Here is a 72089-nt window from a genome sequence, read left to right on the forward strand (position 1 = left end):
TGCGGGCAGAGGCAGCGCAGCGAGGACGGCCTAGCAATCCAAGAGGATCGGAGCTCGGTGAGCCCAAGGACAAATGCGAAGAGGAAGGTAAATCGGCCCATGAAGGGGGTCACGACGGGAGCAAAGCAGCGTCTTTTTTATTTTTATATTTTTCAAAAACATTTTTTTACAGAAATATATTTTTAATTTCACAATTTACAGTTTTATACCCCTACCGCCCGGCAGGGGGCGGCAGGAACTTATATGTAAATTTATAAAAAATTATTTGCGTGGAGGCCCTTGGCGGGAGCCAGCCGCCCCCCTGCCGGGCGGCAGGCCCCCTGCCGCCACTCCACTGGGCGGCAGGGGGCCTGCCGCCCGGCAGGGGGGCGGCAGGCTCCCCCATACTGTATAAAAGGCTTCTCTCCCCCCTCCCCCCTCATTTGCTTCCCACGACATCTAGAGAGCGGGAGGGAGAGAGGAGGGGTGAGGGAGGGAGTTGTAACGGCGAAGCCCTGCCGGATTTTGGATCCTAACCGCAGGTAATAAATATTTCTCAATTTTTTCGATCTAAATTTTTTGTATGTTTAATTCTATAATTAGTGTATGCAGCAGTAATGATATTTTAGCGATTTATATAATGTTTTTAATATAATTTAGGTAGAATTAAGATTAGTTTTTAGAAAAACCAATTAGGTTTACCAACAAATTTTGTGGTATTGATTAGTTGTTTAATACGAGAAAAAATTTCGAGAAATAGTCAGAAATTGTAGAAAATGTTAGAAAAGTATATGAAACATTCAGATAAATTGTAGAAAATGCAGAAAAATTTAGAAATTGTTAGAAAAATATATTGTAAAAATTGTAGGAAATGCACGAAAATGTTATAAAAGTTTATGAAAATTTAAGATAAATTGTAGAAAATGCAGAAAAATTGTAGAAAATGCAGAAAACTTATATTTTTTTGTTAGGTATGGCCGAAGATACGCCAGCTCTACTTGACGGAGTCATAGACTCGTCGCACCGGTCCTTCCTTACAGTGGTTCAGCGCGTGAAACTTAACGTGCTGCGTCCACGTCCACCAGCAGAGTTTATTCCTGTTGACCCACGATGGGTGCCCAGGTGATATGTCGTCGGATTATGTTTCTAAGAATACGTTTGTTTCGTATACGTTTCGTACATAATGTACTTACCTTTTATCGTTCTATTTTTCAGGTTGAGTGAGGCTGGTCTTCTTACTATAGGTCGTCTTGCTGAGAGTGGTTCAGTAAAGCTGGACATGTCCCTACTGACGGCTCTGGTTGATAGATGGAGGCCTGAGACAAACACCTTCCACCTCCCTTGTGGGGAGATGACACCGACCCTACAGGACGTTGCGATGCTGCTGGGTCTTCCTATCAGTGGGGATGCCGTAGGGCCTCGTGTCGTCCCGCCTACGTGGTTGGACGATCAAGAAGAGTGTTTTGCAAATATTGACATCGCGATTGATGTAGAAGAGCACCCAAAAGCAACAGGGCCTGCCAAGGCATGGATCCTGCAGTTCCAGGTACAAACCTTGTTTTGTTACGATTAATGTTAGAGTTATGCTTTTGACTAGTGCAGTTATGGTTTTATTTTATAATTGATCTCGTACTCATAAATGTTCATCTTTTCTATGCAGCCCGACAATTTGGCACATGATGCTGATGAGGATAGCGTCACTCGATCCCTTGAGGCATACCTGTTGTGGTTGTTTGGATACATAATGTTCAACAACTCACACGGAGCCTATGTGGATAGGGTGCTTGTGCCTTACGCACAGGAGATCGCAGAGGCAGCTGTGGAGGAAATGCCTCAATATAGTTGGGGTGCAGCGGTACTTGCAGCCACGTACCGTGGCCTCTGCAAGGCATCGGTGCAAAATAAGCACAATGCAATTCTTACAGGATGTCCGATTCTGCTACAGCTTTGGTCGTACGAGAGAATAGCAATTGGTCGCCCGCTTGTCGACCACTCACCGTATGAGCTGGATATGTACAGTGACACCGAGGACGATAGGCCCACCATGGGGACTCTCTGGTACGCTCGTCAGGTACGGAAATGACTGCTACTCGTACTATTCTGTTGGAAATTCTGTTGCTTTGTTTCACCCTCTTTGTATTTTTTATTTGTACATATTATTATTAATTTTGTGCAGAAGTGGTGGGCCCACGTACAGTCTCGTCGGGCCTATCCTGAATTTGTGGCTGAGTTTGATCGGTTGACACCTGAAGACATCGTGTGGGAGCCCTACTCCGAGATGGCTATAAACACTCATGCACCGATCGAGATATCTTCGGTTTGCTTTCAGGACCAGGCCTTTTGGATGACAACTACATCGTTGGTGTACGACGTTTACATTGAGGCTCACTACCCGGACAGAGTCAGGAGACAGTTCGGTCAAAGGCAATTGTATCCTGTGCCATCAGCATTGGATCGGGTCGAACGCCATGACCACAGGTAACAATTCATATACTATTTCAGTGACTATGCATTGTATAGTTAACTAATCATATTTGACTAAATTATTTTCAATATTTAGTTTATCGAGGACTGGGCAACCCTTCTCCAACATGTGGGTGACAAGGGTGCAGCCTTGGGTCGATGGCTGGGACCAGGCAGAGGAGAACGTGGCGCTTGCGACCCCTGCACACACGGAGGCTTCGTACAGGGCGTACCTAAGCTGGTACCAGCCTCAGACTCGTTGCCGCTTGATATATGCTGACATGCAACCACAGCCGCATGTTGCGACAGCACAGGATGGCTATGCACGATATAGGGATGAGGCATTAGCTGGGGCGGTGAGTCAAAGTTATCATCGCTTTTCAAATACTTTGGATTACAGTGTTAATGTCTTTCTTTTCTTACTTGCAGTTTGAAATGTGCAGGTTGATGGACGTAGATGCCAGGGCGAATTTGATGAGGATTCGAGCGGGATCTATGATGGATAGGAATGAGCAAGAGTCGGCCTGGACCCGAGTTTCACAAAGAGCCCATTCCATGCTTGAAGCCTTTGGTAGCCGGATATCGTACGATGACTCGTACGGTTCGTCTCAAGCCTCGACCTCGTTTCCTTGTGGTCCCACACAGCAGTAGTCTTCCCAAGCACCTTATTGGTCTCAGTAGCATTATCCAGGTACGTGAGGATACTTACTAACTTCCTACTTTGAAGCCAACAATTAATTCTCAGTCCATACAGGTGATGCACACCCACCTTATCAACCTCACGGAGGGACTCAGTTTAGTACCATGGCACCAGCTGCAGGGATGTCATTTCAACCAACATAGGCACCACCACGACCTTTCGGTAGACATATAGTCAATATCTTAATTTCAATTAATTGTGGTATGAAGTCTAATTCCTTTTGTATTTACATATAGGATCACAACAGTTATATGATGCTGGACCTTCTTCGTATTACCCTACGGCGACAGCAGAAGGAACGCAAGGTAAATACCTAATCTGTAGCCCGAATTTATCATGTGCTTCTTATTTCTATGAATATTTTAAATAATTTGAACGGTTTACAGGATCGCACCACCAGCTTCCTGATATGGGTCATTCTTCGTATCCACCACCACCAGGTACGTATGATGAATATGTACCCAAATATATGACTTATAAGACGATGATTAATATATCTTAATTGCTACTGTATAGGGCCCACACAGGATACCTTTGAGGCGAACTTCGAAGATTGGAGTCAGTTATTTTCTACACCTAACCAGCAGGCCGATCCTACCTTCCAGACACCTATGGCCACCGGACGTCCAGGTAGAGACGTAGGGCCTCCAGAGCGGCACACCTACTCTACAGACCATGTCCACGCTCAGCGTAAAAGAGGTCGATATGGCCGGGGTGGCCGGGGTGGTTAGGAGGTGCTTCTAGTTGTTTCCATATTTTTGTTATGGACATGTCGTCATGTTATACTTATTTCGTTCTCATGCATCACCTATTTCGTTCTCATTTGCGTATGTGTATGAATTGCTAACTTATACTTTTCATATTCATATACTTTACTAATGCTTTTTATTTGTATCCAAAATATCTAAAACCACATCTAATGGTCCATTGTGCGGGGAGGGGGAGCCTGCCGCCCCCCTGCCAGGCGGCAGGCCCCCTGCCGCCCAGTGGAGTGGCGGCAGGGGGCCTGCCGCCCGGTAGGGGGCGGCAGGCTCCCGCCAAGGGCCTCCGCGCAAATAAATTTTTTTATTTACATATAAGTCCCTGCCGCTCCCCTGCCGGGCGGTAGGGGTATAAAACTGTAAATTGTGAAATTAAAAATATATTTCTGTAAAAAATGTTTTTAAAAAATATAAAAATTAAAAAGACGCAGCAAAGCAGGCTGCACAACCTGGAAGCACAGATGGATTTCCTTTCCACTGAGCCAGGCTGAGAGGCACTTTTGCATAGCTAGAGCCTAGCTTCCATTTCCTTTCCACTGAGCCAGGCTGAGAGGCACTTTTGCATAGCTAGAGCCTAGCTTCGTGGGCTGTGCAGTCAGCCAAACAGTGCTAGGCTGCATTCCATAATGCTGGCAGCTAGGGTTATACACCCAACCAATCACTACCGTAGTGAATACCATAATATGCATATGGACCGCGTGCAATATTTGGTTGCTTTGATTTTCCTTCATTGCTTGACCCTCCTACTGTGGTAGCCAATCTCTCTCAATGGGTGGTCATTTAAAGTGTTCATATATATGAAATGAAAAGAATCCGAACCTAAAGAGAGGTGATCAATAAAACCGCTGGCGTGGACGATATATACACATAAGTTCCAACCTCTTTTTAAAAATAAAGTTTGTGCCTTTGCGGCTGCCTAGCTGGCATGCTAGTGGTGCACTTGGGTAGCGGGTTACTATAAGTTGAACAAGGACAGCTGATAAACATGACGGTACCGTGGCGTGCATGACAAGCACGTGGGTGGCATGGATGACGGGGACACAAGCTTACGGCATGTATAATGGTTCAGACGGTTTCTATTTATTTGACATATATAGACAACTAAATAGACAACTTTACAACAGTTTAGACAGCCGTTGTCTGTTTAGCTGTCTATGTGATATTTAATATATACTCTACTTGATGTTATTTTGCATGGGAGCATGAGTCAAAGCAGTAGACGAGATAGTAAACAATAACATACCCTTTCCTCATTTGATAATGACCACATCAGATTATTTTGCTTACATGGATTTATATAGACGATTGTTGTATAACTATTATACATGCCCTTACAAGCTGACAAGCACGTGGGTTGCGAGGGTGATGGATTGCGACCTCTTATGGTACCGTCATGCTTGTCATCTTGTTTCTTTAGTTTAATTTGTTGTAACCCGCTAACCACGTGCACCACTAGCGTGCAATCCAGACAGCCACAAAGGCATAAAATCCATTATAAAAATGGGTTGGAACTTATGTATATCATCCATGCTAGTGGTTTTATCCATCATGCCAAAGAAAGAGACGTTTGTCTTATACTAGTGCAATCAACTGTTTCATTGTTCGTATCACTACTAGAAAACACGCCAAAATTCCACCCCAAAAGTACTGGTATGAAGATGAACTAGTACATATGCTTCATACCAGTATTTTTGAGGTGGATGGAACCTATGGATAAGTCTTAGGTACCGGTTCATCCCAAAAAAGAAGCAGTACTCAAAACAACATAGCAACTTGGGTATCTATTGATGAGGACAGTAGGTAGTTGAGTATCTGTTGGTCCTTCGCAATACAGGAGTCGTAGTCAGGGTTGTCGACTTCCTCAGTTGTCGTGTCGGCCTTGGTGATGGTCGTCGGCGGTGGTTCCATCGTCGAGTTGAGGTAGTGCACCACTTGCGCACTGAATGGACCTGAGCCTTCCATAGAGGATGATTGTTTTGAAAAAGCTTCTCGGTGATTGAATAGCCTAGTGATAGAGCAGCAGCAGATGCGGAGGAATTGGAACTCGTCATGGATAAAGTTGAGCTATGATAACATGTGAATTTAGTGTAACAAGATACCTTCACAGGCTCTCAGCTCCATGTTAATATTGCTAGAAAAAACCCCAGGCGTGGCACGTACATCTTGCACAACAAGAAGATAAACTAGCATAACTTACTAGAAAAGATTAGAACAAACTGAATATAAACTATAACAGATGGAGCTAGCCAATCTTTACACAAGCATATCTTAACATCGATGGGTGCGATCCCTGCTCCAATCAGAATCTATTATGTTATTATTTGGCCAACAAACGGAGGCTCCACGTTCACTCTCAATGCCTAGAAATTCTCACGTTAATCGGAGAAAAATAAAAAAATAAAAATTACCCACTACTGCCATTATGATAAAAATTAGCCTAAAATATCCCTGTGCCTAATTAAAAATCACCCACCAATGTCATTATGAAAAATTAAATATATATACTATTAATAAAAACTAAAGCTAACAACAATCAGTCAAAATAAAATGAAAATAAGAATAATTATATGCATAATATTATTAAACCTCAACAAATCAAATTGTTATTATAGGTAGATAATATTTGAATTGTTTTAACCAACAATAATACATAATTTACGATAAAGGACAGGGTAATGTATAGTAAAAAAATAGTATAATTTTTAAGTAAGGATATAACGACATGCAAATTTTTGAATTTTCAATACTAGCCGTGCAAATGCGCGGACTATACACCTAGTTAGAATTCAATGTATACTAAAGGAAAAATGAGGGTAGTTGATGTGTGAGCCAATCAGAATTAGAATTCAATGCGATGTATACTAAAGGAAAAATGAGAGTAGTTGATGTGTGAGCCAATGGATGCAAAGAGTGCATCTCTACAGATAAAAGCTACGGCCAACTGTAGTAAAGTCATTACCCCACACTACTAAAGAACAAGTCTTTGATCCAGCACATTTGTCCCGATCGCCGTTTGAGTCCGGGACCAAAGGGGACTACTACAAAGATAGTTGCAAAAATATATCAAGTATCACTTTTTTAACTATATCCAGGTTATACTATAAAAGTATTTTCCGTAGCGATGGATGGATGGATGTTATCAATGCTTCGTTCACTACTACAAAAATAATTTGTAGGAACACCTCGATTTGTTTTCGAGGGCAGACTAAAATTGCACCTGTTACTACAAATAGAGTGGGGTTACTTTAGCATCCGACCCGCCTCTAGAAAAATATTTTTAGGGGTGGGTCATCCTCTCACCCGCTCCTCAAAATGAGCACCATTTTTAGGGGTGGTTCATGGCGTCACCCACCCCTAAAATTTTTAGGAGCGGGTGACGCCATGAACCGCCCCTGAAATGGTGGCATTTGTAGGGGACGGTAATGGCCTCACCCATTCCTACAAATCCATTTTTAGGGGCGGGTGATGGCATGGCCCACCCCTAGAAATGATTCCACACAAAAAAATTCATAACTTTCTCATATGATTTCGGATGAAGTCAAACTTTATACCAAAATTGTAGAGAATTACGAGATCTAAAACTTTGCAGTTGACAAAATTTTTATTTAAGGTCATCTAATGGTCCAAATAATTATTACAATTTCTCTAATGGCTATAACTATACAGTATCACATATAACTCAAGTCATACTTTGAAGTTTCCACAATCTTAACATTTATATACATTGAAATATACTTGGCATATTTTTTTATATTCTATAGTTCACGGTTACCATAGTGCCGAAGTTTCACATTTTTTAATTTGTTTTTGCTATATATAAACAATTAAAGAAATTTTCAGATAAAATAGAAAAATATTTTTAGGGGCGGGTAATGGCATCACCCGCCACTAGAAATGCATTTGTAGGGGCGGGTGATGGCGTCACCTGCCCCTACAAATATTTTACCAATTTATTCCAAAAAATCATCTAATGCAAAATAAATAGCAAATAATCTTAAAAAATTGTGAAATTTTTACAATCGAACTATTCTGACCTATAAAACTAGAAAAAATATGACAAATATATTTCATTGTATCTAATAATTAAATGTTTGAAAAACATAAATTTAGCCTTAATTTGTATGAGAAAAGTTAGTGTGGGAGCTATCATTGTGTTTTCCACATCTTGAACTAATATGGATACTCAAATTAGATTTTGGTATTTTTCCTAAATTATAAAGGTCACAATAATGTTCTGATAAAAAATTCACATTTTTTTAAAGTGTTTTTCTATTTTTAACGAACTAAACAATTTTTCAAATTAAATTGAAAAATTATTTATAGGGGCGGGTGAGGCCTCACCTGCTCCTACAAATCTATTTTTAAGGGCGGGTGGAGGCGTCACCAGCCCCTACTAATGCAGGTGAGACACGGTGGTGTGCGTTGGATGGGGATGATTCGTGTGCCTCCAAAATCTGCGACGCAATTGGCTGCATGAAGGATCATTGGGCCCACACCCCTGCTCCCAGTCTTTTTTTCCTTCTCCCCCATCTCACATCCTGCCTTATCTCTTCTACTTTTCCTCATCACTATCGCACTGCTGCCCATCCTAAAGACGCCGCCAGATCCAATCTCCAGCCCCGTCCCCGAGATCCAGCCCATCGACCGCCTGCTCCGCCTGACGGCGCGCACGGCCCGGTGGACAGCAACGCGAGGCATCAGAGCTCGCCGCGGTCTACCGGTGGTCGGCGGCGCGAAGCGGCGGTGCTCGGTGCAGGCTCCTTTTCGGACGACGGTGCGAGGCGACGGAGCTCCCCGGCGGACTTCCTGCGCAAGCGCTCCTACTCCTTCGGCTTCGAGCGCAACCTCGTTGTCATGGACACCGCGTCCACACGCCTCACCTGCTCCCCACCCTGGCACTTCCACGCGTCCGCTGCCGGCTGCTGGGGGACCTCCTGCCGCCGCAGCTTCTGGATGGGAGCTGCAAGATGCGGGCGGCTAGACGCGCAGCGGCCGGCGTGGCGCGACCTGCGGATGGTAGTTGATGCGCGGTGGCCATCGGCGGCGGGCGCGCGGCTTCCCCCGGGGGCCCTGTCGAGCGCGGCGGGCGGGCAGGAGTACCGGCCGCGGGTCTGATGTTTGCCGGCGGCGGCGGGCGGGCCGCGACACGCGCAGCGGGCACGACGGTGTGCGAGGCCTGCGGAGGGGCGTGAGCGGACGCAGCGGGCAGCCACACGCACGTGGCCGGCGTGGCGCGGCCCCGGCGGCGGCCCGTGGGCCGGATTTTTTTATTCTATTGGTAGGGGCGGGTGACCCCCTCACCCCTCCTACAAATCCATTTCTAGGTATGAGCAGAGGTGCCACCCGTCTCTGGAAATGGGTTTGTAGGGGCGGGTGAGGGGGTGACCCGCCCCTGTAAATGTATTTTTAGGTGCGGATAGCGTACCCGCCTTTGCAAACCATTACTTTTAGCTGCGAAAAGCTGGGGCGGGTGAGGCATCCGCCTCTAAAAATATCTTTTTATCCGCCTCTACAAATCATTTATGTAGTAGTATGTGCTTGTGCTTGCGGCAGTAGAAAAGATCAGGTTCCATTGGAGACCATGTATAATCTGATATAATTTTTAAGAATTTAAATTTAAATCCAATGCTATATAAGAGGTGATCAATAAAACGCGCGGATACATAAGTTCCAATACTTTTCCGAATGGGAGTTTGTGGCTGGCGCTAGTGGTGGTTAGCGAGTCACAAGAAACAGTAAAGGTTCTTCCTGTATTTTGTCTTTTATTGTGTTAGATGAAGGAGAAAAAATGGGAACTCAAGGATATCGAAGAGTAAAAAAAAGGATGGAATGAAAGGGTGATTGGTTGAAAAGAAAGAGAAATAGAATAATGAGAATCATATGGATTTACACAAACCTATAATGATTAGAAACTAAAAACGAGATCTCGAAGCAATTTGGACGATTTCGATTATCATTTATTTGTACTCATTAGTTACTTCTACCAATAGAGCTTAGAAGTTCGAAGTAATAATTTCTTGGTTGATTGTATCCTTAGGTCGCAATCCATCAGATAGCAACTGTTTTTTATTTTCTGCAGCTGCACATGTGCCACACGTGTTCAGTTGGAGCAGGCAACTTTCATGTGTCCTTTTTGAAGATAAATTAAATTAATTACAAAGAGAATATCTATACACACAGTGTTCAAAAGTCAGATTCGTAAATTTCCACTTGAAAGTAATATCACCGAGTACCCTAACGACGAGTCACAAGAAACGTATTGGGCGCAATCCATCAGATGGCAACTGTTTTTTATTTGCTGCAGCTGCACATGTGCAACACGTGTTCAGTTGGAGCAGGCAACTTTCATATGTGTCCTTTTTGAAGATAAATTAAATTAATTACAAAGAGAATATGTATGCACACAGTGTTCAAAAGTTAGATTGGTAAATTTCCACTTGAAAGTAATATCATCGAGTACCCTAGCGATGGCTTCAGTTTTACAATAGTAAAAAGTGTTTACAAGGGTTGGATAAAATAGTATTTTTAGGATAGATATACCAATAGTCCCTACCTCTCGCAGCTAAAAATAAAATATTTTTTGGGTGGAACGGCTTCTAAAAATTGATTTTAAAAATAAAAAAGAATAGAAATTTGCTATGACATTCTGGAAGACTTCTAATCATTGGTCCAGTCTGGGTTGATGAAGATACCTCGGCCAACATCTATATAAAGAGGCCCTACCTACAAATGGCAAACCACAATATACAAGAGACGGCAGCAGTTGCATAGAACCATGGAGCTAGCGGGCCAGGCCTTGCTTGACGCTCAGCTTGACCTCTGGCAAAACACATTCGCCTATGTCAAGTCCATGGCCCTCAAATCTGCCATAGACCTCCGCATCGCCGAGACCATCCAACACCATGGAGGCGGTGCCACCCTCTTCCAAATAGCCACCAGAGCTATGGTCCCTCCGGCCAAGATCCCCTGCTTGAGCCGCCTCATGCGCGTGCTCACGGCCACTGGTGTCTTCAACGCCCAAAAGACACGATCGGGCATTAGCAGCTGCGAGCAGCTCTTTTACTCGCTCACACCGATGTCCTGCCTCCTTGTTGGCTCACGAAACCAGGCCCCCATCACCACTATGTTACTCCAATCGACCCTCGTCTCCTCCTTGTTTGAGCTTGGTGGGTGGCTCCGGCGTGAGCTGCCCGAACCATGCATGTTCCATCTGAGGAACGATCACACACTTTGGGAGCTAGCCGACAGTGACCCAAAGTTCAACGCGCTCTTCAACAACGGGATGAACTCAGACACTGAATTCATCATGGACATTGTTGTCAACGAGTTCGGGGAGGTATTCCACGGGGTAGACTCATTGATCGACGTCGCTGGGGGACATGGCGCCGCGGCACATGCCATCATGAAGGCGTTCCCGCATCTGAAATGCAGTGTGCTAGACCTTGACCATGTTGTTGCAGATGCTCCCAACGACACCAACGTGCACTATATCGCTGGCAATATGTTTGAGACTGTGCCACCAGCGAGCATGATATTTCTCAAGGTATGTCGTCGTTTAGCATGTTATCTTCTTATTTATCTTGAATATGTATTAATCCATGCTCCATTATTAAGTACCAACTAATTAATATCCTGTTAGTGTATCGAGGATTAGTCGTTAAGCCACTGGTCTATCTCTCCTTTCCCTCTCGTCTCCATCCTTGGTGGTAATCATCACTACTAGGAAACACTCCAAAGGTCCACCCAAAATTAACAGTATGAAGAAGACCCAGTACCAATGCTAGCATATATAACAAATCTTCTTCATGCTGATACTTTTGGAGTGGATAGAACCCATGGATAAACCTTTGGTACCAAGAGTTGTTTACCACTCGGTACCTAAGGGTATCCATAGCCACCGGGTAGTGTTACCAGTTACCACTCGGTACTTCTATATTAGTACCGAGTGGTAACACCACCTGGTAGCTATTGATACCTTTTGGTACCGAGTGGTGTTACCACCCGGTACCAGAGGCTCATCTATAAGTTACTTCAAAAGAAAAATATATCTCTTCCCATCACAAGTAAAGTGTAGGTGAGATGGTAATGAAGGTACATGCGAGACAAGAGATCTTGAGTTCGAATTCTAGCAACTGCACGCGCGCATACTTCGTGTGAAAATTCATGTGTGTGGGCCTCTTCCTAGGTTTCATATATTTTTTGGCCAAAACTGCTCCGGTATCGTGGAATCTTCACCCAATACTGAAAAGAGCCTTAGGTGTTTTACCCGGTGATGAAGACCGATGCTTTTAGTCTCAGTTTCGTAGTACCAATTGGAAAATCGGTATCTAATGCTCTCTCTCCAACTAGTGCGAATGGTGTGTTTTCTAGTGGAGCAGGTGGGCGGAATCAAGGTGGAATCCATGGATGGATGGGAGGTTGATAGTAGACCCGTTGGTGAGGCGCGGATAGATGGCACGTGGAGGGAATCGATACAGGGATAGCTTCAGTGTTCAACTCCGGCAGCTAGCACGAAAATGGTGGCTCTGTGGCTGGTTGGCAAAAGCAGAATCTGACAAGATTTGGTTGGTGGCATGGGATTCGATTGTAAAGTTTTCGTTTTACAGTTTCACACAGGCCCCGTCACCAAACAAACGCGCTGGTACACTTGTGCCTGGGCAGGCCAAAAGCTGAGGTATCTTTCCCATCGGGAGTCCGAACCAAACCACCAGCAGCCTATATACAGTTAACAGTTTTCCTATCCTTTGCAAACATTAAGTTAGATGGCACCAGCAGCAAGTAAGGTAATCCTTACCAGATATCACCGGTTTCACATACAATAGTCGGCTGGTTCCGGGTCTATTTTCTCTTTTGATATGCTTCCAAATATTAATAAGACAAATATGTTTCTTTCCAATTTTTAGCTTATTTGTACTTAACTAAAAACATTTTTTTATAAGATAAATATATTTTTTTCTATTTTCTCGTAGTGGGTCTTGCATGACTGGGGCGACGAAGAATGTGTCAAGATATTGAAGAACTGCAAAGAAGCTATTCCTCCAAGAGACAAAGGTGGAAAGGTGGTAATCATAGATATTGTGATTGGCGCAGGACAGTCCGACAAGCAGCGGAAAGAGATGCAGGTCGTCTTTGATCTGTTCATCATGTTTATCAACGGCATTGAGAGAGATGAGAACCAGTGGAAGAAGATCTTCTTCGAAGCAGGATTCCGCGACTACAAGATAACACCAGTTCTGGGCGTTCGGTCAATCATCGAGGTCTACCCATGACGTCCATGCAATATATCAGCAATTCAGCATCTTTTCCAATAAGTTTGCATGTTGACAGACAGTGGAGTGTGTGTATGTGACGAGTTTTATCGATACTCGCGTGTAGTTACTCTCATTATCAGTATACCGCTGTGTGTATGTCCCCATACACATTTATCATTTTGAGTATGTTCATATAATAATTCTAAGGATATATATGAAAAATTCCAAAAGCATCCCTTTTTAAATATTATGATTATACCTTAGTATTAGTATCTAAAAATAAGTATGTCCACATACTTTATGCATGATCACATACCCAACATATATATCATAATAGATATTCTAGTATGAGCACATATTTTATTACATACTCTTCGTTGGATCAGATACGTCATACATCATGAGATACATATGTGAGAGTAACTACAAGCGAGTGTAGAAAAGTATGGGTGAAAAAAAAAAGCATCTTTCAGCTTCACAGAAAGACAAGTTCACAATTCTGGAAAGGCTCGATGGGTTTAAGAAAGTGGTTTCAGTAGGTAGAGTTATGAAGATCAAACAAGGAGCACAAACTAGTTTCAGGGAAGATGTGTGGTTGCTGACTCTGCTCTCAAGGTAGAATTTGCTCAGTAGTTTAAATACTGTAGTGAGCCTAACATTTCGGTGCAGGAAGTTTGTGCGGTGGGCAGTGTAACAATTAATTTTAAGAGGTCAATATTTTTTTTTTGCGAAAGATTTTAAGAGGTCAATAAACGAGATGGAGACTCTGGAGTGGCGCAGATTGGTGGAGATGGTGAGCCTGCCAGGTCACTTTTGTAGCGGGGAGCGAGAGATGTTGCGATCTTGAGAGAAATGGCAAATTCTCTACTAGATCCCTGTACATAGCCATGACCCATGACCTTTGGTGGTGTGAGGGACGAGATGATGATGCAGGTTTGTAAGTTCAAGATCCCTCTAAAAATTCAGATCTTTCTTTGTGTTGATACAAAATTTCGATAAACACACGAGAGCACTCAAGCGTGCGGGTCACAAACGAACCGAAGGGCAGCGAGGCCACGCAGCCTAGTTAGACCGGTTGAGCAAATCTGTCAGGCCGGTTTCATAGGGTTTTTTGACAGAATCGATCGTTTGATGGAAGACGGCATGGTCTACGAGCAAACTAGCAAAGGATAACTAACACACACTACTACAGATTGATATTCACCGCCGGTCCTAAACCCATTTTCACCGCCTGTTTAGGTGCCGATGGTGAAATATCGATGGTGAAAATAACTATTTTCACCACTGGTTTTTGAACCGGCGTTGAAAACAGACTATCGCCGCTAGCCCGTAATATGGGCCGGAGGTAAAAATGGGTTTATCACTGCCAGTTCCTCTATGGCTAGAGGAACAGCGGTGAAAATGGGTTTATCACCGTTGGTCCCATCTACAAGCCGTGATAACCTTTTTGCCGAGGTAATATTTTTTCCAGCTTAATTTTCACAATAAAACCATATTTCAATGATATTTATAATAATATGATTCACATGTACAAATAATGAATGCAAGTCAATCTCACATAGTAAAATGCATCAAATATAAAGTGTCACATGTCCATACATCGAATAGAAAATGCATACTCTGGTTTCTTCTTCACAGTTGACATTTGCAACAGAGCTATACCAAGTTTGTTGTTTCAGATTTAGAACTAAAAAGAGAACAGTTACTTGCAGTTGCCAGTCAGATCATCATGAAAGTTTGTACAGAATTTCCACCAGCATCTCAAAAAGGTTGCATGGTAAATAATCTAACACCTGGGCTACTCAGAAACTTATATGTTCAAGCTCAACCATCGACATACAGATATAACTAGTTAGAAATTTAGAATAACTCATGTTCTATTTTTAGAAAGTTTTTTGTAAGTAAAGTTTTCATATAATTATTTGTAAGACCGGCAAGCAAGATATATGTACTAAATGAAAGGATAACCAGGCAAGCTACAATTTCTCAACAAAGCTTGCAAGAGAAAACAATCATGAGATACAGAAGCACCGAAAGACATGTACAAATATAGTAATAAGTAATCTGCAGAAATAAGCAAGATGTATAACCAGGGCAGAGGAGCGATCCAATTTTCTGATCGGGTAAGGCCAGCAAAGAAGATCTAGCACAGGAAGGGAGGATGAAGCAAAAAGCGCAAGATAAGAGTAGACAGACTACTCATTGACAACCTTGTGATCTGTTCCTTGTACATGTAACTTTCCCTCGCTAACACAGTAAGGGAAATTTATATAAAATTTGTTACATACTGGAATTCATTTATGTGAATGATCCAAAACCTTGCTGACCTAATACCCTTTACAGGTGCGTAGCATGTATTTTTAATCACATCCTCACAACAACCTAGAGCACTAGTCATAAGCATCGAAGAATTACTAAAGATAAACAGGCTTCAGTGCCGCAATTACCTAGCTGACGCAATCTGTCGAGCACTTGGTGGGCGAGGTGGTGAAGCACTCCTGCACCAGGCTGCGTCGGGGTTTGCATCGAAGCCGACGTCGTGGTAGGGAGTGGTCGCTGGGCCGCGTCTGGGAAGGGTGGCGGCGGCGATGCAGAAGGGCCGGAGCTCTGGCGGCGGCGCGGCGGGCAACGGGCGCGGGCGTCGTCGGGAAGGCGTAGGGAGGCCACGCGGGGTGGTGGAGGTGGAGCAGAGTACATCGAGGGTAGGCAGCTGGATTGGGGATTGGGTGGATTTGAGGCGTGTCTCTGCCAGTGGGGCCAGGGATGCTGCGATACTCCTTTCATCACCCCAGCTGCATTTGCTGCATCTCTGCTAGCAATCTTTTTTTAGCGGACAATCCTGCAAGCAACTAGTACTGCTTTGCTGTTGCTCTTGCTCTAACCCAAATTGCCCATAAATTAGTAGAAAACAATTCGGATCAAGTGGGCACACCTCACCACAATTGAAATGAGTAAGAATTATTCAAATTAATGAGTACGAAGACTAATCGAGCAGATGTCCGGCAGCGGTAGGACTAATGAGGGCGCTAGGAAGCAGTAGCTCACTCCTCAATTCCTCAAATTCTTTCCCTTGCTTTGCAGAACCAATTTTTGCATCGCCATGACACAAGAAAAGATTGATTCAGTAGATCGGTGTTGCAATTGTGATACTATTTCTATAAACATGATCATAGCATGTTTCAGGGTCCAGCAATGTTTGAAAACTATATGAATCATACTCCTCAACAATATTTAAAAGCATTGTACTATTCCATTTTGTGAATATTTTGGACCAAAAGCTCAAGGACATGCATGAAGCAAAGTGAATGGAATCGGGTGCCGTAGCCTAAGAGGGGGAATGAGTGAATTAGGCGAACTAAAAACCTTAACATCAAGTTCCAACTAATTTGCACAAAACGTAAACTAGATCATGCTATCTAGATGTGCAACTACGATTCATCTAGTGTGAAAACCCTCATCCAAAAAAAGTTATACAACCTATAGCCAATCCTATCAAGAAACTACTCTAGAAAAGTAGAGGCAAAAAAGTTGCAATATAAAATGCGGAAACTTAAAGGAGAGATGAGAGGAAGCAAACTCTTTGACACGAGGATTTATGCCGTAGTTCGGTTAGCCACAAAGGCACACCTACATTCACATTGTTGAAGCACTCACAAAGAGTATTGCTTCCGGCAATCAAGTCTCTTCCATTAACACAATCACGGTCAACTTGATCCCGCTTTCCACTAAGGAGCTTCACCAAGAAGGGTGGGGGTCTCCACGTCCCCCGCACAAAGGTGTCGTCGCCGCTCCACACCAATCCGGAGGGTCGATGACGTTGCCGGCGAGCCACCAAGACTCCAAGGGACTGACACACCGGGTACAAGAGGTGGTCTTCTCCTAGAACCAAGGCACAAGGCATAAAATCTTGCTCACTCACTCACTCAAGAGCTAATCTAGCACTAAACCTAAGGATGTGAGCAATTTACTCTTTGAATGGCTTGGAGATGTTCTTCAATATGTCTAGGGTCTCTCTGAACTCCAGCAACTCCAAAATGGCCGGGGAGAGACGCTTATATAAGCCACCAACTCAGATTAGCCGATGAGTAGCTGTTATGCCTTTTTCTGCATAGGCGCCGGATAATCCGACGGCACTGTGAACACGGCGTCAGATCATCCGACCCCACTATGTTCAACACAATAGCCATTACACTTTGAAACCTTTGCTGATGTCATTTATCCGACATATTAGGCCTACGGCCTTCAAACCTTGCGTCGGATCATCCGGTGCTGAAAGTTAAATTTGAATTTCAAGACAACGTCTCTGATCATTGATCCGATGGTTAGTCCGACGGTCAGAATACCACGCGTCTGGTCATCCGGTCCTAAAGCAGATTTTCCAACTTGGGGTAGCAGACTTTCTGGATGTTGTTCCAACCCTTAGTTCGACGCCTCTTGAATCCATGCGTTAGGTCATCCGATTGCACTAGAGATTTGCAATAGTGTTCTGAGTCCTGTCAGTATTGATCCGATGTGATGCATCGTATAGTCCGACGGAGGGGTTGTTGGATAGTCCGACGCCACAATGGTTAATCCGATCCCTTCTGAGGTTTCTGCTTCATCCTTGCTTTTTGTCCAATTCATCGCAGCAGTAATTTGGACACCCCAAACATATTCTATCTCTATTTTTTCACTGCAACTTGAGTGTCTCTACTGTGGTTTGGACGTCTTGTCGGTGAATTGGACATCTCAATGATGAATTGGACGTCTCGGATATAGTTTGGACTCCATCCAAGGGACCTAAGAAATCCTACAACTATGATCTCGCAAACTCGTTAGTCCCATTGATTGCATTGTCACTCGATCACCAAAATCACTCAAAATGGCCTAAATGGGGCCATGTTCATTACACAAAGCAGACAAGTGAATTTATAAAAAGGAGAGCTGTTCCATTTTCACCGCCGGCCTATAACTAAAGCTGGCGGTACCCGTCGCTAGGGCCGGTGGTGATAACTGATTCCATTTTCACCGCCGGCTCTAGCCATGGGAACGATGGTGGTAAAAAATACTTTCTGTAGTAGTGGCACTTACGTGATAAAGAACAACAAGTTTACGAACAAACTAGCAAAGATCGTCGAAGCTCTCACCCGAGAGGAACCTCGTCAAGGCATGGACGTCGCCAATGTGCTCAAGGTCGAACAGCAAGCCTAGAACACTATCTATGGTCATGAAAATAAGTAGATGAGCAGCAAGGGGAAGTTGGAAGAGAAACTAGGGTTTAGGAGTAAAAAGGTAAATTCATATTGTTTTGTTGGATTAGGTGTATCTCAATTGGCCATAGCCCTTTATATTTATAAAATGGGGAGGTCTGTACCTATTAGGAGTCGAAACTCTTACATATCCGTACATATCCTATGTCAGAAGTACAACTCCTAACTCAAATTGGCATATTTAGACTGGTCTGACCGGTCCACAAACCGGTCTGACCGCCCCTGGACCGGTCTAACTGGTCAGACTCAGGTGCAAGTCTTCCTGGAGACATAATTTGCTCATCCGGACTCCAAATTGGATGTTCCATATATACATTTCAATTGTATAGACAAGTTGTACGTAATGGTGCAGTCCAATTGGCAATTTGAAAATTTTATCCAGGCCGATCTGATCGGTTTATAAAACAGGTTTGACCAGTTTGCCTAGACTTTCAAGTAAATCTGAACATGCCAATTTTGGGTGTCAACACTTCGGATGGCCTTCACTAATAGAATACAATCTGCTGTCCAACTGAAAAACAGAAGTGGTCAGGCACCGAAAAGTGGAGAGCTTTCTCGGATCATATCCTTTTTCAGTGCCCGGTGGCTGCTTTTGTGTGGGACTTCCTTAATGAAACTCTTGCCTTGTCTTTTTTTTTTTGTCACGCACCAAGATGCCAGCAAGGCTACAACATCAGAGGCAAGAAGCAAGGAGGGCACCACGACATCAGACGCCAAGAGAAAATAACCCGCGCCACGACGCTCGGGCCGAGAGCGCCGGCCCAACAGATTCTACCACGGCCTAGAATGGTCCGCTTCAGCTGCCGTCCGGATCGCTCCTTGTTGACTTTTGACAGTCCTTAAGTGCGAAATATGACCATAACTCTTTATATTTATAAAATGGGGAACCCAAACCACACGCATGGGTATCGACTTCGCTTTCGCCCACGCTACTATTCCCCTTCCTTCTCCAGTCCATGGATACGGGGTACGCTCCCCGACTACAGAGTCCGACCACTCTGCACCAGGTTCCCCGACAAAAATAAAACCTACTTCTACCAGCAGGGTTTACCAACGTTCCATGTGCTGGTACGATCAGATACTTAAGCTTACCGATTACCATATTTCTCGGTATGTGGCTAGTACTTTCAAACGCTTAACGAGATGAGCCATACACCACGACCTTAACCATTTTTTACTACACCAGCGGGGTATCACAACTACACAACCCCGCCCGTTGTCCTGATATTTCAGCAGAAATTTAGAGTCAGTCAAATCCTATATGCTTGCGAGAGGCAGGAAACCACTCGACTTCTACCGTACCTAGTTAGCGGGGCAACTAGTCGATAAAAAGATCCGGAGACCAAACATAGGTACCTAGGGATTATGCATCTAAGGTTTTCAATCAACTCCTAGAAACATAAATATAGAAATAAAATTATTACAACACATATGAATAGTTAGATGAATAATAACTCTGAAAATAATGGGATTATGCACCGGGGCTTGCCTTCTTGGGCACTGTCAGGTAGAGGAACCTCTGGGGCTTGGCCCAGGTCTTGAGCTAAGTTAGTGCAATTCAGATTAACCTCCGAAGTAACACAAGAGTCCGCGGGAACCAGCTCGTAATCTCCGTCAGCAAGATTAACCGCTTCTATATGCAATGCAATATTGTAAGTTACAACATGTTAAATATTTCCTTTCCTTCACGATAAAGTTGTAGTCCAACAAAATAACATAAAGATGATCTTTGTGAATTTCTTTACTGGGCAGTCATTTATGGAGTAGTATTTATCACTATGTTTCTTCATGAATGAGTGTGTGGGTTGGTTTCCATTTTCAACATTAAAACATAGCATGCTTTCACAATTTCATAACATAAAATCTATTCAAGAGCTAGTGATAAAAATTTAATGTAGAACAGTTCAGATATTCCAGCATCTACTGTGCAAATTTCAGCATCTAACTATAGAGCATTTAATCATATAAATTCATGCAAACAGATTACCCTAATTACTTCCCAATTTTTCACAGAAGGATTGTCAAGGGTTCTGGTGCTATAAAATTTACAGGAGTATCTAAACGTCGTCTACTCAGTACTGTAAAATTTGCAGATTCTATTTCCTTAAGCATCAGGGGTTATAAAATTAACAAAATCATCAAGCTATTGACTAGGATTAATTCCACAGAGAGTTATACTAGGGATATGGTTCTCAAAATATTACCAGAACCTAGATATGACCTAAACATGTCTGATTGCTTGGTGTTCCAATCTTCTTTATGTACATGCCTAAGTAGAATCAATATAGAACATTTAGGCAGTATAACATTCCCAAATATATTGAAGTTAGTTTAAGATAGGAGTGAGTTCACCTCTTTTTGGAGTATTTTTGCACGGTTGTGTGTAATTGATTTATCATAAACATGTTTATGTGTAACTTGAGTAGGCTCTGGGGGCATGCCCTCATCAACACATGGCAGACATCCTCTGGGAGGAAGTCAAGCATTAGAAGCAAAAAGGAACTTCCAAAACACCAGAAGCCATTAGAAACTCGGCTAAAAACTCCAAGTCCGATCAGGTCTCCTTGCCCAACTTGGTCATATATGCAACACCGGAAGGGCGGACAGTACGCCTGGAAGAGCAGGGGCTCAAAAATTGATCCGTTGAGACCTCTGGCCCTTAGATCGATGAGCTCCCATTCCAGGAAGGTGCCCCATTAGACCCGCCGGGAAGCAGAAAAGACAAAGAGGTCGAGGATCTCTGTCGCGAAATCCTCATGGTTCGCATCTCCGAGCTCCATGAATCAGATGATGATTCGATTGAGCGCCTCAACCTCGATGACTACAATTCTGATGACTACGACGAGTACCTCTCTGACAACATTGAAGCCACTCCCACGGCAATCACCGAAGTCAAGACTACTATCAAGCAAGACCCGCTCTTAGCTCCACCAGCCGTGACGGTCACCATCCAGCTGGAAGACAAGCCTGTGGCGGAGGATCTTTACGAGTGCTACCACGTGCGCAATCAAAAGAGGGCGTTTAGGTGCCAGCGTGACACCGATCGTCGACAAGAACAGCAGGGCGACAACTACGACTACTCCAACAGCGATCTCTGCAATGTGATCAACATTGGACGTGATGCACACAATGTGATCATCTCAAGGAAAAAGAAGCATGAGGAGATAGAGGCCTATAGCCCTTCTTCCAACTACTGCATCCCATCACATGTCTTAGGATCCTTCAAGAAGCGCAAGCATGTGAGTACTGATCCTCAGGGCAAGTCTCGTGGTCAGCACCGTGCAGATGCGCCTATTGGAGGGGACAAGATCAACAAGACGCTCCAACGCAAGTAATTCATGCACCCAAAAAGCTCTCACACGGTCTTCGAGTGCAACTCACTCCACAAAGTTCTCGGAGCACCTCTGCTGAGCGAAACCTTGCAAAAAATCTAGTCGACTACCTTGTTGATTAGAATTACCTCTAAATATTTCATATTATTTAGTCATGTAAACCATTGCTCAAGTATTTATTACTATGGGCAAGGGGTAGGTCTTAAGAGTCAGAGTTTGTCATTTTACAATCCCTGTAATCGCGACAGTTATAAATAAAGTTGATTTCCATCTAAATCGACTACTTGGCTCTCCCTCTCAAGCACGACCTACTCCCTCCTCTGGAACTATTTCAAGTCTCTTGTCATCCCTTAAGACATGGGACAACTATCGAGTAGTTCTTAGGCTACGCCCTAGCTTAGGAGTGCCTCCAAAGTTAGTCCCACTTGGGTAACCTAACGGGGTTAATCCTAATCGGTCAGCTTTTGAGGTTACTCCAGTCCTCAAGTAGGACACCGTACTCGATGGATCGAGTATGTTTTGGATATCTCCAAAGTTAGTCCCACTTGGGTCAACTTTGGAAATTACCCCAGTCCTTGAATAGGACGCTCTACTCGACCCTCGAGTAGATTTCAAGTCATAGAACTTACCAAGATCTCTTATAGTTTTTCCCACTTGGCTAACCTTACGAGGTGTAAACCCAACTGGGCAGCTATACAATATATTTCCTTAAAAGGAAATCCCCTTCAGGCTATGGCCAGACTATTCTTCTAGTGCTTTTCACACTTGGTTAATCTCACGAAATTCAATCCTAACCGGTCAGCACTATGAAGCTTTTCCAGTTCTCATGAAGAAAAATCCACTCAATGGACTTTCGAGTAAAGCTAAAAACTTTGGCCCATCCTTATCTAAGGAATGAGTCGGAGTACACTATAGGACAGATATCATATTTCTGTCATTAAGTCGAGTAGGCACACTGCTGCCAAACTTAAAGTACTCGCCCAAAGACATGCAAGTACTACTCGATCACCAATGACTTGCCAGTCCCTCTAATATTAACAAATGCTCAATGCAAGGCAAATTTAAATATTTGTACAAGACACAAAAGTATTTGAGGCTCCAGAGGCCCATTTTTCAAATAAATTAAAGCACAGAAGATCAGGCATTCTCCAGGCTGCCCACTATCCCATCAGCTATCGGCGAGACCTCAAGAAGGTACTACTCGAACTGCCCTTCATCATCGCAGTCGGATTTCATGACCTTGCCTAGCAGATCCTAGGCCTGTGTGGCTAGTAGGATTACACCAACTCGAGCACGTGGGAAACGTATTGTCGGGTGGTCGCCGAGACATACTGCAATACGCCTTGTGGAACTCTTCGAAGCTTCTCTGCCAAGGAGAGCGGCGCCTCTGCATTGTCCTCGGGTATCTCCACCATGTCGACCACAGCCTGGGCTGAAACCTTCAATTTGTCGAGTTCTTGTTGCAGCGCAGTGTTGGAGTCCGACAAGTACTTCACTTGTTGCAACGCTTCAAGCATCTCCTTGTCAAAATCATCCTTGATCTTCTGAAGCTTTCCAATTTCATCTGCGTTATGATACATAACAATCTTTAGATCAAGCACCGTGTTCTCCTGAATCTTTAACGATTTCCGGACTGCTGCGTATTTGGTTAAATAAAATTCTTATAAATACCAGATGCATTAAACTAGTCGACTGCTTTATAAAGGCAAGCACTAACCACTTTTCTCTTTGGAGATTTTCTTGTTCTTCTCCACAAGAGCAGCCTTTTCGGCTATGAGCTTAGACACTTGTTCCTTCAGAGCGAGTAGTTCTGAAGTGTCCTGGGGCCCGCTGCCCCCCTGCTCCACCAGCTCCTACATACACAAAAGAAAATGATCAGTATCTAACTACTCGATCTACAAAAATTACGTACTCGATCACACGATTACTTACCGCCAGAAGCTTCTGCACAAGGCTCATGTTCTCTCGTGCAAGCTTAATCCTCTTGTGCATCTCCTGAAGGAGTAATAGAGGTATTTGCCCCCACCACAAGTTACACCTCCACACGCGACACCTCCAATTTTAACCACAGGATCCTCTTGATTTTGAGGACCTATGGAAAAAAATTTCGGGTCAAAAGCCGAACAAACAGAAAAAATTCGAACTTGGACGAAAGGGCATAATGGACTCACCTGTAAGGATCTCCTCCTGTTGCCTCCGCTCCTCCTGCTATGTATCAGGTAATGGTGAAACCAGTAGCATGGCATCCGCCATGTCCTTAGCAGATCGAGTGTGTGCCTTAGAGACACCCGCAAGATCATCGCTTGTAGGCTTGGGGGCTGTAGAAGTACTCCCACTAGACCCCCCCAAATCCCAGGATCACGTCACTACAAAAATGTCAGGGTTAAAGTACTCGACATTGTAACAGAAGCCCAAAAAACATGTATCAAAATACTTACGCGGGTGCTCTCTTCATGGAGAGCTTCCTCGGTGCTGACAACTATGGGAGAGGCCCGACAATTAATGCCTTGCCACCTCCAGCGCCCTTCTCTCCGTGGGTGACGCCAGTTCCTGTGGAACTACCCGCCAGCGCAGTCTTCTGTGGTGGGATAGTTTTTTGCCCCCATTAACGGGTCCACTCAGGTGTAAGGGAGTGTCGATCCCACCCTAAATGATGAAGTCCGTGGCACCATGTCCGTCGGACTTAAAAAAAAAGAAAACACAACTTGAGAAAAGCAACTCGACGAAACTCTGAAAAGTACTCGATTGCAAAATAAGCTAAGCTTATGTATTATTGCTAGGCTGAGACGAGGCCCGACGCTTTCGTACAGCTGATCGAGTGCCTTTCGGGTGATCAGCTACTGCGGTATCGCTCGGGCTGGGGCTCTGTCCCATGTTCTCCACCTCTCCAGCTGCTGCATTATCAGATTCATCATCAGAACTAAATCCTTCGATTCCTGAAGAGTCTTCAGAATCCGGCAAAGGTGGTGCATAAGAGCTAGGAAGAAAGAAAAAGAGGCCATATATGCCTGGCAAAGGAGGGCTGCTCCTATATACATTCACATCATTCTAAAAACAGAAAAGGAAGTTGTCAGATATGTTACATCTACAACGAGACAGTACTCGAATAGCAAATCGACTACTTTTCACATACCTCTTTAGGAGGATTCGATGCTGAAAACATATCGAGTAGGTGAGGTACATGTTCCACCTTCTCAAATAGTCGCTACACTCGACGCAGAGCTTCTCCGTTGGAGATCTCTTTGTCCGAGTACCGCGATAGATCACTTGCACCTTGATACTCAAAGCCAAAGGTTACATGAGCTTGGAGAGGCTGAATTCTACGCTTTATCCAATCAAAGGCTACAGCCTCTTCTGTTATCTGATTTTGCTTCAGATTTGCAATTAACTTGAGCAAATCTGGAATTTGGCTGGTACCCAAGGGCTTCTTTCCACTCAAGCCTAATAATCGGTGGCCCTTGAGTAATCACCGGAAGAGTCTTGCCATGGTTTTTGATGTAAAACCACTTTGGCTTGCAATCGGTTACTTTACCCGATAGTTTGTAGGGGATGTAAACCTTATCTATCCCCTGCCTAAGCTGAATGCCCACACCACCAACTACATCTATCTTGGTAGTGTTTGGCTGGGGCTTGAGATGGAAGAGATGGCGAAAACGCTAAAAATGTAGCTCGATGCGCAGAAAAGCTTCGCACAAGTGTTGGAAGATAGAAAGATGAACAAACGAGTTGGGGGTAAGATGACGAAGCTGGATCCCGTGACAATACAGGAGCCCAGAAAAGAAATTAGAACAAGAAAGCCCCAACCCTCGTTCAAAATTAGGAGCAATAGCGACAATCTCGCCCGTATTCTCATACAGATGGTCGTGGCCCAAGGTTGGACGCCACTGGATCACAGATCTAGAAGGCAAAAGACCCTCCCCAACAAGGGATTTCATTTCAGATTTTGAATACTTACTTGGCAACCATCCCTCGTCGTGGGTAGGTCCGGCCTCCGCCTCCTTCCCCTTCGTCAACTTCTTAGGAGCCATGCGGAATGTCACTAGACGCTTCATGTGCATACAATGGCTACCACTCCCAAGAATTGGGAACAAAGAAAGCACAAGGGAAAGAGAAGATGTGGAAGTAGAAGAGAAAGCAAGAACAGATCTAATCTGGTGAAAAGAGGAAAATGGCGGCTGGTGGGGTAAAACCTAATTCACCGCTCTCTTAAAAATAAGTGGCGGTAGCAAAATGGTAAATATCAGGGAGTGTGAGTCAGTTACCGTTTGCGGTAAAAATGGGATTTTTTCTGAGACATTTCTTTTTCTAAGATTACATTCCGGAAAGAAGAAAACACTCAAATCCCATAATAACTACTCGACATGAATTTTTCTTTTCTGAGATTACATTCTAGATAAAAGAAAAATACACTGAAGTAATAAACTGCTTGATATTTCAATTCTAGTACTTATTATAAGCTTTACAACAGTTTAGACCTGCACGCTCACCTCCTGGATCTCCTATACGAGGACAGCTGCAGCTACATCGGCCTAAGGCCGTTACAAAGCTCCAAACTTGTTATTCCCATTAAGGGAATAATGATACTCGTATGCTGGGAGAAAAGTTTCAAGAGCAAGTAGGCAGGTTACAGTAAGCACCACGCAAGTCCTCTTCTTGCATCTTAAAAAGAAAATTCTCCTTCTCCCTGAATACGTTGTGACAAGATTAAGTCTCCTCACCAAAGATGTCAGTTCTTGGGTACTTCCATCTTGGAAATCCCAAGAGTATGACACAACTAGATGCAACCCGTCCACAAAGAACCTCTCTCCAGGGTAGTTGCGGGGGATGATGTCCAGAATGGACCCGATGAGAGCAGTGGGGTTGCAGGGTTGGACAGCAGAGACTTCTCTTGTCACTCGCAAGTACTCTTCTAGCATATTTTGCTGCAGGAAATTCTACAAATGTCTGGAGGGTGAGAGTTTTCTAAACAAGAATACCAACTGAGAAGCATGTCTTCAGTGGATATGTTCTCCTGATAAGAGCTCTTGCTCGCCTTTGATAGCCGCGTGGGCTTCACTGGGACGCAACCCGTGACACTACAGACACAGCAGTCACGAGTGTAATAGGGCGGATTCCCATACAGTGAATCACCATATGAATGCACAATAAAGAGATAACCATCCCGGGTTTTATTTTTCGAGGACATCACAAGTGTAATCAGTGTGGTATGTCTAATCGTATTATTTTTCTGGGACATTACCTGAAAAAGAGATCTTTTGGATATCGGATCGGATCTGATTATACTTGCTGATATTTTTCGAATAAAATCAGATACCGCGAATTAGATCCTTAATTCCAAATCTTAGCTCCGGGGCTACCCACAAGATATGGGATTTAGATTTAAGGCTCGGGTGCTGCAGGATATTCAGAGATTTATTTTTCAATTTTTTTTGGAAAATAAAAGAAGAAGAAAGACTGAAGTGACCCTCAACCTAATATTCTACGATTCAACCTAAGGCTCGGGGGCTACTCTATTTGGAGCGCGAGTACTTCGCGCACCATATATGATCAAGATTTTGGGGTTTGAGCACCTCTAAGCCTCGGAGCAACCGGAAGTACCTGGAAGACTACTCGATGTACTTAAAGGAAGACCCAGAAGCAAGCAGAAGCATATTCTGACTACTTGAAGTACACAAAGATGCCTCATCAAGTATTCGACGCTTGCAGGACTCAGCTATGAAGAGCTCGGGGGCTTGTCAGACCCAGGACAGCGGGACTACTCATAGGCATAGACTGTTCTAAGGGATAGCGCATGGACAGAAAGTTGACAAGTTGAATACAAAGCCATATTAGAGACCGCGGATTGCTCGACGACCCCAAGAAATGACTTGATTCACCAAAGAAAGAGTACTAGCCTAGCTCCACTAGCCTAAGAGAGCAAGAGAGGGAGAGCCTTGAGGTATGTGTTGGTGTGAAGTGTGTGTATTAAGGTGGTGAGGGGAGAGCCCTATTTATACTCGAGGAGGTTGGTTTCTGTCAAATGCATGTGTGGGAGTTAATCAGGAGGCGTAGGAGGCACACTTCTGCGAAGTGCACAAGAACTTCTTCCAATCCAGGTTCAGCTGACTCCCAGTGAGCCTCCCCCGACCTCATCTTCCTCGGGTAGGCTGATAGATGGGCCCTAGCGTTGACCATGACGTGCACGTTGCATCGTGGATCCACTAGGTTGGCAATCTCCACACGAGTTCCGAGTAGGCAAATCCCCCTACGTGCATATGAATCTGTAAAAGAATCCAACATGCACGTACTTGCATGATTATAATCCACATGCATGCAATCTGTTTTCCTGATCACGGTATACCTTCTCGGAGTCCTGTTTGCACACGCTTCCTGATCCATCATTTCTTTACCATGATCTGCTTGTCCTTCTTGCTGCACCAGCGCATGCCGTCCTGACTGCGGCGATTGAGCCCCACGTGAGTGCAGCGCTGGCTGAGCATCACACGATCATCCATTCCTGCTCCGGCGCCACACACAATAGACTGCCGCCATCAACATTGAGTCTACCATGACTTCCGCCACCATCACTGTTGCTCCACCTTTAATCTGGAACGACCACATCGATCACAACCAACCAACCGTCAGTCTGATCGCAAGTCAAAGCCTTCGTATTTATTCACGATGTCTTCAGGCCGTACTATCGAACCTGGTCATCACGTCTAACCGGCCCCTATCGAATAGTAGCCACCAGCCGCTCGATCTCAACATCTGGATGCATCCCTATTGATTGTGGCTCATTTGACGGTTCGAGCCACCCGACCGAAATGTTCAACACCACCAATCAAGTCGTCGATTGCTGTCATGCTCCACCTTGCGCCCTATACCTCCCGGACAGCTTGTGCGACCTTGCACTATGTGGAACATGCCCATCTGCCCTGAATCTGGCTCTGGTACCACTTGTTAGAATAATAGCACAGAACCGATCACCCTAGAATGCAAAACCAAATCACAAGATCACACATACGACAATGACACCAAGTGCACGATGTTTTTAACGAGGTTTGGCGATGTGCCTACTACATCATCGGAGCATGACTACAGACACTCCTCCCCATAAACAATAGCTACACCGGCATCCCGGGACCACCGCGGTAACGCTGCAGCGCACACTTGCCACCCAAGTCGTTTCACTCGTCTCTCAGTTACATAGTAGTGTCCTCATATTTATGGGCTATAGGGATACAAAGTACGATCCAAACTTTATCCTTAACCTATCAAATTACAATTCAATTCCAATCGTAACCAAACTATACAGATATTCAACAAATATTGAACACACTCTGTAACCCTCCACTTTGCCTCCGCTCTATGAGTGGGCCTCTGCAGCCTGCTTTGCTCTTGGCGCACAGGTCAACAAAGAGACTGAAGTTTTTCTCCCGCAGCTTGGATTAAGATTTTATATCACCGGCTAAGGTATTTAGGAGTAGGGTATATTGCAGTGTTTATCGGACTATAGTCAGTATTAGTGGCTCAATATCATATCGGCTGCCCTTTCTAGCAGCTATACCAGTCTATTTAAAACCTTGGTGGGGCAGCAGGACCCGGACCCGGCAGTTTAGATTACATCTGCAGCCCTGCAGCGAAGCGGAGAATGATGCGGGCACAGGCAGCGCAGCGAGGACGGCCTAGCAATCCAAGAGGATCGGAGCTCGGTGAGTCCAAGAACAAATGCGAAGAGGAAGGTAAATCGGCCCATGAAGGGGGTCACGACGGGAGCAAAGCAAGCTGCACAACCTGGAAGCACAGATCGATTTCCTTTCCACTGAGCCAGGCTGAGAGGGACTTTCGCATAGTTAGAGCCTAGCTTCGTGGGCTGTGCAGTCAGCCAAACAGTGCTAGGTTGCATTCCAACCAATCACTATCGTAGTGAATAACATAATATGCATATGGACCGCGTGCAATATTTGGTTGCTTTGATTTTCCTTCATTGCTTGACCCTCCTACTGTGGTAGCCAATCTCTCTCAATGGGTGGTCATTTAAAGTGTTCATATATATGAAATGAAAAGAATCCGAACCTAAAGAGAGGTGATCAATAAAACCGCTGGCGTGGACGATATATACACATAAGTTCCAACCTCTTTTTAAAAATAAAGTTTGTGCCTTTGCGGCTGCCTAGCTGGCATGCTAGTGGTGCACTTGGGTAGCGGGTTACTATAAGTTGAACAAGGACAGCTGATAAACATGACGGTACCGTGGCGTGCATGACAAGCACGTGGGTGGCATGGATGACGGGGACACAAGCTTACGGCATGTATAATGGTTCAGACGGTTTCTATTTATTTGACATATATAGACAACTAAATAGACAACTTTACAACAGTTTAGACAGCCATTGTCTATGTGATATTTAATATATACTCTAGTCGATCTTATTTTGCATGGGAGCATGAGTCAAAGCAGTAGACGAGATAGTAAATAATAACATACCCTTTTCTCATTTGATAATGACCACATCAGATTATTTTGCTTACATGGATTTATATAGACGAATGTTGTATAACTATTATACATGCCCTTACAAGCTGACAAGCACGTGGGTTGCGAGGGTGATGGATTGCGACCTCTTATGGTACCGTCATGCTTGTCATCTTGTTTCTTTAGTTTAATTTGTTGTAACCCGCTAACCACGTGCACCACTAGCGTGCAATCCAGACAGCCACAAAGGCATAAAATCCATTATAAAAATGGGTTGGAACTTATGTATATCATCCATGCTAGTGGTTTTATCCATCATGCCAAAGAAAGAGAGGTTTGTCTTATACTAGTGCAATCAACTGCTTCATTGTTCGTATCACTACTAGAAAACACGCCAAAATTCCACCCCAAAAGTACTGGTATGAAGATGAACTAGTACATATGCTTCATACCAGTATTTTTGAGGTGGATGGAACCTATGGATAAGTCTTAGGTACCGGTTCATCCCAAAAAAGAAGCAGTACTCAAAACAACATAGCAACTTGGGTATCTATTGATGAGGACAGTAGGTAGTTGAGTATCTGTTGGTCCTTCGCAATACAGGAGTCGTAGTCAGGGTTGTCGACTTCCTCAGTTGTCGTGTCGGCCTTGGTGATGGTCGTCGGCGGTGGTTCCATCGTCGAGTTGAGGTAGTGCACCACTTGCGCACTGAATGGACCTGAGCCTTCCATAGAGGATGATTGTTTTGAAAAAGCTTCTCGGTGATTGAATAGCCTAGTGATAGAGCAGCAGCAGATGCGGAGGAATTGGAACTCGTCATGGATAAAGTTGAGCTATGATAACATGTGAATTTAGTGTAACAAGATACCTTCACAGGCTCTCAGCTCCATGTTAATATTGCTAGAAAAAACCCCAGGCGTGGCACGTACATCTTGCACAACAAGAAGATAAACTAGCATAACTTACTAGAAAAGATTAGAACAAACTGAATATAAACTATAACAGATGGAGCTAGCCAATCTTTACACAAGCATATCTTAACATCGATGGGTGCGATCCCTGCTCCAATCAGAATCTATTATGTTATTATTTGGCCAACAAACGGAGGCTCCACGTTCACTCTCAATGTCTAGAAATTCTCACGTTAATTGAAGAAAAATAGAAAAATAAAAATTACCCACTACTGCCATTATGATAAAAATTAGTCTAAAATACCCCTGTGCCTAATTAAAAATCACCCACCAATGCCATTATGAAAAATTAAATATATATACTATTAATAAAAACTAAAGCTAACAACAATCAATCAAAATAAAATGAAAATAAGAATAATTATATGCATAATATTATTAAACCTCAACAAATCAAATTGTTATTATAGGTAGATAATATTTGAATTGTTTTAACCAACAATAAGACATAATTTACGATAATGGACAGGGTAATGTATGGTAAAAAAATAGTATAATTTTTAAGTAAGAATACAATGAGATGCAAATTTTTGAATTTTCAATACTAGCCGTGCAAATGCGCGAACTATACACCTAGTTAGAATTCAATGCGATGTATACTAAAGGAAAAATGAGAGTAGTTGATGTGTGAGCCAATGGATGCAAAGAGTGCATCTCTACAGATAAAGCTACGGCCAGCTGTAGTAAAGCCATTACCCCACACTACTACAGAACAAGTCTTTGATCCGGCACATTTGTCCCGATCGCCGTTTGAGTCCGGGACCAAAGGGGACTACTACAAAGATAGTTGCAAAAATATATCAAGTATCACTTTTTTAACTATATCCAGGTTATACTATAAAAGTATTTTCCGTAGCGATGGATGGATGGATGTTATCAATGCTTCGTTCACTACTACAAAAATAATTTGTAGGAACACCTCGATTTGTTTTCAAGGGCAGACTAAAATTGCACCTGTTACTATAAATAGAGTTGGGTTACTGTAGCATCCAACCCGCCCCTAGAAAAATATTTTTAAGGGCGGGTCATCCTCTCACCGGTTCCTCAAAATGATCGCCATTTTTATGGGTGGTTCATGGCGTCACCCACCTCTAAAATTTTTAGGGGCGGGTGACGCCATGAACCGTCCCTGAAATGGTGGCATTTGTAGGGAATGGTAATGGCCTCACCAGTTCTTATAAATCCATTTTTAGGGGCGGGTGATGGCATGGCCCGCCCTTAGAAATGATTCCACACAAAAAAATCATAACTTTCTCATATGATTTCGGATGAAGTCAAACTTTATACCAAAATTATAGAGAATTACGAGATCTAAAACTTTGCAGTTGACAAAATTTTCATTTAAGGTCATTTAATGGTCCAAATAATTATTACAATTTCTCTAATGGCTATAACTATACAGTATCACATATAACTCAAGTCATACTTTGAAGTTTCCACAATCTTAACATTTATATACATTGAAATATACTTGGCATATTTTTTTTATATTCTATAGTTCACGGTTACCATAGTGCAGAAGTTTCACATTTTTTAATTTGTTTTTGCTATATGTAAACAATTAAAGAAATTTTCAGATAAAATAGAAAAATATTTTTAGGGGCGAGTAATGGCATCACCCGCCGCTAGAAATGCATTTGTAGGGGCGGGTGATGGCGTCACCTGCCCCTACAAATATTTTTCCAATTTATTCCAAAAAATCATCTAATGCAAAATAAATAGCAAATAATCTTAAAAAATTGTGAAATTTGTACAATCGAACTATTCTGACCTATAAAACTAGAAAAAAATGACAAATATATTTCATTGTATCTAATAATTAAATGTTTGAAAAACATAAATTTAGCCTTAATTTGTATGAGAAAAGTTAGTGTGGGAGCTATCATTGTGTTTTCCACATCTTGAACTAATATGGATACTCAAATTAGATTTTGGTATTTTTCCTAAATTATACAGGTCACAATAATGTTCTGATAAAAATTTCACATTTTTTAAAGTGTTTTGCTATTTTTAATGAACTAAATAATTTTTTTAAATTAAATTGAAAAATTATTTGTAGGGACGGGTGAGACCTCACCTGCTCCTACAAATTCATTTTTAAGGACGGGTGGAGGCGGCACCAACCCCTACTAATGCAGGTGAGACACGGTGGTGTGCGTTGGATGGGGATGATTCGTGTGCCTCCAAAATCTGCGACGCAATTGGCTGCATGAAGGATCATTGGGCCCACATCCCCTGCTCCCAGTCTTTTTTTCCTTCTCCCCCATCTCACAACCTGCCTTATCTCTTCTACTTTTCCTCATCTCTATCGCACTGCTGCCCATCACACCGCCAGATCCAATCTCCAGCCCCGTCCCCGAGATCCAGCCCATCAACCGCCTGCTCCGCCGGATGGCGCGCACGGCCCGGTGGACAGCAACGCGAGGTGTCAGAGCTTGCCGCGGTCTACCGGCGGTCGGCATCGCGAAGCGGTGGTGCTCGGTGCAGGCTCCTTTTCGGACGACGGTGCGAGGCGACGGAGCTCCCCGGCGGACTTCCTGCGCAAGTGCCCCTACTCCTTCGGCTTCGAGCACAACCTCATTTTCGTGGACACCGCCGCAGCTTCTGGATGGGAGCTGCCAGATGCGGGCGGCTAGACGCGCAGCGGCCGGCGTGGCGCGACCTGTGGATGGGAGTTGATGCGCGGTGGCCACCGGCGGCGGGCGCGCGGCTTCCCCCGGGGGTCCTGTCGAGCGCGGCGGGCGGCAGCGGGCGGGCTGCGGCGGGCACGACGGTGTGCGAGGCCTGCGGAGGGGCGTGAGCGGACGCAGCGGGCAGCCACACGCACGTGGCCGGCGTGGCGCGGCCCCGGCGGCGGCCCGTGGGCCGGATTTTTTTATTTTTTTATTGGGTGGGTGACCCCTCGCCCGCTCCTACAAATCCATTTCTAGATATGGGCAGAGGTGCCACCCATTCCTGGAAATGGGTTTGTAGGGGCGGGTGAGGGGTGACCCGTCCTTGTAAATGCATTTTTAGGTGCGGATAACGTACCCGCCCTTGCAAATAATTACTTTTAGCTGCGAAAAGCTGGGGCGGTTGAGGTATCCGCCTCTAAAAATATCTTTTTATCCGCCTCTGCAAATCGTTTACGTAGTAGTATGTGCATGTGCTTGCGGCAGTAGAAAAGATCAGGTTCCATTGGAGACCATGTATAATCTGATATAATTTTTAAGAATTTAAATTTAAATCCAATGCTATATAAGAGGTGATCAATAAAACGCGCGGATACATAAGTTCCAATACTTTTCAGAATGGGAGTTTGTGGCTGGCGCTAGTGGTGGTTAGCGAGTCACAAGAAACGTATTGGTCGCAATCCATCAGATAGCAACTGTTTTTTATTTTCTGCAGCTGCACATGTGCCACACGTGTTCAGTTGGAGCAGGCAACTTTCATGTGTCCTTTTTGAAGATAAATTAAATTAATTACAAAGAGAATATCTATACACACAGTGTTCAAAAGTCAGATTCGTAAATTTCTACTTGAAAGTAATATCACCGAGTACCCTAACGGCGAGTCACAAGAAACGTATTGGGCGCAATCCATCAGATGGCAACTGTTTTTTATTTGCTGCAGCTGCACATGTGCAACACGTGTTCAGTTGGAGCAGGCAACTTTCATATGTGTCCTTTTTGAAGATAAATTAAATTAATTACAAAGAGAATATGTATGCACACAGTGTTCAAAAGTTAGATTGGTAAATTTCCACTTGAAAGTAATATCATCGAGTACCCTAGCGATAGCTTCAGTTTTACAATAGTAAAAAGTGTTTACAAGGGTTGGATAAAATAGTATTTTTAGGATAGATATACCAATAGTCCCTACCTCTCGCAGCTAAAAATAAAGTATTTTTTGGGTGGAACGGCTTCTAAAAATTGATTTTAAAAATAAAAAAGAATAGAAATTTGCTATGACATTCTGGAAGACTTCTGATCATTGGTCCAGTCTGGGTTGATGAAGATACCTCGGCCAACATCTATATAAAGAGGCCCTACCTACAAATGGCAAACCACAATATACAAGAGACGGCAGCAGTTGCATAGAACCATGGAGCTAGCGGGCCAGGCCTTGCTTGACGCTCAGCTTGACCTCTGGCAAAACACATTCGCCTATGTCAAGTCCATGGCCCTCAAATCTGCCATAGACCTCCGCATCGCCGAGACCATCCAACACCATGGAGGCGGTGCCACCCTCTCCCAAATAGCCACCAGAGCTATGGTCCCTCCGGCCAAGATCCCCTGCTTGAGCCGCCTCATGCGCGTGCTCACGGCCACTGGTGTCTTCAACGCCCAAAAGACACGATCGGGCATTAGCAGCTGCGAGCAGCTCTTTTACTCGCTCACACCGATGTCCTGCCTCCTTGTTGGCTCACGAAACCAGGCCCCCATCACCACTATGTTACTCCAATCGACCCTCGTCTCCTCCTTGTTTGAGCTTGGTGGGTGGCTCCGGCGTGAGCTGCCCGAACCATGCATGTTCCAGCTGAGGAACGATCACACACTTTGGGAGCTAGCCGACAGTGACCCAAAGTTCAACGCGCTCTTCAACAACGGGATGAACTCAGACACTGAATTCATCATGGACATTGTTGTCAACGAGTTCGGGGAGGTATTCCACGGGGTAGACTCATTGATCGACGTCGCTGGGGGACATGGCGCCGCGGCACATGCCATCATGAAGGCGTTCCCGCATCTGAAATGCAGTGTGCTAGACCTTGGCCATGTTGTTGCAGATGCTCCCAACGACACCAACGTGCACTATATCGCTGGCAATATGTTTGAGACTGTGCCACCAGCGAGCATGATATTTCTCAAGGTATGTCGTCGTTTAGCATGTTATCTTCTTATTTATCTTGAATATGTATTAATCCATGCTCCATTATTAAGTACCAACTAATTAATATCCCGTTAGTGTATCGAGGATTAGTCGTTAAGCCACTGGTCTATCTCTCCTTTCCCTCTCGTCTCCATCCTTGGTGGTAATCATCACTACTAGGAAACACTCCAAAGGTCCATCCAAAATTAACAGTATGAAGAAGACTCAGTACCAACTCCGGCAGCTAGCACGAAAATGGTGGCTCTGTGGCTGGTTGGCAAAAGCAGAATCTGACAAGATTTGGTTGGTGGCATGGGATTCGCTTGTAAAGTTTTCGTTTTACAGTTTCACACAGGCCCCGTCACCAAACAAACGCGCTGGTACACATGTGCCTGGGCAGGCCAAAAGCTGAGGTATCTTTCCCATCGGGAGTCCGAACCAAACCAGCAGCCTATATACAGTTAACAGTTTTCCTATCCTTTGCAAACATTAAGTTAGATGGCACCAGCAGCAAGTAAGGTAATCCTTACCAGATATCACCGGTTTCACATACAATAGTCGGCTGGTTCCGGGTCTATTTTCTCTTTTGATATGCTTCCAAATATTAATAAGACAAATATGTTTCTTTCCAATTTTTAGCTTATTTGTACTTAACTAAAAACATTTTTTTATAAGATAAATATAGTTTTTTTTCTATTTTCTCGTAGTGGGTCTTGCATGACTGGGGCGACGAAGAATGTGTCAAGATATTGAAGAACTGCAAAGAAGCTATTGCTCCAAGAGACAAAGGTGGAAAGGTGGTAATCATAGATATTGTGATTGGTGCAGGACAGTCCGACAAGCAGCGGAAAGAGATGCAGGTCGTCTTTGATCTGTTCATCATGTTTATCAACGGCATTGAGAGAGATGAGAACCAGTGGAAGAAGATCTTCTTCGAAGCAGGATTCCGCGACTACAAGATAACACCAGTTCTTGGCGTTCGGTCAATCATTGAGGTCTACCCATGACGTCCATGCAATATATCAGCAATTCAGCATCTTTTCCAATAAGTTTTAAATAAGTTTGCATGTTGACAGACAGTGGGGTGTGTGTGTGTGACGAGTTTTATCGACACTCGCGTGTAGTTACTCTCATTATCAGTATACTGCTGTGTGTATGTCCCCATACACATTTATCATTTTGAGTATGTTCATATAATAATTCTAAGGATATATATGAAAAATTCCAAAAGCATCCCTTTTTAAATATTATGATTACACCTTAGTATTAGTATATAAAAATAAGTATGTCCACATACTTTATGCATGATCACATACCCAACATATATATCATAATAGATATTCTAGTATGAGCACATACTTTATTACATACTCTTCGTTGGATCAGATACGTCATACATCATGAGATACACATGTGAGAGTAACTACAAACGAGTGTAGAAAAGTATGGGTGAAAAAAAAAAATCTTTCAGCTTCACAGAAAGACGAGTTCACAATTCTGGAAAGGCTCGATGGGTTTAAGAAAGTGGTTTCAGTAGGTAGAGTTATGAAGGTCAAACAAGGAGCACAAACTAGTTTCAGGGAAGATGTGTGGTTGCTGACTCTGCTCTCAAGGTAGAATTTGCTCAGTAGTTTAAATACTGTAGTGAGCCTAACATTTCGGTGCAGGAAGTTTGTGCGGTGGGCAGTGTAACAATTGATTTTAAGAGGTCAATATTTTTTTTGCGAAAGATTTTAAGAGGTCAATAAACGAGATGGAGACTCTGGAGTGGCGCAGATTGGTGGAGATGGTGAGCCTGCCAGGTCACTTTTGAAGCGGGGAGCGAGAGATGTTGCGACCTTGAGAGAAATGGCAAATTCTCTACTAGATCCCTGTACATAGCCATGACCCATGACCTTTGGTGGTGTGAGGGACGAGATGATGATGCAGGTTTGGAAGTTCAAAATCCCTCTAAAAATTCAGATCTTTCTTTGTGTTGATACAAAATTTTGATAAACACACGAGAGCACTCAAGCGTGCGGGTCACAAACGAACCGAAGGGCAGCGAGGCCACGCAGCCTAGTTAAACCGGTTGAGCAAATCTGTCAGGCCGGTTTCATAGGGTTTTTTGACAGAATCGATCGTTTCATGGAGGACGGCATGGTTTACGAGCAAACTAGCAAAGGATAACTAACACACACTACTACAGATTGATTTTCACCGCCAGTCCTAAACCCATTTTCACCGCCGGTTTAGGTGCCCATGGTGAAATATCAACGGTGAAAATAACTATTTTCACCACCGGTTTTTGAACCGGCGTTGAAAACAGACTATCGCCGCCAGCCCGTAATATGGGCCGGCGGTAAAAATGGGTTTATCACTGCCAGTTCCTCTATGGCTAGAGGAACAGCGGTGAAAATGGGTTTATCACTGTTGGTCCCATCTACAAGCCGTGATAACCTTTTTGCCGAGGTAATATTTTTTCCAGCTTAATTTTCACAATAAAACCATATTTCAATGATATTTATAATAATATGATTCCCATGTACAAACAATGAATGCAAGTCAATCTCACATAGTAAAATGCATCAAATATAAAGTGTCACATGTCTATACATCGAATAGAAAATGCATACTCTGGTTTCTTCTTCACAGTTGACATTTGCAACAGAGCTATACCAAGTTTGTTGTTTCAGATTTAGAACTAAAAAGAGAACAATTACTTGCAGTTGCCAGTCAGATCATCATGAAAGTTTGTACAGAATTTCCACCAGCATCTCAAAAAGGTTGCATGGTAAATAATCTAACACCTGGGCTACTCAGAAACTTATATGTTCAAGCTCAACCATCGACATACAGATATAACTAGTTAGAAATTTAGAATAACTCATGTTCTATTTTTAGAAAGTTTTTTGTAAGTAAAGTTTTCATATAATTATTTGTAAGACCGGCAAGCAAGATATATGTACTAAATGAAAGGATAACCAGGCAAGCTACAATTTCTCAACAAAGCTTGCAAGAGAAAACAATCATGAGATACAGAAGCACCGAAAGACATGTACAAATATAGTAATAAGTAATCTGCAGAAATAAGCAAGATGTATAACCAGGGCAGAGGAGCGATCCAATTTTCTGATCGGGTAAGGCCAGCAAACAAGATCTAGCACAGGAAGGGAGGATGAAGCAAAAAGCGCAAGATAAGAGTAGACAGACCACTCATTGACAACCGTGTGATCTGTTCCTTGTACATGTAACTTTCCCTCGCTAACACAGTTAGGGAAATTTATATAAAATTTGTTACATACTGGAATTCATTTATGTGAATGATCCAAAACCTTGCTGACCTAATACCCTTTACAGGTGCGTAGCATGTATTTTTAATCACATCCTCACAACAACCTAGAGCACTAGTCATAAGCATCGAAGAATTACTAAAGATAAACAGGCTTCAGTGCCGCAATTACCTAGCTGAGGCAATCTGTCGAGCACTTGGTGGGCGAGGTGGTGAAGCACTCCTGCACCAGGCTGCGTCGGGGTTTGCATCGAAGCCGACGTCGTGGTAGGGAGTGGTAGCTGGGCCGCGTCTGGGAAGGGTGGCGGCGGCGGTGCAGAAGGGCCGGAGCTCTGGCGGCGGCGCGGCGGGCGACGGGCGACGGGCGCGGGCGTCGTCGGGAAGGCGTAGGGAGGCCACGCGGGGTGGTGGAGGTGGAGCAGAGTACATCGAGGGTAGGCAGCTGGATAGCCTGGATTGGGGATTGGGTGGATTTGAGGCGTGTCTCTGCCAGTGGGGCCAGGGATGCAGCGATACTCCTTTCATCACCCCAGCTGCATTTGCTGCATCTCTGCTCGCAATCTTTTTTTAGCGGACAATCCTGCAAGCAACTAGTACTGCTTTGCTGTTGCTCTTGCTCTAACCCAAATTGCCCATAAATTAGTAGAAAACAATTCGGATCATGTGGGCACACCTCACCACAATTGAAATGAGTGAGAATTATTCAAATTAATGAGTACGAAGACTAATCGAAGCAGATGTCCGGCAGCGGTAGGACTAATGAGGGCGCTAGGAAGCAGTAGCTCACTGCTCAATTCCTCAAATTCTTTCCCTTGCTTTGCAGAACCAATTTTTGCATCGCCATGACACAAGAAAAGATTGATTCAGTAGATCGGTGTTGCAATTGTGATACTATTTCTATAAACATGATCATAGCATGTTTCAGGGTCCAGCAATGTTTGAAAACTATATGAATCATACTCCTCAACAATATTTAAAAGCATTGTACTATTCCATTTTGTGAATATTTTGGACGAAAAGCTCAGGGACATGCATGTAGCAAAGTGGAAGGAATCGGGTGCTCGTAGCCTGAGAGGGGGAAGGAGTGAATTAGGCAAACTAAAAACCTTAACCTCAAGCTCCAACTAATCTGCACAAAACGTAAATTAGATCATACTATCTAGATGTGCAACTACGATTCATCTAGTGTGAAAACCCTCGTCCAAAAAAAAATTATGCAACATATAGCCAATCCTATCAAGAAACTACTCTAGAAAAGTAGAGGCAAAAAAGTTGCAATATGAAATGCGGAAGCTTAAAGGAGGGATGAGAGGAAGCAAACTCTTTGACACGAGGATTTATGCCGTGGTTCGGTTAGTCAGAAAGGCACACCTATATTCACATTGTTGAAGCACTCACAAAGACTATTGCTTCTGGCAATCAAGTCTCTTCCATGAATACAATCACGGTCAACTTGATCCCGCTTTCCACTAAGGAGCTTCACCAAGAAGGGTGGGGTCTCCACGTCCCCCGCACAAAATTGTCGTCGCCGCTCCACACCAATCCGGAGGGTCGATGACGTTGCCGGCGAGCCACCAAGACTCCAAGGGACCGGCACACCAAGTACAAGAGGTGGTCTTCTCCTAGAACCAAGGCACAAGGCATAAAACCTTGCTCACTCACTCACTCACTCAAGAGCTAATCTAGCACTAAACCTAAGGATGTGAGCAATTTAATCTTTGAATGGCTTGGAGATGTTCTTCAATGTGTCTAGGGTCTCTCTGAACTCCAGCAACTCCAAAATGGTCGGGGAGAGGCGCTTATATAAGCCACCAACTCAGATTAGCCGTTGAGTAGCCGTTATGCCTTTTTCTGCATAGGCACCGGATAATCCGACGGTACTGTGAACACGGCGTCGGATCATCCGACCCCACTATGTTCAGCACAATAGCCGTTACACTTTGAAACCTTTGTTGATGTCATTTATCCGACATATTAGGCCGACGGCCTTCAAACCTTGCGTCGGATCATCCGGTGCTGAAAGTTAAATTTGAATTTCAATACAACGTCTCTGATCATTGATCCGATGGTTAGTCCGACGGTTAGACTCTCTGGACGTTGTTCCAACCCTTAGTCCGACACCTCTTGAATCCACGCGTCAGGTCATCCGATTGCACTAGAGATTTGCAATAGTGTTCCGAGTCCTGTCAGTATTGATCCGATGTGATGCGTCGGATAGTCCGACGGAGGGGTTGTCGGATAGTCCGACGCCACAATGGTTAATCCGATCCCTTCTGAGGTTTCTGCTTCATCCTTGCTTTTTGTCCAATTCATCGCAACAGTAATTTGGACACCCCAAATATATTCTATCTCTGTTTTTTCACTGCAACTTGAGTGTCTCTACAGTGGTTTGGGCGTCTTGTCGGTGAATTGGACATCTCAATGATGAATTGGACGTCTCGGATATAGTTTGGACTCCATCCAAGGGACCTAAGAAATCCTATAACTATGATCTCGCAAACTCGTTAGTCCCATTGATTGCATTGTCACTTGATCACCAAAATCACTCAAAATGGACTAAAAGGGGCCATGTTCATTACACAAAGCAGACAAGTGAATTTATAAAAAGGAGAGCTGTTCCATTTTCTCCGCCGGCCTATAACTAAAGCTGGCGGTACCCGTCGCTAGGGCTGGTGGTGATAACTGATTCCATTTTCACCGCCGACTCTAGCCTTGGGCCGGTAGTGAAAACTATATTCACCACCAGTCTTTTACAAAACTGGTGGTAAAAACGATGGTGGTAAAAAATACTTTCTGTAGTAGTGGCACTTACGTGATAAAGAACAACAAGTTTACGAGCAAACTAGCAAAGATCGTCGAAGCTCTCACCCGAGAGGAACCTCGTCAAGGCATGGACGTCGCCAATGTGCTCAAGGTCGACCAGCAAGCCTAGAATACTATCTATGGTCATGAAAATAAGTAGAAGAGCAGCAAGGGGAGGTTGGAAGAGAAACTATGGTTTAGGAGTAAAAAGGTAAATTCATATTGTTCTGTTGGATTAGGTGTGTCTCAATTGGCCATAGCCCTTTATATTTATAAAGTGGGGAGGTCTGTACCTATTAGGAGTCGAAACTCTTACATATCCGTACATATCCTATGTCAGAAGTACAACTCCTAACTCGAATTGGCATATTTAGATTGGTCTGACCGGTCCACAAACCGGTCTGACCGCCCCTGGACCGGTCTAACTGGTCAGACTCAGGTGCAAGTCTTCCTGGAGACAAAATTTGCTCATCCAGACTCCAAATTGGATGTTCCATATATACATTTCAATCGTATAGACATGTTCTACGTAATGGTGCAGTCCAATTGGCAATTTAAAAATTTTATCCAGGGCGATCTGATCGGTTTACAAGACAGGTCTGACCAGTTTGCCTAGACTTTCAAGTAAATCTGAACGTGCCAATTTTGGGTGTCGACACTTCAGATGGCCTTCACTAATAGAATACAATCTGCTGTCCAACTGAAAAACAGAAGTGGTCAGGCACCGAAAAGTGGAGAGCTTTCTCGGATCATATTCTTTTTCAGTGCCCGGTGGCTGATTTTGTGTGGGCCTTCCTTAATGAAACTCTTGCCTTGTCTTTTTTTTTGTCACGCACCAAGATGCCAGCAAGGCTACAACATCAGAGGCAAGAAGCAAGGAGGGCGCCACGACATCAGACGCCAAGAGAAAATAACCCGCGCCACGACGCTCATGCCGAGAGCGCCGGCCCAACAGACTCTACCACGGCCCAGAATGGTCCGCTTCAGCTGCCGTCCGGATCGCTCCTTGTCGACGGTTGTTAAGTGCGAAATATGAGCGTCAACTATACTCATAAAAGAAGAAAAACTATACCTCTTACTTGCATATTTTTATTACTAATCTAGCTCCACAGCTGTTTTCGAAGATTTATGTTTTCAGGAGCACAAGTCCGGAATAAGAAAAATACACGAAGAATACGCAGACAAAGTCACAGAAGATCGCGTCCTGCGTAACACATGCAAAAGAGGCCCACCTGATAGACCAAACCAACCAACGAAGCCCCGGCACCGACGTACCAACACCAGGGCCCACCAGGCAGTGTACTAGAGATGGTGAAAGCATCTAGGCCCCTAATTCGAGTTTTGGTAATTAATGACCACGATTTGTGCATTAACAATTTCATTTGAGATAATAAGCATAGGTTGATCCACGGTTGAAAAGGGTTTGATTGTGATCGTATGACATTTTGGAGATGATGTGCAAAGCTTGGGTTCAAGGCAAAAGTATAAAATAGGGCTTTTGCATTTTACCGGTCACAAGGCGATTAGTGGATGAAAAATGACCGGATTTGTTGGATAGATAGCCGTACTATCAAGAAGAGTCGTGTACTCGTGCTTGACGGGTCTTTAGTGCCATTTTGCTCAAAATGTTTAGATGCATACATGAGAGCTAACGATGTTTTGAAAGATCTGAAAAAGGGTACAAGTTTGAGTGCTGACTGCCTAAGTGCGGACAGTCCGCCCCTAGGGTACGGACGGTCCGCCACTCACTTTGGAATTCTACCAGAGAGGCTGTTGCCTCTGCTGTGGGCTGAAAATTGAAGGGCGGACGGTCTGCCCATGGGGCGCGGACGGTGTGGTGGAACCACCCAAAAGATTAGGCCCGGGTGCACTGATCTCCGTTGCTAGGCAATTCGGACCCAATTTGGCACGCACTGGTAGTTTCTCGAGTGAAGCCTCGATAAAAGCCACGCTATTCTAGGATCATGCAGACAACACTCACACAAAGGTGAGCCCAGACATTACAACACAGAACATCTCATATATCTCAGAGTGATTGCAGCAGAAGAAAAATTTATTACAAACCAAGTTCAGAGTAGTAAAGTACTACAGAGTTCAACTACTCAAATTATTCAAGTCTCATTGTTTAGCGGAAGCAGTAAAAGACAACTAGTGAAAGGAGGTGACGGATCGATAAAGCCCGTACAAAAGCATCACTCAGCGGGAGGGTGGTCAGCACCTGCTAAAAGACCATCCCACTCAACAGACCAGCCCGGAGGCAGAGTACAAGGCCAAGCAAGACTCGCAATCATATCTTCAAAGCTAGTACCTAAAACAGTGCCACAAGCAAGGCTGAGTATACTAATACTCAGCAAGACTTACCCATCACCGGATATAACATAGTACGATAACTAGACATGCAAGGCTTTTTGGTTTGTAGGGTTTGTTTTGCCAAAAAAAATGCCACTAACAGTTGGTCCGTATTTTTAGATTTTAACTCAGCCATTTTCTAGTTGGATTAACTATTCTAAGTTTGCAATTATCTCTACTCAAACATGGTAGAGCAACAAATTAAGCATACAGCAGTATTATCAACATTTGTTCCACTTGTTACTCTGTGTGACCGAAATCATTAAGCAATCTCATGCTGTGAGAGGCGGAACTGAAACCACACGCATGGGTATCGACTTCGCTTTCGCCCACGCTACTGTTCCCCTTTCTTCTCTAGTCCATGGATACGGGGTACCCTCCCCAACTACAGAGTCTGACCACTCTGTACCCGTATGTCCGGACAAAAATAAAACCTACTTCTACCAGGAGGGTTTACCAACGTTCCATGTGCTGGTACGATTAGATACTTAAGCTTACCGATTACCATATTTCTCGGTATGTGGCTAGTACTTTCAAATGCTTAACGAGATGAGCCTCACACCACGACCTTAACTATTTTTTACTACACCAGCAGGGTATCACAACTACACAACCCCGCCCGTTGTCCTGATATTTCAGCAGGAATTTAGAGTCAGACAAATCCTATATGCTCGCGAGAGGCAGGAAACCACTCGACTTCTACCGTACCTAGTTAGCGGGGCAACTAGTCGATAAAAAGATCCGGAGATCAAACATAGGTACCTAGGGATTATGCATCTAAGGTTTTCGATCAACTCCTAGAAACGTAAATGCAGAAATAAAATTATTACAACACATATGAATATTTAGATGAATAATAACTCTGAAAATAATGGGATTATGCACCGGGACTTGCCTTCTTGGGCACTGTCAGGTAGAGGAACCTCTGGAGCTTGGCCCAGGTCTTGAGCTAAGTTAGTGCAATTCAGATTAACCTCCGAAGTAACACAAGAGTCTGCGGGAACCAGCTCGTAATCTCCGTCAGCAAGATTAACCGCTTCTATATGCAATGCAAGATTGTAAGTTACAACATGTTAAATGTTTTCTTTCCTTCACGATAAAGTTATAGTCCAACAAAATAACATAAAGATGATCTTTGTGAATTTTTTTACTGGGCAGTCATTTATGGAGTAGTATTTATCACTATATTTCTTCATGAACGAGTGTGTGGGTTGGTTTCCATTTTCAACATTAAAACATAGCATGCTTTCACAATTTCATAACATAAAATCTATTCAAGAGATAGTGATAAAAATTTAATGTAGAATAGTTCAGATATTCCAGCATCTACTGTGCAAATTTCAGCATCTAACTATAGAGCATTTAATCATATAAATTCATGCAAATAGATTACCCTAATTACTTCCCAATTTTTCACAGAAGGATTGTCACGGGTTCTTGTGCTATAAAAATTACAGGAGTATTTAAATGTTGTCTACTCAGTACTGTAAAATTTGCAGATTCTATTTCCTTAAGCATCAGGGGTTATAAAATTAACAAAATCATCAAGCTATTGACTAAGATTAATTCCACAAAAAGTTATCCCAGGGATATGGTGCTCAAAATATTACTAGAACCTAGATATGACCTAAACATGTTCCAGAAAAATTATCAAGCATTATTTCTACCAGAAAAATTAATTATGCATTTAATTCTACATGACCTAGCATATTAATTCAAGGTTCAAGATAATCAGTACTGCATGTGAACTTTTTATCCTAGTAAGAATCTACTCTGACTAATAACATGTCCAAAATTCATGATCATATTTGGTATATGTTACTCAGAACAAAAATATCAACCCTAGGCATGATATTCTAAGCATGATTTTTAACTGAAACAAAACTCAGTAACTATGCCTCAAACTTTGCAGGCATGATCATAGAGCTAACATAAGACTCCAGAAATAAATCTAGATTTTCATAGGCACATTAACTACATTAACTTAAAGATCAGCAAGATTTCAGTTACATATTCATCTAGGAAAAATTTTAGAGCTAGATCAGGTCTATGTTTTCCGGTATTAAATCATGAATTGTTTTAATAGATTTGAGAATCTTGATTGTTAAAACAAGTTAACAAGTTTAGCTGGGTGTCATCTTTTTACCAGGAGCCTAACATTTTACCAGAATCAACATATCCAAATATTAAGGTCATTCAGTGAGCAGAACTTCCAGAACAAACATTAGGTGGTTTTCCTTTTCTTTTTCATAGATTAAAATGAGTAGAGTTTCTGCAGATTTGGGTGTAACAAAACTTATAGATTTTGTTATAAGAATTCTAGATCAGTAGAGTTTGCATTTTTACGAATTTTTTGTGATTAGTTATGCATTTTTGAAGTTCACTGCCAACCTCTGTAAAACTTGCAGCCAGGCCCTTAAACAAAAAAGAAAAATTACAACCGGGTCCTTCGCCGGCCTTCTCCGCCGTTGCATCTTGCTGGTGATGTTCTGCTAGGCAGGGCTTACCGGGGCTACAATGGGGAAGCACGTTGGATAGAGGAGTTCGAGAGCTACGTACCAATGCCGGTGTTCGGGTTAGTGGTGGCCGGAATCGAGATTGCCGGAGTCGAAGGCGGCAGCGGAGCTCGGGTAGCCGGCAGTGTGGAGGAAGAAGAGCTCTGGGTGGTCGAACGTCGAACGCACGAGCAGCGCAAGAGCGTGAGGAAGCTTCTGGGGTGGTTGTCATGCTCGGTCTTCGCCGGAATTGGCCGGTCCATGGTGAGCCTTGAGCTCGCCGGCGGCGGTGCGATTGGGCGGCGGCGATTTAGTGGGTTCTAGTGGGATTCAACACGTGTGGGAGCTTCGCTGGGGTCTGGTGAGGCTGCTGGTGTGGTCAGAGGGGCCAATGCAGTCGGTGGAGGCGGCTCCACGGTGAGCTCTAGCTCGCCGGAGCTAATGGCAGAGGCGGAAAGGGAAGGAGGGGGAGAACACGCGCGGCTCGGCCTGGGGGTTCGATTTACAGGCGAGGATGCTTAAGGGTGAAGGTTTGAGGCTCCAAGGGAGGTCGAATCGGCTTGGGCACGCTCGGTGGCGAGGTGGCGACTAGAGGTGGCGACTAGAGGAGGCGGTGTGGCACCTTGCCAAGGGGTCAGGAACGCGTGTAGGCGCGAGGAGAGGCCAAGCGGACATCCAGGTGTCCCCTGAGGCCTTCCTGGGCCCAGATGGTCACGAACGCGCCGTGGATGAGGTCCACTAGTGGTGTACGGCAAGCGCCGGCGGAAACAGAGAGGGAGGTGATGGTAGGGACCTATTTGCAATTTCTAAAATCCCAGGGACCTCTCAGTAATATAAATTTTTCTCTATTTTTCGGGGCTCAAATGAAAATGTGTTGAATACCAAACTTATGTAATTTTTCGAGATCTACAACTTTTGTTTTAGGAAAATTTTCATTTGAAGCTCACATTTTGAACTATTTTAAATTTTCAAACTTGCACTAAAGGGCTGGTCTTTATTTGATTTTTGATGGGTTTTGGCTGAAAGTGGAATTCAGCACATGTCATTTAAGGTACCCTTAATAACCCAAACTTAATTTTGTGCACATTTTTTAATAGGATTCTAAATAGGTTTTTAACCCTTTTTGCTCTCACATTATATTTCCATTTGTATAGTTTGGCTTTTATTTGCTCTTTTTTTGCTGAATTTAATTTACAAACCCTTCCTAATATTTCATTTGAGTGATTTGATCCGAATTTTAATGTACAGACACCAGAGGTGTCAGACCCGGACCCACGGGACTGTGCACACCGCATAGATATGAGGAAGATTCCAGATACACACAGGAAAGGAAGAAATTGGACTCCTCCTAGGACTCTATTTTGTAATCCTCCTATGACTCCTATCTTGTAAACCGACTAGAATTCCACCCCCTGGATTATATAAAAGAGGGCGGGGTACCTAGATCGGTATGAACTAATAGATAGCTAGATTGCTCAACAGAGCATAACACCCCAGCGCAGGGCGCAATATACCAAACCACCACATATGACATAGGATATTACGCTATTCTGGCGGCCTGAACCTGTCTAAATTTGTGTCTTGTGTCCTTGCGTTTACCTTCAAGTTCTATATTCGGCGATCTATTCCCAACAATCTCCTAACTTAGGGCATCCCAAGATAGACGAGTGGTAAAAATACCGACAGTTGGCGCCCACCGTGGGGCCGATCGTCGTGATCATTGGGAGAGCTTGAAGGACCTCATCAACAAAATCAATCTAGCCGGCGAGTCGACAATCTCTACGTCAACCAATTGAAGCAGCAATTCGGTCCTTTATTCAGCTGCAGCGTCAAGATTGAAGCTGAGAAGCGCCGTTCTCATCGAACAGGAGTCCGAAGCGGACAAACATGTCCATCGTTGAACTGTTCTTGTCGAGCTCGAGTATGAAGCGGAGACGTAATATCCAACAATGACCAATCAGCAAGACCAATCTACTCGATGATAAGCAAACTGCCGAGTAGGAGTTCCGAGTTGATGAATCTGCGCCAAGACAAAATCAATGTACTCCACGCTCCAGTCGAAGATCGAGTTCAAACTGAGACAGCGGGGTCATGTCCGATTTGGAGTCCAGCTCGTGAACCAAGGCTAAGTCGAGTCTGATTTGAGATCGATCTGCATGCGGACTGCGGGACCAGGCCTAGTCGCGTGAGTTTGGCTACGCAAACTGTCTTGAGCTTTTGACTACTCTGTCTTGGCTTTTGACTAATCTCTGCGCAAGGCAAATTCAATAATCAAGGGATCGCCACATGCATGAAAAGCCTACATGCACACGGGAAGTGTTTCCTTTTTTCATATTTTAATCTTTTCCTTCCCTTGATTAGGATAATACATATTCCTAAATTATTTCTATTGGCTAACGTGTGTGTCTTGGGCATGCATGCAAGGATCGGAGTTTATTTGTCTAGCACATGACTTCGGCTCGCTCTGCAACACTGACACGCCGCCATCAACCTCGACTACCTAGCTCAACTCCAGCTTGTGCCACGAGGGCACTCGATGACTTGCCGTCGACTACTTCGACCTATCATCGACTACTTCGACTCGGCGTCGATTAATTCGACTACTTGTCTCAACTAAAAAACTAGTCGAGCGGAGGCCTTGCACCACAATAACTTGTTGGAATCAACTCCGACTAGTCGGCATCAATCAAGCTAAGTCACTTATACCTTTTTTGACTTGTTTTTTCACAAGATCGACTACATTTTTTGGGGTACGCCTTTTGACCGAAATTACGCTCGGGGGCTGCACCATGATCGACTGCTTTGTGCGCAACCCGCACTCTCGCTGACCTCTTTTTTGTGCGCAACCTGCACTTTTGCCGACTTTTTTGTCCACAACCTGCACTCTCGTCGAGTGCTTTATGCGCGCCGCACATCTTATTTGTCGCTTTGTCGACTTCTTCTTTATTTTCGTTGTCTCCTCTCAATGGTTGCTAAAGTACTCGAGGAGCATACGCCAACCTTGACTCTTCTGTACGCCTATGTTCCTACACGTGCATGCGGCCACGTTCCCTGCGCTATGGGCTACGGCTATCATGGATCAGGTGCTTACATGTAATAGGCTAACTGCTCGGGGAAATTACATGACCTAGCTAGAGCAAGACACGAAAAAATGTTTTATATGCATTCTTTAATGCTGGGATTTTCTCCCGTTGTTTTACAAGCATTTTCTTCAATGCTGGGATTCGCTCCAAACTTGATATCATGTATATCATTTTACAACATATTTTTATGTTTGTTTCACAGGAGATCGGACCTGGAGCATGCTGCTAGCATGTCCTGCTCTCAGGCTCGGGGGCTGGACAACAAAAACTACTCGAGCGTGGCTTCTATGGCTCGCCTGTCTTGTAGGCTCGGGGGCCGGATGTTGCAAAACTACTCGATGCTGACTCATATGAAGACTAGAGGCAAAAAAAAATTCGACACCGTGTGCCACGACTTTCGGATCCTTAATTCCAAATCTTGGAATTTGGATTCAAGGCTCGGGGCTGCGGGACACATGTCATCGATGGCTTATTTTTTAAATTTTTGGAAGATAAAAACCAAAAGATTGAAGACTGATTTGACCCTCAGCCTGATTCTGCGATTCAACCTAATGCTCAGGGGCTACTCCATATGGAGCGCGAGTTCATCGCGCACCATATAAAAGAAGACTTTCGGGGCTTGAACACATCACAGCCTCGATGCAGCTGGGAGTACTCGGAAGATCACTTGAAGCAATTGACGGAGCACTCGAAGTACTTGAAGACAACTTCAGAAGTACTCGACGCCTGCAAAACTCGGCTACGAAGAGCTCGGGGGCTTGTCAGACCTGGGCCACGGGACTGTGCACACCGCATAGATGTGAGGAAGATTCTAGATATTCCTCGGACTCTACTTTGTAATCCTCCTAGGACTCCTACCTTGTAAATCGACTAGAGTTCCACCCCATGGATTATATAAAGGAGGGCGGGGTACCTAGATCGGTATAAACCAATAGATAGCTAGATTGCTCAACAGAGCACAACACCCCAGCGCAGGGCGCAATATACCAAACTGTAACACCCCGGTGTTAATCTTGACGCTAATATCGTGCTTAATTGCTAATTGGGGCTAATCACCATCATTAGCGCTAATCGAGTTCGCATAGTAACCTTCGTCTTAGCTACGTTCGATCTCATTTTTCTCCCTAATCCGAGCTTCGAATCAACTTTCGCCCAAAACAAAAGTTGTAGATCTTCTCTTCCTCTACAATTTGTATTTTGGCCAAATTTCATGTTTCCATATGAAAATTTGAGTTTTGGGCGGTCAAAATCGAAAAACGGTCAAACGCGTTACTCTTCTTCCCTGTGGCGTTACTGTGTGCGCCCCGATGCCCATACCGGCGACCGTCATAGCACCGGCAACCTCCACTAGTCGCGACCGCCGGTGAACCTTGCCCTCCGCGCATGCCTTATCCGTTCGTGAGCTCTGGAGGCTTCTCGTCCTCATCCCTTTCTCCTTCCTCGCACTGACGTCGAGTTGAGGTCGAGCAGAGCTGCCGTTGCTTGCCGCGCCGGCCAGCCCTCGCCGCCGCAGCACGATTCCGCACGCCCCAACCTCCCTCGCCTCACCCCGCAGCTACTCCGCGCATCCCCGAGCCCGATCGAGCCTTTTTCCAGCTGGAATCAGGCATCCCCGCCGCAGCCACCATTACCAAGCCGCCGAGCTCCGCCCCTCTCCGTCGAGCCCCCTCTCCCGGCCCTCCTCCACCCAAATCGAGTGCACGGTGAACTTCGCCGCATCCTCCTCATCCTCTCCGCCCCTTTTCCCGCCTGAATCCGGCGCCGCAGCCGCCGGAGCGCCGCCGTGGCCGCGCCGCCACCGCTGCGCGCACACCACGGGCCGCCCTGTGCGGGGCCCGCAAGCCACTGCCGCGTGCCCCGCAGCCACCGGCCTTCGCGGATCGTGCCCCCTCTGCCCGGCCCCGCCTCCGCCGCCGGCCGGGCCGGAACGCCGCGCGGCTCCGCCGTTGCCTTGCCTGGCCGCCGCGCCGGCCACGGCCATGGCGTGCGGGCACGTGTGGGCAGGGGAGGGCGCTGGGGGCTGGTCCTCCCACTGACGGGTGGGACCCAGTCGTCAGCCCCCCCTTTAGTTTTTGTTTTGTTTTCCAAAAATTGTTATTTCGGCTGAAACTTAGAAAATTTGTAGAAAAATATAGAAAAATACAAAAAAAATGCAAACTAAATTTTGTTGGGTTGCTTAGATTGAGATCTTCAGACAAAAAATACTCATGCTTGTGAAATATCACTTTTGCCCCTCCTAAAATTTTGGGTTGTGTTTAAGCTAGTTTATTTAATACCGGTTGTTCTATTGCTCTAAAAATTATGAAATTTATGCAGTAGCTTACTCTTTATGTGTGTAGTTCACTGAAAAATTTTGAGGAGCATAGCCTATGTGCATATTTGTAGATCTAATATTGCTTGATTTTCATTCTAGGGCTAAAATAAATGTTTCAGCCATCAATAAATGTTGGTAAATTTTTGTTGCATATTCTTTCGATATCCTGTCTTGCTGGTAATTTTTGGGTGGCTCGTTTAGGGCTGCAAGCTATGCTTTTGCATTTATTTTGTTCCTAGGTGCGGCATTCTTTTTAGTGGCTGCTAAATAAAGTATTTTCTGCGGTGTATCTTTTTAATAATGGCTTGGTTTTAGTTTAATCTTGTGTTCTTGCTTTCGAATCAAAATAGCCTGCACTTGAAAATAATTTGATTCTATTTGCTTGCCAATAAATAAAATCTCTAGTTGGTTTTGCTTACCCAGTTTTATCTTCTTTTACTCGCTTTGCGTTGCATCATGAGAACTTATATCATTTCATGCACCGTTTTGACTTTTGCATGGCATCTTTTTGATACGTTTAGACGCCACGAACAAAGCCGTCTACGAGTTGGTCGCTGAGCCGATCCAGGAGTCGCAAGCAGGAGAGCAGCAGAAGAATACGCCGTTGAGCACGCTCCCGAAGAAGCTGCTAACCCCGCTGACCTACAAGGCAAGCCCCGGAGCATGACCCTTATTTTAATTACTCCATGTTATATTTAAAGTATTGTGCATTTACGTTCAAGGAATTGATTGGAACCATAGATGCATAATCTTGGATACCCATTGTCTTTACTAGTTCAGTTATCGTTAGCACTGCTATGCTTAAGTAAACTCGGTAGAAGACGGGTGATTTCCTGTCACCCGCGAGATATAGGTTTGTTACTTCAGACAGTTATATGAGAAATAATGCTATGAGAATAGAAATGGAGACCGGGCAGAGGGAAAGTTGGACATGACCATGGAATAAAGGAAAGTTGAGTCTCCGCCTGTGTCGATTGAGGACCATACCGTTGCTGGCCGTGCTGACCAAGTTTGAACAGTACTAACCACATGCCGGAAGTAGGAGGTAGTCGAAACTGGTAAGCTCACTACCATATGTGCACCGGTAGGCGGACTTGATACTGTCTTCACTAATGGAGCTAGTATACAAACTCATGGCTGACCCTTCGTTGGTATCGGTGGGGCTAGCAGTCCTAGGTCGCAGGGCAGTTCGGCTGTTTGGTGTGCCTATGTGAAGGGTTGCCACGTAGGGTCCGACGGGGCCTATATGTGACGTGTGTGTTATGTCCACATTGCAAGGTTAAATCAGATCGATTCACCGTGACTCGCGGTTATGAGAACCTTGGTCACTTCGTCGCATCGTAGTAAAGAAGTGGAATTGTAGCAGCACCGTCCAAATTAAACCGGCTTAAATGCACTAACCATCATCTTAATACTTAATCAAGTTACTGTGCACTTAAAACGGTGTAACCTAACAGGCTGTCGGGTAAAATCCCGATTAAACTACTGTACTCTAGGATCACAATTGCAGTTAGACCCATACGAAGACGAGCACAGGTGATACCAGCATACAGAAATCTTCAAATTAATTTACAACACAGGTTTTACGTAAAAGGTTTAAATACAAACAACAGAGTTCAAAAGCACAGCGGAAGTTTAAAAACTGAGTTCGAATACAATACGATAACTACAACGATGATACAAGGTGAGCTCCACATCCTGCCTACCGATGCGATGCCAACCTGCCCGATCTTCACGGGGAAGACGGGGCCCACTCGACGGTCCACCCAGGAGGAAGCGGCTGTCCAATCCAGGATGCACAGACCTCCTCGAAGTCAGCGGGAATGCAACCTGCTTAGAAGGGTTACAACAACAACCCTGAGTATACTAATACTCAGCAAGGCTTACCCGACTTTGGGTATACTTAGCCCAATACTTAGACATGCAAAGCTTTTTGGCTCTAGAGTTCTTTTGCTGAAAAGCTGCTAGAAGTGAATCCTTACTTTCAATATTTTAGCTCCATTTAGTATACCAAGTATTAACTAAATTTGCCTAATCATCTAGAGCACACATGGTGGAACAGATTATCTTGCAGTAACTCACAAACCAGCCTTTTCCATTCTGTTTTCATTCCACTTTCTTACTACGATGTGACAAAGTGACCAAGGTTCTCTTAACCGAGAGAGACGGCGAATCGATCCGATTTAACCTTGCAAGGTGGACCTAACTCACACGACACGTGAAAACCCCGTCGGGCCACACACGTCAACTGTTCCCATCCTCACCCTGACGTCTGAATCACGCCTGCCAAAACCCGGGTGAAGGGTCCCTCACGGTGAACTCCCAGAGAACCCGGAGGCGACATACAATCCAACACCCGCCATCATCCCACTCCCAGAATAGCAGGTCGCGATTCAAAGTATCATTGCAATTCAGGTAATTAGCTTACCAGTTTCGACTACCTCCTACTTCCGGCATGTGGTTAGTACTGTTCAAACTCGGTCAGCACTGCCAACAACGGTACGGTCCTCAATCGACACAGGCGGAGGCTTACTTTTCATCCATTCCATACCAATAATCCACTCATTTCCGCCCGGTCTCCATATCTTTTTACTCAACATCTCATTTCAAAGCTGCAGCTAAGGAATCAAGATCCTAAAACTCGCGAGTGACAGCAATCACTCGACTTTTACCGAGATCCTATTTAGCAAATCATTTCTATCGATACCTGCATACTAGTATAGACCCACGGTACCTAGGAAAAACCATGCATCTATGGTTCCATACAACTCCTAGACATAAATGCACAAATACTTAAATAAACATTGAATAATTTAAATTATGGTTATGCTCCGGGGCTTGCCTTGCAGGTCAGCGGGGTTAACGAGGTTTTCTGGAGCGTGCTCAACGGTGTCCTTCTGCGGCTCTTCTGCTCGTGGCTCCTGGACCGGCTCAGTGATCAACTCGCAGGCGACTTCGTTCGCGGCGTCTACACGAATAAAAATATGCCATGCACAATTAGAACACAGTGCAATGCATGAGCACTTAATGCGATGAAAAGATCAACTCAAATTAGCCTGAAGTGTTTCCTTCAACCACAAAACTACTAAACTTGCTTGGGTAGCAGGGATTAAAATAGACTCTTGCTTTGATGAGATTACACATGCATGAAACAAATAACTAACAACATTTAAATAAAGAAAAGAGCATGGCTAGGGGCAACTATAAGCAAAACCCTAACTTGCATACATGATCTGGCAACACAATTAATCAGCGTAACGTGAAAGTAGTAAAGCATGCCTCACAAATTTTTCCAACAATTAACGATGATAGAAAAACATTTCTTTTAGCCCTAGAAAAGGAAAACAACACTAACAGATCCACAACCAAGCACATAGGCCATGCATCTGAAAATTTTACAGTGGACTACACATGATAAGATGAGGCTACTAAAATATTTTCAGAATTTTAAAACAACAGAACAGCAGATACAAAATAGACAAGCTCAAACACAAAGTAAAATTTAGCAGGGCTAAAACTGACATTTGACATACATGGGTATTTTCCTTCTAAAGATCTCAGTTTTAGCAACCTAACAAAATTTACTTTGCATTTTTAGGAATTTTCTGCGAATTTCTATGGAATTTAGAACTATCAGCCGAAATAAATAAAAGAAAAACATAAAAGCGAGGGGGCTGACAGCCGGGCCCCACATGGCAGTGGGCGCCGGCCCAGCTGCTTTTCCCCCCTCCCCTGCTCCGCGCGCACAGGCGGCGAGCAGTCCAGGCGGCCTGCGGCGGCGCGGCTCCGGCATGGCGGCGACGCTTCCGCCGGTGGCAGCCGGCAAGCGGTGCGGCGAGGCTAAGCCACGGCCAGGGCGGCTTGCAGAGCCGCGGCGCACGTGGGACGGCCATCGGAGCAGGCGGGGCGGCGCTGCAGCGTGCGCAGGGCGGGGCGCGCGGCGGCGCGTGGCCGTTCCGGCTCGGCCACGGTCAACCGGCGGCGAAGGCGGGCGGCATCGCGGCCAGGGGGTCCCGGCGGCCCTAGGGCACGCGGCGGCGACCGCGGATTCGGGTGGGGAGAGGGTCGGGGAGGGCGAGTAGGGTGCGATTGAGCTCACCGTGGCTCGATTTTGAGCGGAGGAGGTCCGGAAGAGGGAGCTCTGCGTAGGGGGCGGAGCTCGACGGAGATCGGCAATGGCGGCCGTGGTCTGGAGCTCGGTGCTAGGCCGATTCGGCCGGGAAACAACTCGAACTGGCTCGGGGAGGGGCGGAGGGGGTGCGAGGTGAGGTCGCGCGACTCCGGGCGCAATGGATCGAGGCGGGGTGGTGAAGGTTGGCCGGCGGGATGACGAACGACGGCTGGCGCGACGAGCTAGGGTTCGCTCGGTCCGCTCGCGGTGCGAGGAAGGGGAACGGGTAACTGGAAGGTTCGAGGGCGCGCGCGATGATAAGAGCGGCGCTCGGACAACGAGGATCGCCGGGATGGACGACGCGTGGAGTCGCTCGCCGGCGTTCAGTCGCCGGTATGGGCGCGGGCGTGCACAGTGCCGAGCACTGCAGTTCCTCTGTTCACTTGTTTGACGATTTCTGACTCGATTTTTGACCAGTTGAAATTCCAAATTTCATATAGGAACTTGAAATTTGGTCAAAATAGAAATTGTAGAGGATTAAAAGATCTACAACTTTTGTTTCGGGCAAAAGTTGATTTGGAGCTCAGATTAAGGACAAAAACAAGATCGAACATCGCTAAAACAAAGATTACTATGCGAACCCGATTAACGCTAACGACGAACTCAAGTCCACGATTAGCGAATTAATTCGTGATTAGCGAGCATGATTAACACAGGGGTGTTACAGGAACGAGACTGGAATGGAAAAATTGAGTTGTATATTACTAAAGATTAATGTGATCAATCATGTATGCTCTAGAGAACTAGGCAAACCTAAGTTATAGCGGTCAACTCAATTGGCACTAAAATATTGAAAGTAAGGATCTAATATTAGCAGCTTTTCAGCAAAATAACTCCAGAGCCAAACAGCTTTGCATGTCTAGATAATGGGCTAAGTATATCCATGGACGGGTAAATCTTGCTGAGTATTAGAATACTTAGGATTGTTGTAATATATTTTAGCAAGATGCGTTCCGGAGGACTTCGAGGAGATCTGCGCCTCGTGGATCGGTCAATCACTTCCTCCAGGTGGGTCGGTCGAGTGGGTCCCGTCTTCTCCGTGAAGTTCGAGCAGGTAAGCCTCACATCAGTGGGCAAGATGTGAAGCTCGTCTTCTGTCGTCAACGTTATCTATCGTATTGTTTTTTGAAGCTTGTTTTAAGCTCTAAATTATTTTCCGCTGCATTTGAACTCTGAGGTTTGAATTGTAAAACTGGCTTGTAAACACTTACTGTAGATTAAGTTGGTACTTCTGTTATAAACTCGGGTTGTAAATGGCTTTGAACGCTTTTATTGTCGGTAATCATCTGTGCTCGTCTTTTGGCGAGAGTTCCTGTGTAATCAATCCTGGTTACAGCAGGCGGTCTGAGTGTACTGGTTGAGTGCAGTAATTCTGGTTTGAGTTTAAGTGTTAATTATTGCACTTGATTGGTATTATTTGGACTATTCTGTGACACAAACCACCACACAGGATGTAGGGTATTACGCTATTCTGGTGGCCCGAACCTGTCTAAATTTGTGTCTTGTGTCCTTGCGTTTATCTTCAAGTTCCAGATTCGGCGATCTGCTCCGAACAATCTCCTATCTTAGGGCATCCCAAGGTAGGCAAGCGGTAAAAATACCGACAAGAGGTGTCACAGACAGTCCGCCCCTCTAACTCAAATTGTACCAGAGACATGTGTCGTCTCTGGTGAAAAAGAAAGTTCAACGGCGGACGGTCCGCCCCTGGGGTGCGGACAGCCCATCAGTCTTTTAGAGATTTGTACCATAGACGTTGCATCTCTGGTTGGTCTTGATGGTTGAATGGCGGACGGTCCGCCCTTGGGGCGTGGACGGTCCGCCGGTCATTTTCAAAATGTACCAGAGATGTTTTTCGTCTCTGATGTGGAACTTTGAACCGCGGACGGTCCGCCCCTAGGGCGCGGACGGTCTGCCCCTAGGGCGCGGACGGTCCGCCAGGGCTGTAACGGCTAGTTCTGACACACAATAATTGCACTCTGACTCACTGGTTTATAATAACGGACAGTCCGGTTTTTGAACCGCGGACGGTCCGCGATTTCGCAGAAAAGAGTGTAACGGCTAGTTTTTGAGGGGATGTCTATATATACCCAATGCCCGGCCATTGGGAGGTCCTCTTGGCCATTTGGATCACTTTCTTGACACATATGAGCTGAGCCACCCTTCTCTCACACATACTTGCTTAGAGATTGCATTCTTGAGAGTGTGAGAGCATACTAGTGCATTGCATCAAGAGTTTGAGCTTTGTAGCACTAAGAAAACATCAAGCAAGCGTCATCGACTTGTTACTCTTGGGAGTTGCCGCTCCCTAGACGGCTTAGAGAAGTGGATTTCGTGGAGCACCTCCAAGGAGATTGTTGAGGAGCCCCGATTTCGGTTGTGAGAGGTCTTGTGCTCACCTCACGGAGTGGTGAAGAGCAACTCTAGTGGAATCGAGGTGTGGAGCGGTTTCTTGATTCAAGCCGACTCAAGATCAGGAGAGTTCTTGATTGAGGAGCGGTTGATTCTTGGAATTCACCTCAATGTGGATTAGGGGTGACCGGCAAGTCATCGACACCACAGGATAAATTCTTGTGTCAAGCTCGGTTATCTCTCTTGCTCATTTCAATTCTTGTATTTACTTTGAGCAATTTACTTTACTAGAGCTTGAATTGTATCTTGTCACCCTAGGTTGCAAACCCAAACTAGAGATAGTAGTTGCATGACATATGGTTTTCTTTTGTTACTAATTAAATTTCTCTATTGTTGGTGTTTTTAGTTTTAAACCATCTATTCATCTCCCCTCTAGTCGGTATTCTTGATCCTACAAGTGGTACCAGAGCTAAGTACTCTTTTAATTGCGGACTTAACCATCTTAGAGTAGAACAATGACTAGTGATAATAGTATTCATGTTGGGAAGCCACCTTTCTTTGATGGGAATAATTATGATTATTGGAAGACTAGGATGTCGGCACATCTCAAGGCTATGAGTAGAAAGTTGTGAATGATGGATATGTCATTTTAGATGCAAAGAATTTGACCCCGGTAGATGAGGAAAATGAGATGCTAAATGATCAAGGGGTAAATGTGCTTTTTAGTGCTCTTGATGTGAGTGAGTTTAATAGAGTCAAGAGCCTCACAAATGCAAATGACATATGGAAGAAGCTCATGGAAATTCATGAGGGCACATCAAGCTCTATGTGCTAAAGGGAAAGTTTAGTGAATTTGCCATGAAAAAGAATGAGAGTGTAGCCGAGATGTTCAATCGGCTAAATGATATTGTGAATGAACTCAAGGGGCTTGGATTTGAGGTGCCGGATGTGGATTTCAATCACAAATTTCTTAGAAGTCTTCCGGAAAGATATGATACCATTGTGACCTTGCTTGTGAGGTCAAATGTGAAAACCGCTACTCCCACACAAATATTGGGAGAAGTGCTTACTCATGATATGTTCAAGAGATCTCAAGATGAAGCTCATGGTGGAGAAATAGATGAGAAAAAGAAAAGTGTGGCTTTCAAGGCTCAAGATAGCAAAAATAAAGAAGAAAGTGTTGTCAAGAAGAAAAGTCGGATGAGGAGATGGCTCTCTTTGTCAAGAGGTTTAATAGAATGATAAGCAAGAAGAACTTTGGCAAGAGAGGACAATCATCAAGGAAAAATCCTTTTGTTGACAAGACTTACTTCCAATGTGGTGAAGTTGGTCACATCATCATAAATTGTCCAAACAAGAAGAATGACAAGAACAAAAAGGACAAGAAAAATGATGAGAAGAAGACGAAGAAGTTCATCAAGAAGAAAAAAAATGGTCAAGACTATTTTGTTGAGTGGGATTTCGATGCAAGCTCCGATGATGATGATGATGATGATGATAATGATGATGATGATGATGATGATGATGATGATGATGATGATGATGATGATGATGATGATGACAAGCCATCCAAGAGAGTTGCCGGGATCGCCATCAAGGAGGCTCCATCACTCTTCTCCACACCACATTGTCTTATGGCAAATGGTGGTGCAAAGGTACTACAAGATGGTGAACTTGAAGAATTTTCATATGATGATCTTGTAGAAATGCTCAACGATGCCGGAGAACTTGTGATCAAGGAAAAGGCAAAGTTGAAGGACTTGGAGTTGAAATATGGTTTACTCCAAGCTTCCTATGAGGGGCTAAAGACCTCTCATGAGAATCTTAAGGAAACTCATGAGAAGCTTAAGGAAGCTCATGACACCTTGCTTGATCACAAGGACAAGGCTAAGTTGAGCATGGGGGCTAGTAGTGAAACTTGCAAATCATGTTGTGTATCTAGCTCTACTAACCCCTCTTGTAGGACAAGTGATGAATCTTCTTGTGATGAGTCACTTGTCTTGGAGAATGAAAAATTGAAGAAGGAGGTGATTTGTTTGACCAATGATTTGAGCAAGTGCTATGATAGTATAGCCAAATTCAACCATTGTTGGTCAAGCCAAAAATTCACGTTGAATAGGCAAGGTCTTGGATATATTCCAAAGAACGCAAGAAGGCTTTTTATGAAACCAAGACCGTATTTGTGAAGAAAGATGGACGGCCATATTGTGAAAAGTGCAAAAGACGAGCCATAATGAGAAGAATTGCACCAACAACAAAGCCATATCCTTTAATTCTAGTTATATTCTTATGAATGATTCTAAGGGTTGTGTTAGTGCAAAATATGTTGGGCTACCTATATATGGTGCTAAAAAGAATGCCATTTGGGTGCCAAAAACCTTGGTCACTAACATCTAAGGACCTAAGAAAATTTGGGTACCTAAAAGAGTTACTTCTCTTTTGTAGGTGAATTACAAGGCCGGAGGAAGACATTGGGTGCTTGATAGTGGATGCACTCAACACATGACCGGAGATCCAAAGATGTTCTCTTCTCTTGATGTTAATGTGGTTGGTTATAATGATATCATCTTTGGTGACAATAGCCGAGGCAAGGTCAAAGGAATTGGTACAATTGCTATCTCAAGTGATCATTCTCTTTCAAAAGTATTGTTAGTTGATTCTCTCAAGTTCAATCTCTTAGCGGTCACTCAACTTTGTGATTTTGGCTATAAGTGTAGCTTCACTAAAGATGATGTTGTAGTGACTAGTTTGGATGGAGAAGATCACATATTTACGGGATTTAGACATGAGGATGTATATCTTGTGGATTTTGCTACTAAAGAGGCAAATTTGTCCACTTGCATGTTCTCTCAATCATTGTTGGGTTGGTTATGGCATAGAAGACTTGGTCATGTTGGTATGAAACAACTTAACCGACTCTTGAAGTATGATTTAGTTGTTGGCTTGAAGAATGTGAAATTTAAAAAAGATAAGCTATGTAGTGCATGTCAAGCCGGAAAACAAGTTGCAAATGCTCATCCCACCAAAAGTGTTATGTCAACCGAGAGACCATTGGAATTGTTGCATATGGATTTATTTGGTCCTACAATATATAGAAGTATTGGTGGGAATTGCTATTGTCTTGTGGCAGTGGATGATTATTCAAGATATATATGGGTTTTCTTTCTTCATGACAAGGCCGATATATTTGACATATTCAAGAAATTTATGACAAGGGCCGAGAATGAATTTGAGCTCAAGGTGAAGAAAGTGAGGAGTGACAATGGAAGTGAATTTAGAAACACAAGAGTTGAGGAATGGTGTGATGAGAAAGGAATCAAGCATGAATTCTCAACCAAGTATACTCCGGAATAAAATGGTCTTGTTGAGAGGAAAAATAAAACTTTGATAGATATGGCAAGATCAATGCTCTCCGAGTACAATGTTTCGGATAGTTTTTGGGCTGAAGCAATCAACACGGCTTGTCATGCTTCTAAAAGATTATATTGCCATAGATTTCATAACAAGACCCCATATGAGTTGCTCATTGGAAGGAAGCCAAATATCTCATATTTTAGAGTGTTTGGTTGCAAATGCTATATTCTCAAGAAGGGAACTCGGTTATCAAAGTTCCAAAGCAAATGTGATGAGGGTTTTCTTCTTGGGTATTCATCTTGTAGCAAGGCTTATCGGGTCTATAACAAAACTCATGGCATTGTTGAAAAAGCATATGATGTAAAGTTTGATGAAACAAATGGATCTCATTATGAACAAGATAATCTTGATGATGTGAGAAGTGATGGCTTGAGATATGCAATAAAAACTATGTCAATTGGTGATGTTAGACCAAGAGAAGAAGATGGAGATGAAGATAGTCCTTCTATCTCTATTAGAGTAACTCCTTCAACTTCTATCTCAAATGATCAAGGACAACCAATTGTACAAGATTCAAGTAACAATGATTCTCAAGTTCAATATCAAGGGGTTTCATCTAGTTCACCTTCTATATCAACTCAAGAGCCTATTGCTCCTCAAAGAATTCATCATGTTCTTGCAAAGGATCATCCAGTGGATCAAATCATGGGTGATATTAGTAAGGGTGTCCAAACTCGATCTCGCATTGCTTCATTTTGTGAACACTATTCTTTTGTATCTTTTCTTGAACCTAACAGTGTAGATGAAGCTTTGAGAGATCCGGATAGGGTGAATGCTATGCATAAAGAATTGAATAATTTCACCAGGAATCAAGTTTGGGATCTAGTTGAGAGGCCCAAGAACTACAATGTCATTGGTACTAAATGGGTCTTTAGAAACAAGCAAAATGAAGATGGAATGGTTGTGAGAAACAAGGCAAGATTGGTGGCTCAAGACTTCACTCAAGTCGAAGGTTTGGATTTCGGTGAAACTTTTGCTCCCGTTGCTAGATTAGAAGCTATTAGAATTTTATTAGCTTACGCTTGCTCTCACAACATAAAACTTTATCAAACGGATGTGAAAAGTGCTTTCTTGAATGGCAAGATTAGTGAACTTGTATTTGTTGAGGAACCTCCTGGTTTCGAAGATCCTAAGAAGCTAAATCATGTTCACAGGCTTAGTATGAAAGATTGAGGGATTTTATTATTTCTAAGGGCTTCAAAATTGGTAAGGTTGACACTACTTTGTTCACTAAAGCTATCGGTAAGGATTTGTTTGTTTGCCAAATTTATGTTGATGACATTATGTTTGATTCAACTAATCCAAGTTTTTGTGAGGAATTTGGTGAAATGATGTCTAGGGAATTTGAGATGTCTATGATTGGTGAATTAAGTTTCTTTCTTGGACTTCAAATCAAGCAACTCAAGGAAGGCACCTATGTGGGTCAATCTAAATATGTGAAGGATATCTTAAAGAAATTTAGTATGGAAGATGCAAAATCAATCAAGACTCCTATGGTTGCAAATGGGCATCTCGACCTAGATGAGGGAGGTAACTCGGTTGACCAAAAGCTTTACCGTTCTATGATTGGTAGTTTGCTTTATTTGACCCCATCTAGGCCCAACATCATGTTTAGTGTTTGCATGTGTGCATGATTTCAAGCCGCACCTAGAGAATGTCATTTGACCGCCGTCAAATGGATCTTGAGATACTTGAAATATAGTCCTAATATTGGCTTATGGTATCCCAAGGGTGCTCATTTTGACTTGGTTGGATTTTTGAATTCGGATTATGCCGGGTGCAAGTTTGATAGGAAAAACACTTCCGGTGGTTGTCAATTTCTTGGAAGGTCTCTTGTTTCTTGGTCTTCAAAGAAGCAAAATTCTGTGGCTCTTTCAATCGCCGAAGCGGAATATATTTCGGCCGGATGTTGTTGTGCACAATTGTTATGGATGAAGCAAACTCTTCTTGATTTTGGGGTGAAGTTTGATGAAATTCTCTTATTGTGTGATAATAAAAGCACCATGAAAATTGCAACCAATCCGGTGCAACATTCAAGAACCAAGCATATTGATATCCGTCATCATTTTCTTAGAGATCATGTGAACAAGGGTGATATCAAGATTGATGGAATTGGCACAGATGATCAATTAGCGGATATATTCACCAAGCCTTTGGATGAATCTCGGTTTTGCAAGTTGAGAAATGAGCTAAATATCATTGACTTCTCAAATGTGGCTTGAAAGCTAGCACATATGGCATGTGGTTCTTCATTGCATCTGTTATTGCTTTTTTTCTGAATTTTTGGGGCATTTTTGAGCCATTTATGAGTTTTCCTGATTTTACTTGCTTTATTTTTGATTTCTTGTTGTAACTCGCTCATTTGAGTCTTTGGAAGGTTTTGGTTCAAGTTTTGAGATTTTTGGATTTTTATATGAGCAATGATCCCAATTTGAAGTTGAAATGGTGAAAATTGGCAAAGTTCAGAGTTGTCAGATTTTTGGTAGCGCAGATGGTCCGTGGGTAAGAGGCGGACGGTCCGCTGTTAATGAAAAATGTTCACCAGAGGCTCTGCAAAAATGTTTTAGTGGCAAAAATATAAAGCGGACGGTCCGCCAACGGACCGCGGACGGTCCGGGGGTCATCGGTGCAACCGGTTAGATACGGATACACCGGTGGTGTGCTCTTTGAGCAAAGCGCGGACGGTCCGCAAAAGGGTCAGCGGATGGTCCACCGTTGTTGAGATAAATTGACCAGAGGCAGTTTCAGTGGGGTGTTCAGTCAGAAATTTTAAAGGCGGACGGTCCGCCTGGAGGTCGCAGACGGTCCGCGCCTGCGCAGAATGGTGGGACCGGCCACCCGTGGAGTTATATGGTCAAGTCTCTTTCTCCTCCCACCAAACCGTGCCAACACCATCCAAAGCCATCTCTTTTTCTCAAGCATGTGGAGGAAGCTGTCAAGGGGGAGGACGTTTGTCATGATTCCCGGACGGTCCGAGAGCATCACCGGACACTCCGCGATAATTTTCATCATGTCCTCTCGGTATTTTGTCGATTCCCTAACTCTTGTTCTTGGATTACAACATTGAAAAGAGTTAGGGTTAGGGCCTCTGATCTATTTTTGGGCCATGGAATCACGAAAATACTTGGGGTATCTTGTTCATAATAATGAGGAGATGCTTTGGTTAAAATTTGGTTAGTAGATTTGCTCTAGAACTCAAATTGTGGATGGATCAAGTTTTGGGGCGATTTTGGGCTTCCTGTGCATGAACAGATGCATCGCGGACAGTCCACGCCTAGCTGGCGGACGGTCCGCCGTTATGCTGAATTAGCACATGGACGCGGATGGTCTGCGGCTTTCTTGCGGATGGTCCGTTAGTATACAGATTTGCTGATTTCTGTTACTTTGTGATGATTTGTTATGCCACGTCTCTTATACTTGACTATTTGATTCTTATGATTGATTCTTGACCTCAGGCCACCTTGGAAGATACAAAAGGCCACTACATCTAAGATCAAGAAGGCTGTGTCATCTGAAAGACAAAGAGACAATGATGACTCAGATGATGTGGACAACGCTCCAAACCCCAGTGACTTAGCTGCAGCATCTTCATTGGGTGGTGTTGGAGATGATTCTTCAGACGAAGATATTGAGGATGACGAGGATGATGTCACAGATCTGATGGGGCTAGACCTTCATAGCAGATAGTGGACGGCTGAGTCATATGCAAATGCAAGGTCAGTAAATCAGCTCAATGAACCAAGTGACACAAATATCCATTATTTCAGCACTATGGTTCAACAAGATGCCTATTTTGGTTATTTGGTTAAAAAACTGTCTTCAAGCATCAAACCATAGACCTAGGGTACATGAGGTCACAACCAGTTATGTCTGCACTACTTGATAGATTTGAGGCTATAGGGTTAGCAAATTCCTACATCATAGGTGTGATTGGAATGAAACTGTCATTTGTTAGTTCTATGCAACTCTTGAGATTAGCATGGTAGAGGAGAAGATTTGGTGGAAAATAGGGAAGAGAACATATTATACTACATTTGCTCAGTTTGCAGCTGCAAATGAATTGGATTATGATTTCATTACAAATGAGCAAAGTATCAACATTGTGTTGGAGAACCCTCTAGATGAGAATGACTATCCCACCTATTATGAGCCTACAAATGTTGGGATTGCTAGAAGTTTTGGGGGTACTCAAGATCTTAGGCATCATCCTGCTGTCATAAACAAAATTGCTAGAGTCACTTTCATGCCTAAGAGTGGGAACAAGGACAAGATTAGAGGTCACTATTGGAATGTAATCTCTCATGTGATGAATGGAAATAGGATAAACATCATTGCTCTTATTATGGATCAGCTGGCAGATCTGAGGCTTAACCTTGAGATGAACTTGTATTTTGCTCCATATATCATGTCTTTTATCAAGGCAAAGACTAGTTTCAGAGGGATCTGTGAGTGTAAGCACACTCCATTCAGTCCGTTCAAGAATGACACTGCTTTTCTCTTGAGGCCTTTGACCCCCTTCCTAGGTGATGACATGGATAAGGCAGCACATGGACATGACGATGATGGTGACAGTGATGATGATGCTCACATGGGAGCAGCTGCAGCTATGCCACCTCCACAGCCCCCATTGTAGTCACAGTGGGCACCTCCAGCTGGTTACTTTGATCCATATTTTGCATACATGCAGAAGAGCATGTCTTCTCAGATTGAGGGTTTCGCCAGTCAGATGAACCTTGGCTTCCAGAACATGCAGCAGTAGATGTTCCAGTCCATGATGGCTCAGATGTAGGTGGTTCAGGAGAGTCTCCACTCTGACATGGCTGCCCTGGACTCACGCTTTGAGGATATTCCTTCTACTAAGCAGTTTGGGCAGCTTGAGGCCAGGCAGGAGCAGCTTGAGCAGCGGTTTGACACTTTCAGTGCTGCCTTCACTGGGTTTTCTGACCACTTCTACTCGGTTTTCCCGGCTCCGGTGCCGCCTCCAGAGTTTTACACTCACCAGCCTTTGTACCCACCGCCACCGCCTCCGCCATCGATGGACTGATCTTCTTGGCAATTGATGCCAAAGGGGGAGATGGACTTTGTAGTGGTTGGATCTAGGGGGAGCTCATGGACTTCATTGGAGATCATTCGCTTTTGCTTCCGCTTGCTACTCTTGTTCTATTTGTGTTGAACTTTATTTGTGTCGAACTCTGTTGCTTTGCACACTCATATTATGGTCTTGCATGGATATTTGTGATTTGAACTTAGATTTGGTTTGTAATATGTGATGAACTATGTTGGTTTGTGATGTTTTTATTATCTATATTCATCTTGTGGCTTATTGAGGTCGTGCTAATCTTGTCAAGTTCATATCATATATATATCTTGTATGTTGTATGTCTCGATTTCCACTTGTAGGGGAAACTCCGTCAAAATTTTCAAAATTCATAAATATGTGCTCTTGGATTTCATCTCTACGGTGGTTTAGACGTCTTGTCGGTGAATTGGACATCTCAATGATGAATTAGACGTCTCGGATATAGTTTGGACTCCATCAAAGGGACCTAAGAAATCCTACAACTATGATCTCGCAAACTCGTTAGTCCCATTGATTGCATTGTCACTTGATCACCAAAATCACTCAAAATGGACTAAAAGGGGCCATGTTCATTACACAAAGTAGACAAGTGAATTTATAAAAAGGAGAGTTGTTCCATTTTCACTGCCGGCCTATAACACATGCAAAAGAGGCCCACCTGACAGACCAAACCAACCAACGAAGCCCCGGCTCCGACGTACCAACACCAAGGCCCACCAGGCAGTGTACCAGAGAAGGTGAAAGCATCTAGGCCCCTAATTCGAGTTTTGGTAATTAATGACAATGGTTTGTGGATTAATAATTTCATTTGAGATAATAAGCATAGGTTGATCCACGGTTGAAAAGGGTTTGATTGTGATGGTATGACATTTTGGAGATGATGTGCAAAGCTCGGGCTCAAGGCACAGGTATAAAATAGGGCTTTTGCATTTTACCGGTCACAAGGCGATTAGTGGATGAAAAGTGACCGGATTTGTTGGATAGATAGCCGTACTATCAAGAGGGATCGTGTACTCGTGCTTGACGGTTCTTTAGTGCCATTTTGCTCAAAATGTCTAGATGCATGCATGAGGGCTAATGACGTTTTGAAAGATTTGAAAAAGGGAACAAGTTTGAGTGCTGACTGCCCAAGTGCGGACAGTCCGCCCCTAGGGCGCGGACAGTCCGCCACTCACTTCGTAATTGTACCAGAGAGGCTGTTACCACTGCTGTGCGGTAAAAATTGAAGGGCGGACGGTCCGCCCCTCTAACTCAAATTGTACCAGAGACATGTGTCATCTCTAGTGGAAAAGAAAGTTCAACGGCAAACGGTCCGCCAGTCTTTTAGAGATTTGTACCAAAGACGTTGCATCTCTGGTTGGGCTTGATGGTTGAACGGCGGACGGTCCGCCCCTGGGGCGCGGACGGTCCGTCGGTCATTTTCAAAATGCACCAGAGACGTTTTTCGTCTCGGGTGGTGTGGAACTTTGAACCGTGGATGTCCGCCCAAAGGGCGCGGACGGTCCGTCAGGGCTGTAACGGCTAGTTTTGACACACAATCATTGCATTCTAACTCACTGGTTTATAACGGCGGACAGTCCGGTTTTTGAACCGCGGACGGTCCGTGATTTCGCAGAAAAGAGTGTAACGGCTAGTTTTTGAGGGGATGTCTATATATACCCAGTGCCCAGCCATTTGGAGGTCCTCTTTGCCATTTGGATCAATTTCTTGACAAATTAGAGCTGAGCCTCCCCTCTCTCACACATACTTGCTTAGACATTGCATTCTTGAGAGTGTGAGAGCATCCTAGTGCATTGCATCAAGAGTTTGAGCCTTGTGGCACTAGGGAAACTTCAAGCAAGCGTCATCGACTTGTTACTCTTGGGAGTTGCCGCTCCCTAGACGGCTTGGAGAAGTGGATTTCGTGGAGCACCTCCAAAGAGATTGTTGAGGAGCCCCGATTTTGGTTGTGAGAGGTCTTGTGCTCACCTCACGGAGTGGTGAAGAGCAACTCTAGTGGAATCGAGGTGTGGAGCGGTTCCTTGATTCAAGCCAGCTCAAGATCAAGAGAGTTTTTGATAGAGGAGCAGTTGATTCTTGGAATCCACCTCAACGTGGATTAGGGGTGACCGGCAAGTCATCGACACCACGGGATAAATTCTTGTGTCTAGCTCGGTTATCTCTTTTGCTCATTTCAATTCTTGAATTTACTTTGAGTAATTTACTTTACTAGAGCTTGAATTGTATCTTGTCACCCTAGGTTGCAAACCCAAACTAGAGATAGTAGTTGCATGACATAGGGTTTTCTTTTGTTACTAATTAAATTTCTCTAGTGTTGGTGTTTTTAGTTTTAAACCGCCTATTCACCCCCTCTAGTCGGTGTTCTTGATCCTAAAGAAGGACGATGGCCAGAGGCGGCAAGGTGGGGCCGGCCGAACCCACCAGGGTTTCGGCCGAACCCCCCTGAGTCCCGTCCAGGTGCATTTTGGCTAGAAGCTTCCTCTGATCTTCCTGATGGCAGTTTGGTATGTTTCCATGTATGAAGATGGTGGGAACCGACCTCCAGTATCAAGGAACAACTGACTCGTCAAGATACTCGAAGGAAGAGATCTCGAATGATGTAGCATTTTGTCGAGTACAGCGACTGCTGAAGAATGTAAAGAAAATCCCAGTTGTTCTTGATACATTTTCTGCTGCAAGTCCTCCGAAGCAGGTACTTGATAAGAGTAGTCGATATGTAGTGATCGAGTACTTTACCATAGTATAAATCTGATAGGATTTGCTTTCTGTAGGAGGACGTGGATCGCTTTAAGAGTAGTTCTTCACTACCAGGCATTTATTCTCCCCTTTTGTTTTTCCAGACTTCTCGATCTATTAACAAGGTCTTAGTATGCTTATATGAAATTTCATACAAACAATACTTATGTATAGCCTTGGCTGTGCAGATGAGGAGGCGGCTAGGGAGAGGAGTGATAGGGAGCTCAGCCCCACTCCAAGTACTGATACTCAAACTGGGCGTCCGAAGGGTACTCGGTCAGTGGCGAGGAAGCGTTGCAGCTCCTCCCAGACTATTATCGACAGGTAAGTAGCTAGTTGTTTTACAATCGAGTACTTCTCGTTGTCGAATTGCAAGTTTTTGATTTTTGTTTTGCTTTCTCAAGTCCGGCGGCTAAGATGCCACGAACGTCATTAGCAGTCGGGGATGATATTGTGGTGGGACAAACCATTCCTTCCACAGCAGTGAACCCATTAAAGGGGACCGGGACTACTCTTTCGGCGAGTAGTTTTGATGTAAGTAAAGCCGGTGATGCTGGTAAGCGGGCCATGATCGTGAAGCCTGCCCACAAATTTGGCATCAAGGGGCTTGCTCTAAGAAGAGCTCCTACGTAAGTTTCCTCGAAACTTGTACTTGTAGGATTTGGCTGTGTATCGAGTAGTTTATAACTACTTTTGTTTTTTCAGTGACACAGTTCTGGGAACGAGTGTGGATACTAAGGATGGCTTGGCCCCCAAGTCGGCGCTGGAAAAGCCCCCGAGTACTCCTGAGATGAGTGCTCACGAGACTGAAGCCATGGTAGATTCCATGCTTCGGGATTCTCTATTGCTGGATACCGGGGGGGGGGGCGATGAAAAGCTCCCAGAGGATGATGGAAGCGGCAAGCTTCCAGAAGATGATGATGGCGAGAAGCTTCCCGTGGGAGGCAATGATAAGTTGCCTGAGGATACCCCTGCAGGTAAACTTGTACCACTTTTGTACTTAAAAAGTATCTTTTCTCTGCTCTTAATTTGATTAAGTAGCATATTATTCCTCTAGATTCCCAAGATATAGGGAATACTGCGGGGAGGATTGAAGATGTGCCCAAGAGGGCTATATCTGAAGTGCGGGCAAGTACTTCCCAAGTCACATCGGGAAGTGACTTGCCACGAGAGAAGGTGGAGCTTGCTTTCAAGCTACTGGAGGTAAGTAGTCAAATACTTCGAGTACTATAGTGTGGATCGAGTAGTATACTGATCTCTTTATTTTTGCAGGAAGTGCTAGGATGGGAGGGTGGCCAGGCCTCGGACGAGACAGAGCTGAATGCTCTGAAAGAGAGGGTGATGACACTCTCATCCGAGAAAGCTGCTCTTCAGGGGAAGCTTAAGAAGCTCTCCCAATCCAAGAAAGGTTGGTCTTTAGCATATATTACGCGTTCGGCTAGTTTATCTGCTTAGTGTATATAAAAGTTTCTTTTAATCGAGTACACAGCTTGTGCAAAATCTTTAAAGATTCAGGAAAGCTTGGTACTGGATCTAAAGATTCTTATATACCGAAACGCAGATGAGATTGAAAAACTCAAGAAGATCAAGGCGGATTCAAACCAGGAGATGGAAGGAGTCCTGAAGCAGCAGAAGGAGCTATCCGAGTCTCGAGACTCGATGCAGCGAGAACTTGTCACGCTGTGGGAAGTTAGGGATGCTGCTCAAGAAATAGCTGAGGCTATGGATATCCCTGAAGGGAACGAAGACGAACCGCTCTCGCTGGCGTGGACACTTCGCAAAGTACCCGAGCCCTTCGAGAGGTATGTCTCCACAATCACCTGCCAGTACGTGGGTCACATACTTGGGCTGGTGAAGTCTTATTGGCCGACCACTCGTCTGGATGCACTTGGGAAAGGAGCCAAGGCTGACTGTACATATGAACAATTCCGTCAGTATGTGGAAGAAACTTTGGTAGTGGCCAACCAGATTGTGGAGTCCTTGAACAAGTCTGATTCTCCTTGATGTATGAAT

The 72089-nt window shown here is 44.2% G+C and overlaps 2 protein-coding genes and 1 long non-coding RNA gene across 3 annotated transcripts; all 3 read left to right on the forward strand.

Annotated features, from left to right (window-relative positions):
• The first annotated feature begins 3091 nt into the window (after positions 1–3091).
• On the forward strand, positions 3092–3438 carry LOC120684449. The gene is made up of 3 exons (XR_005679302.1): positions 3092–3133; positions 3197–3304; positions 3379–3438. It is a non-coding gene; the product is annotated as an uncharacterized LOC120684449 (long non-coding RNA).
• A 7207-nt stretch (positions 3439–10645) lies between these two features.
• On the forward strand, positions 10646–13387 carry LOC120685499 (O-methyltransferase ZRP4-like). Its single transcript, XM_039967463.1, has 2 exons — positions 10646–11446; positions 12873–13387. The coding sequence occupies exons 1-2, from the start codon at positions 10679–10681 to the stop codon at positions 13170–13172; spliced, it is 1068 nt and encodes a 355-aa protein (XP_039823397.1). The 5' UTR covers positions 10646–10678; the 3' UTR covers positions 13173–13387.
• A 21822-nt stretch (positions 13388–35209) lies between these two features.
• Positions 35210–37242, forward strand: LOC120685498 (O-methyltransferase ZRP4-like). The gene is made up of 2 exons (XM_039967462.1): positions 35210–36012; positions 36720–37242. The coding sequence occupies exons 1-2, from the start codon at positions 35245–35247 to the stop codon at positions 37017–37019; spliced, it is 1068 nt and encodes a 355-aa protein (XP_039823396.1). The 5' UTR covers positions 35210–35244; the 3' UTR covers positions 37020–37242.
• The last annotated feature ends 34847 nt before the right edge of the window (positions 37243–72089 follow it).

Source organism: Panicum virgatum, chromosome 8N (assembly GCF_016808335.1).
Source record: "Panicum virgatum strain AP13 chromosome 8N, P.virgatum_v5, whole genome shotgun sequence".
NCBI lineage: Eukaryota > Viridiplantae > Streptophyta > Magnoliopsida > Poales > Poaceae > Panicum > Panicum virgatum.

Bases quoted from the DNA above. Each gene is read 5' to 3' on its own strand.
- LOC120685499 (XM_039967463.1), top strand. From the start codon at position 10,679: ATGGAGCTAGCGGGCCAGGCCTTGCTTGACGCTCAGCTTGACCTCTGG. The intron at 11,447-12,872 runs GTATGTCGTCGT...ATTTTCTCGTAG, and splicing joins CGAGCATGATATTTCTCAAG to TGGGTCTTGCATGACTGGGG.
- LOC120685498 (XM_039967462.1), top strand. From the start codon at position 35,245: ATGGAGCTAGCGGGCCAGGCCTTGCTTGACGCTCAGCTTGACCTCTGG. The intron at 36,013-36,719 runs GTATGTCGTCGT...ATTTTCTCGTAG, and splicing joins CGAGCATGATATTTCTCAAG to TGGGTCTTGCATGACTGGGG.